The following is a 72,089-nucleotide window of genomic DNA, read 5'->3' on the forward strand; positions in this document are numbered from 1 at the left end:
ACATTTTTTCATTTAAGAAAGGTGAAGGATTCATAGGACATTCATAGCTTTAAGGCATAGACACTTAAACACTAATGATCATGTAATAAAGACACAAACATAGACAGAACATAAAGCGTATAATTCGAAAAACAGAAAAATAAAAATTAGAAAATTAAAGAATGGGTCCACCTTAGTGATGGCGGCTAGTTCTTCCTCTTGAAGATCTTATGGAGTGCTTGAGCTCCTCTATGTCTCTTCCTTGCCTTTGTTGCTCCTCCCTCATGGCTTTTTGGTCTTCTCTAATTTCATGGAGGAGGATGGAATACTCTTAGTGCTCCATCCTTAGTTGTCCCATGTTGGAACTCAATTCTCCTAGGGAGGTGTTGATTTGCTCCTAATAGTTTTGTGGAGGAAAATGCATCCCTTGAGACATCTCAGGGATTTCATGATGAGGAATTTCCTCATGCTCTTGTTGAGGTCCATGAGTGGGCTCTCTTATTTGCTCCATCCTTCTCTTAGTGATGGGCTTGTCCTCTTCAATGAGGATATCTTCCTCTATGACAATTCCAGCTGAATTGCATAGGTGACAAATGAAATGAGGGAAGGCTAACCTTGCCAAAGTAGAAGACTTGTCCGCCACCTTGTAGAGTTCTAGGGATATGATCTCATGAACTTCTACTTCTTCTCCATTCATGATACTATGGATCATGATAGCCCGATCTATAGTAACTTCAGACCGGTTGCTAGTAGGAATGATAGAGCATTGGATGAACTCCAACCATTCCCTAGCCACGGGTTTGAGGTCAAGCCTTCTTAGTTGAACCGGCTTGCCTCTTAAATCTCTCTTCCATTGAGTGCCTTCCACACAAGTTTCCCTAAGAACTTTGTCCAACCTTTGATCAAAGTTGACCCTTCTAGTGAAAGGGTGAGGATCTCCTTGCATCATTGGCAAGTTGAATGCTAACCTCACATTTTTCGGACGAAAATCCAAGTAATTCCCCCGAACCATTGTGAGCTAATTCTTTGGGTTCGGGTTCACACCTTGGTCAGGGTTCTTAGTGATCCATGCATTAGCATAGAACTTTTGAACCATTAAGATCCCGACTTGTTGAATAGGGTTGGTGAGAATTTCCTAACCTCTTCTTCGAATCTCATGTCGGATCTCCGGATATTCACTCTTTTTGAGCTTGAAGGGGACCTCGGGGATCACCTTTTTCTTGGCCACAACTTCATAGAAGTGGTCTTGATGGACCTTTGAGATGAATCTCTCCATCTCCCATGACTCGGAGGTGGGAGAAATTGTCTTCCCTTTCCTCTTTCTAGAGGTTTCTCAGGCCTTAGGTGCCATTAGTGGTTATGGAAAACAAAAAGCTTTAGCTTTTCCCACACCAAACTTAGAATGGTTGCTCGTCCTCGAGCAAAAGAAAAAGAAAGGAGTAGAAGAAGAAGAAATAGAGGAGATGGAGGTGAGGAGTGGGTTCGGCCAAGGGGGGTTAGGTGTATATGTTGTGTGAAGATGAAGGTGGTAAGGAGGGGTATTTATATGGTAAGAGAGAGAGTGCAGCCGTGTATGATGTGGGTTTGGGAGGGAAATGATTTGAATTTGAATGGTGAGGTAGGTGGGGTTTAATGATGGATGGATGTGAGTGGTGAAGAGGTTGTGGGGAAGAGGGTAGGATTTGATAGGTGAGGGGAATTTAGGGAAGAGTTATTGATGGGTTTGGTCAAGGGTAGTTGGGGAAGAGTATTATGAAAAGGTGTGAAGAGGAGAGAAGAAGAGGTGGGGTAGGTGGGGATCCTGTGGGGTCCACAGATCCTGAGGTGTCAAGGAATTTGAGTCCCTGCACCATTCTAGCATTCAAACGCCCATTCTGTGCCAATTCCGGCATTTAACGCCAGCTCTGCTACCTTTCCTGGCGTTAAACGCCACTCTGTTGCCCATTTCTGGTGTTAAACGCCAGTCAGATGCCCATTTCTGGCGTTTAACGCCAGCCAGATGACAGACATCCATTTTTGGCGTTAAACACCCAGAGTGCTGCCCATTATGGCGTTTAACACCCAGAATGCTGCCAGGCTGGGCGTTAAACGCCCATTCTGCTATCCTTACTGGCGTTTAAACACCAGTAAGTCTGTCCTCCAAGGTGTGCTATTTTTAATGCTGTTTTTCATTCTGTTTTTGATTTTTCAGTTATTTTTGTGACTTCACATGATCATCAACCTAAAGAAAACATAAAATAGCAATAGAATATAAATAAATATAGTTAAATAACATTGGGTTGCATCCCAACAAGTGCTTCTTTAATGTCAATAGCTTGACAGTGAGCTCTTAGAGAGCTTCACAGAGACCCAGAGCTTTATGACCTCCCAACACCAAACTTAGAAGTTGAGTGTGGGGGCTCTGTTTGACTCTGTATTGAGAGAAGCTTTTCATGATTCCTCTCCATGGTTACAGAAGAAGATCCTTAAGCCTTAAACACAAGGTAGTCCTCATTCAATTGAAGGACTAGCTCTCCTCTGTCCACATCAATCACAGCTCTTGCTGTGGCTAGGAAGGGTCTTCCAAGGATGATGAATTCATCTTCATCCTTCCCAGTGTCTAAGATTATGAAGTCAGCAGGGATGTAATAGCCTTTAACCTTCACTAAGACATCCTCTACTAGTCTAGAAGCCTGTTTCCTTGAATTGTCTGCCATCTCTAGTGAGATTCTTGCAGCTTGCACCTCAAAGATCCCTAGTTTCTCCATTATAGAGAGGGGCATGAGGTTTATCCCTAACCCCAGGTCACACAGAGCCTTCTCAAAGGTCATGGTGCCTATGGTACAAGGTATTAAGAACTTTCCAGGATCCTGTTTCTTCTGAGGTAATTTCAGTTGAACCAGATCATTTAGTTCATTGATGAGCAATGGGGGTTCATCCTCCCAAGTCTCATTACCAACTAACTTGGCATTCAGCTTCATGATTGCTCCTAGATATTGAGCAACTTGCTCTTCAGCAATATCTTCATCCTCTTCAGAGGAAGAATACTCATCAGAGCTCATGAATGGCCACAGTATATTCAGTGGAATCTCTATGGTCTTTCTATGAGCCTCAGATTTCTTTGGTTCCTCAATGGAGAACTCCTTGGTGGCCAGTGGACGTCCATTGAGGCCTTCCTCAGTGGAAATCACTGCCTTTCCTTCCTCACTAGGTTCGGCCATGTTGGTTATATTTATAGTCTTGCACTCTCTTTTTGGATTATCTTCTGTATTGCTTGGGAGAGTACTAGGAGGGAGTTCAGTAACTCTTTTACTCAGCTGATCCACTTGATTCTCCAAATTTCTAATGGAGGACTTTGCTTCAGTCATAAAACTGAAAGTGGACTTAGATAGATCAAAGACTACAATTGCTAAGTCAGAGTGGCTCTGCTTAGAATCTTCTTTCTGTTGCTGAGAAGATAATGGAAAAGGTTTGCTATTGCCAAACCTATTTCTCCCACCATTATTGTTACTGAAGCCTTGATTAGGCTTCTGTTGATCCTTCCATGAGAAATTTGGATAATTCCTCTATGAAGGATTATAGGTGTTTCCTTAGGATTCTCCCATGTAATTCACCTCTTCCATTCCAGGGTTCTCAGGGTCATAGGCTTCTTCTTCAGAGGAAGCTTCCTTAGTACTGCCTGTTGCAGCTTGCATTCCAGACAGACTCTGAGAAATCATATTGACTTGCTGTGTCAATAATTTGTTCTGAGCCAATATTGCATTCAGAGTATCAATCTCAAGAACTCCTTTCTTCTGAGTTGTCCCATTATTCACAGGATTCCTTTCAGAAGTGTACATGAACTTGTTATTTGCAACCATTTTAATGAGTTCCTGGGCTTCTGTAGGTGTATTCTTCAGATGAAGAGATCCTCCAGCAGAGTGGTCCAATGACATCTTGGACAATTCAGACAAACCATTATAGAATATACATATGATGCTCCATTCTGAAAGCATGTCAGAAGGACACCTTTTGATCAATTGCTTGTATCTTTCCCAAGCTTAATAGAGGGATTCACCTTCCTTCTGTCAGAAGGATTGGACTTCCACTCTAAGCTTGCTCAACTTCTGAGGTGGAAAGAATTTGCCCAAGAGAGCATTGACCAGCTTTTCCCAAGAGTTCAGGCTTTCTTTAGGTTGTGAGTCCAACCATGTCCTAGCTCTGTCTCTTACCGCAAAAGGGAAAAGCATAAGTTTATAGACCTCAGGATTAACCCCATTGGTCTTAACAGTGTCACAGATTTGCAAGAATTCAGCTAAAAACTGATGAGGATCTTCCAATGGAAGTCCATGAAACTTGCAATTCTGCTGCATCAGAGAAAGTAATTGAGGCTTAAGCTCAAAGTTGTTTGCTCTAATTGCAGGAATTGAGATGCTCCTTAAAAGAGGGTGCAATAAAGTCACCAAGCATCTTCCTTGCATCTCCACCATTATTATTAGGTTCGGCCATCTCTTCTTCTTCAAAAAATTCTGTCAGTCCTCTCCAGAGTGTTGTGCTTTAGCTTCTCTTAGCTTCTTCTTTAGAGTCCTTTCAGGTCCGGATCAGCTTCAACAAGAATGTTCTTATCCTTGCTCCTGCTCATATGAAAAAGAAGAGAACAGAAAAGAATAGGAATCCTCTATGTCACAGTATAAAGATTCCTTTATGTGAGTAAAAGAATAGAAGAGTAGAATGTAGAAGAGAGAAGATGAAGAATTCGAACACAGAGAGGGAGGAAGGGTTCGAATTATAAGAAGAAGAGAAGTGTTAGTAAACAAATAAATAGGAAGAGATGATAGAGAGAGAGAGAATTCGAATTTTAAATTAAAATAAAAGGAAAATATTTTTGTTTATATTTTAATTATTGGTTTGTATTTGAAAATTATAAAAAGGAATAAAATTAAATTAAAATTTAAAACAATTAGATAATTAAAAAGAATTTTGAAAAAGTGGTGAGGAGTTTTCAAAAATTAGAGAGAGAAAAGTAGTTTGGTGGTTTTGAAAAAGATAAGAAATAGTAAACTTTTAAAATCAAACAAAAAGTCAAGTAGTTAATTGAAAAAGATTTGAAAATCAATGTTGAAAAGATAAGAAGTTAGAAAAGATTTTGAAATTGATTTTGAAAAATATATGATTGAAATTTATTTAAAAAAAGATTTGAAAAGGAAATTAAAAAGATTTGATTTTTGAAAATTAAAGTTGATTACTTGACTAACAAGAAACTAAAATATATGATTCTAAAATTTAAAGATTGATCCTTTCTTAATAGGCAAGTAACAACTTGAAATTTTTTGAATCAAAATATTAATTGTTAGCATTAATTTCGAAAATTTGAACTAAGAAAAAGATTTTGAAAATTGATTTTTGAAATTTTTTCGAAAATAAAATAAAAAAATGAAAAAGATTTGATTTTTTTAAAAGATTTGAAAAAGATAGAATTTTTTTTATTTGAAATTTTGACTTGACTAACAAGAAACAACCAAAGTTTAAAACTTTTGACTAAATCAATTCAAAATTTCGAAATTTATGAGAAGAATAAGGGAAAGATATTTTTTTTTTATTTTTGAATTTTTAATGAGGAAAGAGAAAAACATCAAAATGAAACATGACATAAAAATTATGAATCAAATCAAGAAAAATGTGCAAGAACACTTTGAATGTCAAGATGAACACCAAGAACACTTTGAATGTCAAGATGAACACCAAGAACTTATTTTTGAAAATTTTTAAGAAAAGAAAGACATGCAAGACACCAAACTTAAAAATTTTTAAACTTTAGACAATAAGAATTCAAAAATGCATATGAAAAATAAGAAAAGACACAAAACAAGAAAAACATAAGATCAAACAAAGACAATCATCAAGAACAACTTGAAGATCATGAAGAACACATGCATGAATTTTTTCGAAAATTTAAAGAAAGATTAAAAAGATGCAATTGACACCAAACTTAAAATTTGACACAAGACTCAAACATGAAATTTTTTTTTGTTTTTATGATTTTATTAAAATTTTGTTTTAGATTTTTCGAAAATTAATCAGGAAAAGAAAATAAAGAAATTCAAAATTTTTACTAAGAATTCCAGGAATCATGCAATGTTAGTCTAAAGCTTCGGTCCAAAAATTTAGACATGGCTTAATAGCCAGCCAAGCTTTATGCGAAAGCTTCGGTCCAAAAGATTAGACATGGCCACTGGCCAGCCAAGCTTCAGCAGAGCATTACATACAACAACCAAATTGGTGGGAATCAAAAAGCTCCTGCAATGATAAGTGGAAACCTCGGTCCAAAAGAATTTAGACATGGCTTGACAGCCAGCCAGGTTTCAACAGATCATGATGAAACTCTAGAATTCATTCTTAAAAATTCTGAAGAACATAGAATAATTTATTTTTTTGTTTTTTTTGAAATTAAAAATAAAAAGATTAAACATAAAATAAAATTACCTAATCTGAGCAACAAGATGAACCGTCAGTTGTCCGAACTCGAACAATCCCCGGCAACGGCGCCAAAAACTTGGTACGCCGGAATCGTGATTGTTCATTCCCTGGCTATAGTGCCAAAAACATGGTATGGGAGAACGTGATCTCAATACTTCACAATTCCGTATAACTGACCAGCAAGTGCCCTGGGTCATCCAAGTAATAAACCTTACGTGAGTAAGGGTTGATCCCACAGAGATTGTCGGCTTGAAGCAAGCTATGGTCATCCTTGTAAATCTCAGTCAGGCGGATTCAATTGGTTGTGAGGTTTTGATAATTAAAATATAAATAAACCAGAATATAGAATAGAGATACTTATGTAATTCATTCGTGGGAATTTCAGATAAGCGTCTGGAGATGCTTTGTTACTTCTGAACTTCTGTTTTCCTACTGTCTTCTTCCAACCATGTGTTACCTCCTTCCATGGCAAGCTGTATGATCCTCTCGGATGAAAACAAATCCATATGCGCTGTCACCGCACGGCTAATCATCTGTCGGTTCCCGCTAGTGTCGGAATAAGACCATTGTCTTTTTGCACACTGTCACTGCGCCCAACATTCGCAATTTTGAAGCTCGTCACAGTCATCCCTTCCCAGATCCTACTCAGAATACCACAGACAAGGTTTAGACTTTTCGGATCTCAGGAATGCTGCCAATGGTTCTAGCCTATACCATGAAGACTCTGATCTCACGGAATGGAATGCTCTGTTGTCAGGAGAGGCAATCATGCGTTGTGAACCAGGAGGCCAAGAGATACACACTCAAGCTATTGCAGATAGAACGGAAGTGGTTGTCAGGCACGCGTTCATAAGTGAGAATGATGATGAGTGTCACGGGTCATCACATTCATCAGGTTGAAGTGCGAGTGAATATCTTAGAGAAGAAGTAGGCGTGAGTTGAATAGAAAAACAATAGTACTTGTATTAATTCATGAAGAACAGCAGAGCTCCACACCTTAATCTATAGGGTGTAGAAACTCCACCATAGAATATACATAAGTGAAAAGTCTAGGCATGGCCGTATGGCCAGCCTCCAAACGTGTACAATAGCATAAAATTGTAAAAGTCTTCTAAATAAATCACTAAAAGTAATTTTTATACTAAACTAGTAACAAGGGTTTACAGAAAATGAGTAACAAAGTGTAGATAGTGCAGAAATCCACTTACGGGGCCCACTTGGTGTGTGCTTGGTCTGAGCATTGAAGCTTTTTTGTGCATAGGCTGTTCCTGGAGTTAAACGCCAGCTTTGGTGCCAGTTTAGGCATTTAACTCCAATTCTGGTGCCAGTTTGGGCATTTTATGCCAAGATGTTTTAGGCTGACTTTGAACGCCAGTTTGAGCCATCAAATCTCGGGAAAATTATAGACTATTATATATTGCTAGAAAGCCCAGGATGTCTGCTTTCCAACACAGTTGAGAACGCACCAATTGCGCTTCTGTAGCTCCAGAAAATTCACTTTGAGTGTAAGGAGGTCAGAATCCAATAGCATTTGCAGATCTTTTTCAGCCTTTGAAACAGATTTTTGCTCAGGTCCCACAATTTTAGTCAAAAAATACCTGAAATCATAGTAAAATACACAAACTCATAGTAAAGTCCAGAAATGTGATTTTTGAATAAAAACTAATAAAAATATAATAAAAAGTAACTAATGAGTGGATAATTTATACGCTTTTTGGCATTGTTTTTAGTATATTTTAATTAGTTTTTATTATATTTTTATTAGTTTTTAAATAAAAATCACTCTTCTGGACTTTACTATGAGTTTGTGTGTTTTTCTGTGATTTCAGGTATTTTCTGGCTGAAATTGAGGGACCTGAGCAAAAATCTGATTCAGAGGCTGTAAAAGGACTGCAGATGCTGTTGGATTCTGACCTCCCTGCACTCAAAGGGGATTTTCTGGAGCTACAGAAGCCCAATTGGGGCGCTCTCAATTGCGTTGGAAAGTAGACATCCTGGGCTTTCCAGCAATATATAATAGTTCATACTTTTCCCAAGATTTGATGGCCCAAACAGGCGTTCCAAGTCAGCTCAAGAATTCTAGCGTTTAACTCCAAAACTGGCACAAAAGCTGGAGTTAAACGCCCAAACTGGCACAAAAGCTGGCATTTAACTCCAAGAAAAGTCTCTACACATAGAAGCTTCAATGCTCAGCCCAAGCACACAACAAGTGGCCCTGGAAGAAGATTTCTGCATTAATTACTCATTTCTGTAACCCTAGGCTACTAGTTTTCTATAAATAGGACCTTTTGCTATTGTATTTAGGGATCTCTGATAAGTCTTATGCTATCTTAGACACGTTTGGAGGTTGGCCATTCGGCCATGCCTAGACCTTGTTCTTATGTATTTTCAACGGTGGAGTTTCTACACACCATAGATTAAGGTGTGGAGCTCTGCTGTTCTTCATGAATTAATACAAAGTACTATTGTTTTTGTATTCAACTTAAGTCTATTTCTTCTCTAAGATATTCATTCGCACCCAAGAACATGATGAATGTGATGATTATGTGACACTCATCACCATTCTCACATATGAACGCGTGACTGACAACCACTTCCGTTCTACGTGCAAACAAGCTTGAATGTGTATCTCTTGGGTTTCTAATCTAAGATTGGAACCTTCATGGTATAGGCTAGAATTATTGGCGGCCATTCCTGAGATCCGGAACGTCTAAACCTTGTTTGTGGTATTCAGAGTAGGATCTGGGAAGGGATGACTGTGACGAGCTTCAAACTTGCGATTGTTGGGCGTATGACAGACGCAAAAGGATCAATGGATCCTATTCCAACATGATCGAGAACTGACAGATGATTAGCCGTGCGGTGACAGCGCATTTGAAACATTTTCACTGAGAGGACGGGAAGTAGCCATTGACAACGGTGATTCCCAACATAAAGCTTGCCATGGAAAAGAGTATGAATGATTGGAAGAAGGCAATAGGAAAGCAGAGGTTCAGGAGGAACAAAGCATCTTCGTACGCTGATCTGAAATTCCAACAAAAGAATTACATAAGTATCTCTATCTTTATTTTATGTTTTATTTATATTTTAATTATCAATTCTCCATCACCATATGAATTAGCCGGACTGAGATTTACAAGGTGACCATAGCTTGCTTCAAGCCGACAGTCTCCGTGGGATCGACCCTTACTCACGTAAGGTTTATTACTTGGACGACCCAGTGCACTTGCTGGTTAGTTGTGCGGAATTGTGACAAAGTGTGATTCACATTTAAGATCTCCAAGTCCTTTGGTGCCATTGTTGATGATCACAATTTCGTGCACCAGTAACTAAATCATACTTTGCTCGTCCTCAAGCAAAATAAGATAGAAGGGAGTAGAAGAAGAATGATGCAATTAATTTTGAAAACTTATTATGTATACAAGAAAAATTAAAAATAGTTGAAAAGAATTTGAAAAGATATATAAGTTTTGAAAACGTTTTGGAAGGAATTGAAAAGAATTGGAAAGATTATTAATTTTTTTGAAAATAGAAATTGAAAGATGAACATTTAAAATATGTTTGATGCAAAAAATTATGAATTAAAACATGAAAAATTGAAAACAAATCGAATTGGAAATAAAATTACCTCCCTTGTGTCATCCTGGCATTAAACGCCCAGAATGCTATCCATTCTGGCGTTTAACGCCCACTTGACTGCCTCTTTTGGCGTTTAACGCCCAGCCAGATACCCTGGCTGGCGTTAAACGCCAGGAATCCTTCTTTACTGGGCATTTTTCTGAACACCCAGAATGCTGCCATTTCTGGGGTTAAACGCCTAGAATGCTGCCTGCATGGGCGTTAAACGCCCATTCTGCTATCCTTACTGGCATTTAAACACCAGTAAGCCTGTCCTCCAGGGTGTGCTTTTTTTATGCTATTTTTGATTCCGCTTTAGTTCTGCATCTGTTTTTGTGACTCCACATGATCATCAACCTAAAGAAAACATAAAATAACAATGGAAAATGAAATAAAAAAGTAATTAACATAGATAAATAAGATTGGGTTGCCTCCCAATAAACGCTTCTTTAATGTCAAAAGCTTGACAGTGAGCTCTTACAGAGCTTCACAGACACTCAAAGCATGATTGTGGCCTCCCAACACCAAACTTAGAGTTTGAATGTGGGGGCTCTGCTTGACCCTGTATGGAGAGAATTGGATGAAGCTTTTCATGCTTCTTCTCCATGTTTACAGAAGAAGATCCTTAAGCCTTAAACACAAGGTAGTCCTCATTCAATTGAAGGACTAACTCTCCTCTGTCCACATCAATCATAGCCCTTGTTGTGGCTACGAAGGGTCTTCCAAGGATGATGGATTCATTATCATCCTTCCCAATGTCTAGGATTATAAAGTCATCAAGGATGTAAAGGCCTTCAACCTTCACTAAGACATCCTCTACAAGTCTATAAGCCTGTTTCATTGATTTGTCTACCATCTCTAATGAGATTCTTGTAGCTTGTACCTCAAAGATCCCTAGTTTCTCCGTTACAGAGAGTGGCATGAGGTTTATACCTGACCCCAGGTCACACAGAGCCTTCTCAAAGTTCATGGTGCCTATGGTACAAGGTATTAAGACCCTTCCGGGATCCAGTTTCTTCTGAGGTAATTTCTGTAGAACCAAGGCATTCAGTTCATTGATGAGCAATGGAGGTTCATCCTTCCAAGTCTCATTACAAAATAACTTAGCATTCAGCTTCATGATGGCTCCTAGATACCGAGCAACTTGCTCTTTAACAAGATCTTCTTCCTCATCAGAGGAAGAATCTTCATCAGAGCTCATGAACTGGAGCATTAATTTCCATGGAATCTCTATGGTCTCTATATAAGCCTCATATTCCTTTGGTTGCTCAACAGGGAGCTCCTTAGTGGTCAGTGGACGTCCATTGAGGTCTTCTTCACTAGAAATCACTGCCTCTTCCTCCTCTATAGGTTCGGCCACTTTACATATATTGATGGCTCTGCACTCTCTCTTTGGATTTTCTTCTGTATTGCTTGGGAGAGTACTAGGAGCAGTTTCAGTAACTCTTTTACTCAGCTGACCCACTTGTGCCTCCAAATTTCTAATGGGGGACCTTGTTTCAGTCATGGAACTGTGAGTGGTCTGGTGCACAAAATTGTGATCATCAATGGCGCCAACAACTTGGTACGCACAATAGTAATCTCAACTCTTTATCAAAACTCCGCACAACTAACCAGCAAGTGCACTAGGTCGTCCAAGTAATAAACCTTACGCGAGTAAGGGTCGATCCCACGGAGATTGTCGGCTTGAAGCAAGCTATGGTCATCTTGTAAATCTCAGTCAGGTGGATTCAAATGGTTATAGAGAATTGATAATTAAAAGACAAATAAAATATATAATAAAGATAGAGATAGAGATACTTGTGTAATTCATTGGTAGGAATTTCAGATAAGCGTATGAAGATGCTTTGTTCCTCTTGATCCTCTGCTTTCCGATTGCCTTCATCCAATCATTCATACTCCCTTCCATGGCAAGCTTTATGTTGGGCATCACCGTTGTCAATGTCTACTTCCCGTCATTTCAGTGAAAATATTCCAAATGCGCTATCACAGCATGGCTAATCATCTTCCGGTTCACGATCTTGTTGGAATAGGATCCATTGATCCTTTTGCGTCTGTCACACGCCCAACAATCGCGAGTTTGAAGCTCGTCACAGTAATCCCTTCCCAGATCCTACTCAGAATACCACAGACAAGGTTTAGACTTTCTGGATCTCAAGAATGACCACCAATAATTCTAGCCTATACCACGAAGGTTCCAATCTTGGATTAGAAACCCAAGAGATACGCATTCAAGCCATTGCTAGTAGAACAGAGGTGGTTGTCAGGCACATGTTCATAGGTGAGAATGATGATGAGTGTCACGGATCATCACATTCATCAAGTTGAAGAACGAATGGATATCTTAGAGAAGAAGTAGACGTGAATTGAATAGAAAAACAGTAGTACTTTGCATTAATTCATGAAGAACAGCAGAGCTCCACACCTTAATCTATGGTGTATAGAAACTCCACCGTTGAAAATACATAAGAACAAAAGGGTCTAGGCATGGCCGTGAGGCCAGCCCCCAAATGTGAAAAGGTCTATCCAAGTATATCAAGTGTGTAAAATACAATAGCAAAAGATCCTATTTATAGAAGACTAGTAGCCTAGTGTTACAGAAATAAGTAATTAATGCAGAAATCCTCTTCCGGGCTCACTTGGTGTGTGCTTGGGCTGAGCATTGAAGCTTTCATATGTAGAGACTTTTCTTGGAGTTAAACGCCAGCTTTTGTGCCAGTTAGGGCGTTTAACTCCAGCTATTATGCCAGTTCTGGCGTTTCGATGCCAGAATTTTTGTGCTGACTTAGAACGCCAATTTGGCCATCAAATCTCGAGCAAAGTATAGACTATTATATATTACTAGAAAGCCCAAGATGTCTACTTTCCAACGCAATTGAGAGCGCGCCAATTGGGCTTCTGTAGCTCCAGAAAATCCACTTCGAGTGCAGGGAGGTCAGAATCCAACAGCATCTGTAGTCCTTTTTCAGCTTTTGAATCAGATTTTTGCTCAGGTCCTTCAATTTCAGCCAGAAAATTCCTAAAATCACAGAAAAGACATAAACTCATAGTAAAGTCCAGAAATGTGATTTTTATTTAAAAACTAATAAAAACATAATAAAAACTAACTAAAATATACTAAAAACATACTAAAAACAATGCCAAAAAGCGTATAAATTATCCGCTCATCACAACACCAAACATAAATTGTTGCTTCTCCCCAAGCAACTAAAAATCAAATAGGATAAAAAGAATAGAATGTACAATGAATTCCAAAAACATCTATGAAGATCAGTATTAATTAGATGAGTGGGGCTTTTAGCTTTTTGCTTCTGAACAGTTTTGGCATCTCACTTTATCCCTTGAAGTTCAGAATGATTGGCATCTATAGGAACTCAGAATTTAGATAGTGTTATTGATTCTCCTAGTTAAGTATGTTGATTCTTGAACACAGCTACTTTATGAGTCTTGGCCGTGATCCAAAGCATTTTGTTTTCCAGTATTACCACCAGATACATAAATGCCACAGACACAAAACTGGGTGAACCTTTTCAGATTGTGACTCAACTTTGCTAGAGTTTCCAATTAGAGGTGTCCAGAGCTCTTAAGCACACTCTTTTTGCTTTTGGACCACGACTTTAACCACTCAGTCTCAAGTTTTCACTTGACACCTTCACGCCACAAGCACATGGTTAGGGACAGCTTGGTTTAGCCGCTTAGGCCAGGATTTTATTCCTATGGGCCCTCCTATCCACTGATGCTCAAAGCCTTGGATCCTTTTTTTTACCCTTGCCTTTTGGTTTAAAGGGCTATTGTTTTTTTTTATCCTTTTTTTCGCCATTTTTTTCTTTTTTTTTTCGCAAGCTTTTCACTGCTTTTTCTTGCTTCAAGAATCATTTTTATAATTTTTTAGATTATCAAATAACATTTCTCCTTTTTCCATCATTCTTTCAAGAGCCAACAGTTTTAACATTCATAAACAATCAAATTCAAAAATATGCACTGTTCAAGCATTCATTCAGAAAGACAAAAGTATTGCCACCATATCATAATAACTAAATTGTTTTAAAATTTGAAACTCATGCACTTCTTTTCCTTTTCAATTAAAACACTCTTTATTTAAGAAAGGTGATGGATTCATTTTCATAGCTTTAAGGCAAAGACACTTAGACACTAGTGATCATGTAATAAAGACACAAACATAAATAGACATCAGGCATAATTTTCGAAAAAAATAGAAAATAAAGAACAAGGAAATTAAAGAACGGGTCCACCTTAGTGATGGCAGCTTGTTCTTCCTCTTGAAGATCTTATGGAGTGCTTGAACTCCTCAATGTCTCTTCCTTGCCTTTGTTGCTCCTCTCACATAACTCTTTGGTCTTCTCTAATTTCATAGAGGGGGATAGAATGCTCTTGGTGCTCCACCCTTAGTTGTCCCATATTGGAACTCAATTCTCCTAGGGAGGTGTTGATTTGCTCCCAATAGTTTTGTGGAGGAAAATGCATTCCTTGAGTCCTCTCAGGGATTTCATGATGAGGATTTTCCTCATGCTCTTGTCCATGAGTGGGATCTCTTGTTTGCTCCATCCTGTTCTTAGTGATGAGCTTGTCCTCATCAATGAGGATGTCTTCCTCTATCTCAATTCCAGCCGAATTGCAAAGGTGACAAATGAGATGAGGGAAGGCTAACCTTGCCAAAGTGGAGGACTTGTCCGCCACCTTGTAGAGTTCTTGGGATATAACCTCATGAACTTCTACTTCCTCTCCAATCATGATGCTATGGATCATGATCACCCGGTCTATAGTAACTTCAGACCGGTTGCTAGTGGGAATGATTGAGCGTTGGATGAACTCCAACCATCCCCTAGACATGGGCTTGAGGTCATGCCTTCTTAGTTGGACCGACTTCCCTCTTGAATCTCTCTTCCATTGAGTGCCCTCTTCACAAATGTCTATGAGGATTTGGTCCAACCTTTGATCAAAGTTGACCCTTCTAGTGTAGGGGTGTGTATCTCCTTGCATCATGGGTAAGTTGAATGCCAACCTTACATTCTTCGGACTAAAATCTAAGCATTTCCCCTGAACCATTGTAAGCCAATTCTTTGGGTCCGGGTTCACACTTTGATCATGGTTCTTGGTGATCCATGCATTGGCATAGAACTCTTGAACCATTAAGATTCTGACTTGGTGAATGGGGTTGGTGAGAACTTCCCAACCTCTTCTTCGAATCTCATGTCGGATCTCCGGATATTCACCCTTTTTGAGTTTGAAAGGGACCTCGGGGATCACCTTCTTCTTGGCCACGACTTCATAGAAGTGGTCTTGATGCACCCTTATGATGAATCTCTCCATCTCTCATGACTCGGAGGTGGAAGCTTTTGCCTTCCCTTTCCTCTTTCTAGAGGTTTCTCCGGCTTTAGGTGCCATAAATGGTTATGGAAAAACAAAAAGTAATGCTTTTACCACACCAAACTTAGAAAGATTGCTCGTCCTTGAGCAAAAGAAGAAAGAAAGGAGTAGAAGAAGAAGAAATGGAGGAGATGGAGGTGGGTTGGTGTTTCGGCCAAGGGGGAGAAGTAGTGTTGATGTTGTGTGAAAATGAAGGGGTGAAGATGGGTTTATATAGGGGTAGAGAGAGGGTTAGGGTTCGGCCATATAGGGTGGTTTTGGGAGGGAAAGTGTTTTGAATTTGAATGGTGAGGTAGGTGGGATTTTATGATGTATTGATGTGGATTGGTGAAGGGTTTATAGAGAAGAGGGTAGGATTTGATAGGTGAGAGGTTGTTTTGGGGAAGAGGTATTGAGGTGATTGGTGAATGGGTGAAGAAGAGAGAGAGAGGTGGAGTAGGTGGGGATCCTGTGGGGTCCACAGATCCTAAGGTGTCAAGGATTTTTCATTCCTGCACCAAGTGGCCTGCAAAACGCCCTTTTCTGTCAATCCTGGCATTAAACGCCAGGTTGCTGCCCATTTCTGAGGTTTAACGCCAGCTTCTTGCCCTTTTCTGGCGTTAAACACCAGTCTGGTGCCCATTTCTGGCGTTAAACACCCAGAATGGTGCCAGACTGTGCGTTTAACGCCCATTATGCTGCCCTTACTAGCGTTTAAACACCAGTAGTCTTCTCCTCCAGGGTGTGCTATTTTTTATTCTGTTTTACAGTTTGTTTTTACTTTTTCAATTGTTTTTGTGACTTCACATGATCATCAACCTACAGAAAATATAAAAAAACAAATAGAAATTTAACATAGATAAGTAAAAATTGGGTTGCCTCCCAACAAGCGCTTCTTTAATATCAATAGTTTGACAGTGGGCTCTCATGGAGCCTCACAGATACTCAGAGCATGATGATGGCTTCCCAACACCAAACTTAGAGGTTGGTTTTGGCCTCCCAACACCAAACTTATAGTTTGAATGTCGGGATTTTGTTTGACTATGCATTGAGAGAACCTTTTCATGCTTCTTCTCCATGATTACAGAGGGAGATCCTTGAGCTTTAAACACAACGGAGTCCTCATTCACTTGAAGGACTAATTCTCCTCTGTCAACATCAATCACAGCTTTTGCTGTGGCTAGGAAGGGTCTGCCAAGGATAATGGATTCATCCATACACTTCCCAGTCTCTAAGATTATAAAATCAGTAGGGATGTAATGGTCTTCAACCTTTACCAAGACATCCTCTACAAGTCTATAAACTTGTTTCCTTGAATTGTCTGCCATCTCTAATGAGATTCTTGTAGCTTGTACCTCAAAAATTCCTAGTTTCTCCATTACAGAGAGAGGCATGAGGTTTATGCTTGAACCTAGGTCACAAAGAGCCTTTTCAAAGGTCATGGTGCCTATGGTGCAAGGTATTGAGAACTTTCCAGGATCTTGTCTCTTTTGGGGTAATCTCTGCCTAGTCAAGTCATCCAGTTCTTTGGTGAGCAAGGGGGTTCATCCTCCCAAGTCTCATTACCAAAAAACTTGGCATTTAGTTTCATGATTTCTCCAAGGTACTTAGCAACTTGCTCTTCAGCAACATCTTCATCCTCTTCAGAGGAAGAATACTCATCAAAGCTCATGAATGGCAGAAGTAAATTCAATGAAATCTCTATGGTCTAAGTGTGAGCCTCAGATTCCCATGGTTCCTCATGAGGGAATTCCTTGGAGGCCAGTGGACGTCCAGTGAGATCTTCCTTAGTGGAGATCACTGCCTTTTCCTCCTCTCCAGATTCTGCCATGTGGGTCATTGTGATGGCCTTGCACTCTCTTTTTGGATTCCCTTCTGTATTGCTTGGAAGAGTACTAGGAGGGAGTTCAGTAACTTTCTTACTTAGCTGACCCACTTGTGCCTCCAAATTTCTAATGGAGGACCTTGTTTCAATCATAAAACTTTGAGTGGTTTTAATTAGATCAGAGACTACAGTTGCTAATTCAGCGTGGCTCTGTTTAGAATTCTCTGTCTGTTACTGAGAAGATGATAGAAAAGGTTTGCTATTGCTTAACCTGTTTCTTCCACCATTATTGTTATTGAAGCCTTGTTGAGGCCTCTGTTGGTCCTTCTATGAGAGATTTGGATGATTTCTCCATGAAGGATTATAGGTGTTTCCATAGGGTTCTCCCATGTAATTCACCTCTTCCATTGCTGGGTTCTCAGGATCATAAGCTTCTTCTTCAGATGAAGCTTCCTTAGTACTGCCTGGTGCAGCTTGCATTCCAGACAGACTTTGAGAAATCATATTGACTTGCTGAGTTAATATTTTATTCTGAGCCAGTATCACATTTAGAGTATCAATCTCAAGAACTCCTCTCTTCTGATTTGTCCCATTATTCACAGGGTTCCTTTCAGAAGTGTACATGAATTGGTTATTTGCAACCATCTCAATGAGTTCCTGAGCTTCTGCAGGCGTCTTCTTCAGATGAAGAGATCCTCCAGCAGAGCTGTCCAATGACATCTTGGACAGTTCAGAGAGACTAATTGCTTGTATCTTTCCCAAGCTTCATAGAGGGATTCACCTTCCTTCTGTCTAAAGGTTTGGACTTCTACTCTAAGCTTATTCAATTTTTGAGGTGAAAAGAACTTTGCCAAGAAGGCATTAACTAGCTTTTCCCAAGAGTTCAGGCTTTTTTTAGGTTGTGAATCCAACCATGTTCTAGCTCTGTCTCTTACAGCAAAGGGAAAAAGCATAAGTCTATAGACCTCGGGATCAACCCCATTGATCTTGACAGTGTCACAGATTTGTAAGAATTCAGCTAAGAACTGATGAGGATCTTCCAATGGAAGTCCATGAAACTTGCAATTCTATTGCATTAGAGAAACTAATTGAGGCTTAAGCTCAATGTTGTTTGCTCCAATGGCAGGGATTGAAATGCTTCTCCCATAGAAGTTAGGAGTAGGTGCAGTAAAGTCACCAAGCACCTTCCTTGCATTGTTGACATTGTTGTTGTTTTCGGCTGCCATGTCTTTTTCTTGTTTGAAAAGTTCTGTTAGGTCCTCTATAGAGAGTTGTACTTTAGCTTCTCTTAGCTTTCTCTTCAAGGTCCTTTCAGGTTCAGGATCAGCTTCAACAAGAATTCCTTTATCCTTGCTTCTGCTTATATGAAAAGAGAAGAAGAAAGTATGGAATCCTCTATGTCACAGTATAGAGATTCCTTGAAGTGTCAGAGGAAAGGAAGAATAGAAGGAGACGGTAGAAAGAGAAGAATTCAAACTTATCAAGAGGGATAGAGTTTGAATTGTTGATAGCGGATGAGTGTTAGTCCTTTAAATAGAAGTATGTGAGAAGAGGGGAAGAATTTTTGAAATTAAAGTAAAAGATTTTGAAATAATTAAAAGAAATTTTGAAAATTTGATTGCTCATTTTTCAGAATTAAAGTTGGGAAAGAAATTAAGTGATTTTTGAAAAAGATTTTTGAAATTAGAAATCGAAAAGATATGATTGAAAATTATTTTGAAAAAGATGTGATTAAAAAGATATGATTGAAAAGATATAGTTTTAAAAAGATATGATTGAAAGTATATAATTGAAAAACAATTTTAAAATATTTGATTTTAAAATTAATGACTTGGCTAACAAGAAATTTAAAAGATATGATTCAAATATTAAACCTTTCTTAACAAGAAAGCAACATACTTGAAATTTTTGAATGAAATCATTAATTGTTAGCAAGTATTTTCGAAAATAGTAAAAAAAATGGAAAGAAATTTATTTTGAAAAGATATGATTGAAAAGATATGATTTGAAAAATATTTGATTTTGAAAACTTATGAAAACTTAAAAAATTTGAATTAAAAACAAAATCTTCCCTCTTATGTCATCCTGGCGTTAAATGCCCAGAATGGTATCCATTCTGGCGTTTAACGCCCAAAATGCTACCGTTTTGGGCATTTAACGCCCAGCCAGGTACCCTAGCTGGCGTTTAAACGCCAGTTTTCCTTCTTCACTGGGCGTTTTGAACGCCCAGCTTTTTCTGTGTAATTCTTCTGCTGCATGTTCTGAATCTTCAATTCTCTGTATTATTGACTTGAAAAGACATAATTTTGAAAAATTTTTGGATTTATAATGATGAGGAACAATCAAAATGCAATTAAACATGGAAAACTATGATCAAATACATAATGCATGCAAGGCACCAAACTTAAAAGTTTGTATACTGAGGACTATAACAATTTGAAAAATGCATGTGAGAAACAACCAAACACACAAAACAAGAGAATTTAAAGATCAGAGCAAGGAAATCATCAAGAACATCTTGAAGATCAATGACGAACATAATGCATGTAATTTTCGAAAATTAGAAGAATAAAGACATGCAATTGACACCAAACTTAAAATTAGACACTAGACTTAAACAAGAAACATATAATATTTTTTATTTTTATGGTTTTATAAATTTTTTTTGTGATTTTTCGAAAATTGTGGAAAAGAAAATAAAGGGATTCAAAATTTTTAATAAGAATCCCAGGAATCATTGCAATGCTAGTCTAAGACTCCGGTCCAGGAATTAGACATGGCTTACTAGCCAACCAAGCTTTCAAAGAAAGCTCCGGTCCAAAACACTAAACATGGCCAATAGCCAACCAAGCTTTAGTAGATCATTGCTCACAACAGCAAAATTGATAGAAATCAACAAGCTCTTGTGATGTTAAGTTGAAACCTCAGTCCAAATGATTAGACATGGCTTCACAGCCAGCCAGACTTCAATAAATCATCATGAAACTCTAGAATTCATTCTTAATAACTCTGAAGAACAAAATAGAAAATTTTTTGTATTTTTGAAATTTTTTTTTTCGAAAATAAAAAGTAAAAAGCTTAAACATAAAATAAAATTACCTAATCTAAGCAACAAGATGAACCATCAGTTGTCCAAACTCGAACAATCCCCGGCAACGCCGCCAAAAACTTGGTGCACGAAATTGTGATCATCAATGGCGCCAACAACTTGGTACTAACAATTGTAATCTCAACTCTTTATCACAACTCCACACAACTAACCAGCAAGTGCACTAGGTCGTCCAAGTAATCAACCTTACGCGAGTAAGGGTCGATCCCACTGAGATTGTCGGCTTGAAGTAAGCTATGGTCATCTTGTAAATCTCAGTCAGGCGGATTCAAATGGTTATGGAGAATTGAAAATTAAAAGATAAATAAAATATATAATAATGATAGAGATAGAGATACTTATGTAATTTATTGGTAGGAATTTCAGATAAGCGTATGAAGATGCTTTATTCCTCTTGATCCTCTGCTTTCCTATTGCCTTCATGCAATCATTCATACTCCCTTCCATGGAAAGCTTTATGTTGGGCATCACCGTTGTCAATGGCTACTTCCCGTCCTCCCAGTGAAAATGTTCCAAATGCGCTGTCACCGCACGGCTAATCATCTGTCGGTTCTCGATCATGTTGGAATAGGATCCATTGATCCTTTTGCGTTTGTCACATGCCCAACAATCGCGAGTTTGAAGCTCGTCACAGTCATCCCTTCCCAGATCCTACTCGTAATACCACAGACAAGGTTTAGACTTTCTGGATCTCAAGAATGACTGCCAATAATTCTAGCTTATACCAGAAGGTTCCAATCTTGGATTAAAAACCCAAGAGATACGCATTCAAGCCATTGCTAATAGAACAGAGGTGGTTGTCAAGCACATGTTCATAGGTGAGAATGATGATGAGTGTCACGGATCATCACATTCATTAAGTTGAAGAACGAATGGATATCATAGAGAAGAAGTAGGCGTGAATTGAATAGAAAAACAGTAGTACTTTGCATTAATTCATGAAGAACAGCAGAGCTCCACACCTTAATCTATGGTGTGTAGAAACTCCACCGTTGAAAATACATAAGAACAAAAGGGTCTAGGCATGGCCGTAAGGCCAGACCCCAAACGTGAAAAGGTCTATCCAAGTATATCAAGTGTGTAAAATACAATAGCAAAAGATCCTATTTATAGAAGACTAGTAGCCTAGGGTTACAGAAATAAGTAATTAATGCAGAAATCTTCTTCTGGGCCCACTTGGTGTGTGCTTGGGCTTACCATTGAAGCTTTCATGTGTAGAGACTTTTCTTGGAGTTAAACGCCATCTTTTGTGCCAGTTTGGGAGTTTAACTCCAGCTTTTATGCCAGTTCTGGCGTTTTGACACCAGAATTTTTGTGCTGACATGGAACGCCAGTTTGGGCCATCAAATCTCGAGCAAAGTATAGATTATTATATATTTCTGGAAAGCCCAAGATGTCTACCTTCGAACGCAATTGAGAGCGCGCCAATTGGGCTTCTGTAGCTCCAGAAAATCCAATTTGAGTGCAGGGACGTCAAAATCCAACAGCATCTGGAGTCCTTTCAGATTTTTGCTCAGGTCCCTCAATTTCAGCTAGAAAATACCTAAAATCACAAAGAAACACACAAACTCATAGTAAAGTCCAGAAATGTGATTTTTATTTAAAAACTAATAAAAACATAATAAAAACTAACTAAAATATACTAAAAACATACTAAAAACAATGCTAAAAAGAGTATAAATTATCCGCTCATCATGGTCTTAGTTAGATCAGAGACTATGGTTGCTAAGTCAGAGAGGCTCTACCTAGAATTCTCTGTCTTTTGCTGAGATGATTGATGAGTATTTTGTTGGAAAAACGAATTTCTCCCAAAACACACAAATCTAACCGGCAAGTGCACCGGGTCGCATCAAGTAATAATAACTCACGGGAGTGAGGTCGATCCCACAGGGATTGAAGGATTGAGCAATTTTTAGTTTAGTGGTTGATTTAGTCAAGCGAATCAAGATTTGGTTGAGTGATTTGTGATTTGTAGAAATTAAATTGCATGGAAAGTAAAGGGAATGGGTAAATTGCATGAAATTAAAGAGAGCAAGAAATTAAAGTGCTGAATCTTAAAGAACAAGAAATTAAATGACAGAAACTTAGAATGCAAGAAATGTAAATTGCGGAATCTTAAAGTGCAAGAAATGTAAACGGCTGGAATTGTAAAGGGAATTGGGGATTGGATTTGCAGGATTTAAACAAGGAAAAGTAAATTGCATCAAACAGAAAAGTAAAAGAGTGTTTGGGTTGAATCGGATCTGAAGCAAAACAAGTAAATGAACATGAAAAGTAAAAACAGAATGTAAATTGGAATTTCAGATCTCAGGGGTCCAGAGAGTAGAAAACCAGGTCTAGATCTCACTACCTTCCTTGATCCAACAAGAACAATTGCAAGGGAAAAGTAAATTGCAAAGAAAGTAGATGAAGAACAATTAACCGAAACTGAAATTCAATTAAGCAGTAAATAAACAGAGAGATCCAAGGATGAGATTGAAACAGAATTTCTTCAATTCTTCAACCCAAGATCCAAGACAGTTGTAATTGAAATTGAAAACAATAAAACTCAAAGGAAGAGAATGGAATTCTCCTTCCCCGAAACTAAGAAATTAAAGATCACTCAATATCCAAAGCTCTCCAAAAACTATTATGAAAACTCAAAAGGAAAGCTCTCGAAGAACTTGAATTCTATCCTATTTATACACTTTCTTCAAATGATCTTCAGGCCTTGAGTTGGGCCTTTGCTCTTGGTGGAATTGGGTTGAAAGAGGCCTTGGTTGATTGCTCTTGGAGTTTGGAGAAGAACCAAAGTGAACCAAATGAACCGGGTTGGAGTTTTGCAAAAGTTGGAGTAAAAGTTAGAGCAAAAGTTAGGGTCTAACTTTTGGTCCAACTTTTCATATCAGCCACCATATTTTGCTGATACCCACGTTGGTACAAAAGTTAGGGGTCTAACTTTTGCTCCAACGTTGGCCTTCCTTGGTGCACTTATGGCGCCAACGTTAGCCCAAAAGTTAGGGGCTAACGTTGGTGCAAACTTTTGCTCCTTCCCTTGTATTTTTCATGTGCCAACGTTAGCCCAAAAGTTAGGGGCTAACGTTGGCGCAAACTTTTGGTGGCCAGGGAGGTTTTTCTTATGCCAACGTTAGCCACCACGTTAGGGGCTAACGTTGGCACAAACTTTTGGTGCCCAGGGAGTGATTTTCAAGTTCCAACGTTAGCCCAAAAGTTAGGGGCTAACGTTGGGGCTAACTTTTGGTGCCCGGGGAGTGATTTTCAAGTTCCAACGTTAGCCCAAAAGTTAGGGGCTAACGTTGGGGCTAACTTTTCACCCAAAAGTTTGAGCAAAAGTTTGAGGCTAACTTTAGGTCCAGCTTTTTGCTTCCTGGTTCAATTTCACTTATTCCATTGTCCTCTCTTTACTCCTAGCTATTCCTTCTTGCTTCAACCTTTCTCCAAGCTTTCTTCACCTATCATTAATCAACCAAACACATCAAAGCTATGCTTAAAATCATGAGATATTCATTCTTTCATAATATGTGACAATTATAGTATAAAACCTCATAAAATAGCATGAATTCATACATGGTTGATTAAATCAAAGGAAGCATGAAAATCTACCTAATTAACTTGCTTATGGCTCAAGAAAGTGCATAATTCTAATGAAAACAAAAGAAAAAGACTAGTTAAAATAGGCTAAGATGACTTGTCATCACAACACCAAACTTAAAGCTTGCTTGTCCTCAAGCAAGAAATAAATTTATGCTCCAAGGTTCTTTCAATTAAGATGGATTGAAGAATAACTTGTAAAGTCCAGTGAGTGAAGTGATCAGGTACAGTGGGGTGAACTCTAAATCATGTGCTCTTGCAAGGGCGTCAGTGCTCACTAGTCCTCACATATTGGGAGTCTTAGGTCTTAGGATTTTCATCCAAATGGTATCATGGAGATCTCTTTATATGTAGTCACCTTGAAGCAGCTTATAGTTTCTGTGCTTTGGCCTTGACTCTAAGTGTCATGTCTCAAAGCGGCTCTTTAGATAAGCTTTCAATCAATACTCCTAAACCAGTTGATTTTCAGGTATTAGGTGTTAAAGCACCCCTAAGGATTTACTTGCTCAAGCCTCTTTCCTTGACACAGCTCAACCACAAGCATTTACTAGGCTAACAACTCTTTGAGTTTTGTTTCTTCTTTCTTTTTCTGCCTAGTAATTGATGCTCAGAGCCTTGGGCCATGTTCTTTTTGCTTTTGTATTATCTTTATTTTCTTTTGTTTTGTTTGCTGCTTCTTGGATCAATAGATTTTTGAGAATCTCCACAATACTTCTTTGAACTTCATGTCCTGCCTATGAGCTCCCATGCAAGTTTTCACAAGCATGCAACCTCAATACATAATCATACAACTAGAACCACCACTTCTCCTAATCTTTTGCTTGCCTCAAAATTGTTTAATTCCTCAATCCTTCTTTTCAAAGAACTTTCATGTGATGCAATTTTTTGAACATTGAGTGCAAACAAGTTTTGAAGAGAAGAATGTTGTGAATGATCAAGCATCTTGCTTATTGAATTACAGAAAAACTATGCTATGCAGACAGATGATCAGGGAAACTAAACCACTCTCAATCATAGCAGTGTTTGATGTAAGATAATCACTTAACAATACAACCTTTTGGGAGTTCGCTTTCTTTCCTTCTTCTCATCATCATCAATGCTGGCCTTTAGGTTCATCTTTTGTTTCTTTGGTTGATGATACTTAATCCTTCCAATAGCTTGTATGGACCTCTGCAATGATATTGAAAGTTGCTTGTTCCCCAAGAACTTGGAAACAATGGTTAGTCTGGCTGATTTATTTATGGGCTTTTGAACTTACTTTGGTGTGGGAACACCAAACTTAGTACCTTGCCAATGGTTTTTATGCATCAAATTAACCATCTGTGAAAATTTTTTTTTTCTTTTCTTCTTCTTTTTCAAAAGCAATAAAACTGAAAACTAGGAAACAGCAGAATAGTTAACTAGTTCATCCAACATGCTTGAAGCTAGCATTATGCAGAGAGTGAGAATGTGTTTTATAATGGGATTTTGGTGAAACACCAAACTTAGAATCCTTCATTCTCCCTTAGATTGTTTTGGTGTGCAACACCAAACTTAGCTTCTTCCAATACAGATAAAACTAATTAACCTTTTTATTGAAATAGATATAAAAAGAGAACTACCTCAGGTTGGGTTGCCTCCCAACAAGCGCTCTTTTATTGTCACTAGCTTGACATCTTGCTCTTTGATTATAGAGGCTGGAAATCATAATGCCTCAGTTTTTCTCCTCTTGCTGTAGGATTCCTTTCCTCCATGACCTGCACAATCACAAACAATCCAAATGAAAATTGGATATTCTCATGCCAGAATGTAGTCAGAGGATTAGTTGACACCATGTGTCAAACAGTTGGTAAACTTGAGAGATTAATGAACGAAAATCACTTCTCTCGTTTATTTATCAAGCTATGAGAATCATATTCAGCAAGATAAACCAAGAAAACTTCACTCTATTGCTAAAGTGAGGTTTCAATTAGCTCAGGCAAAAATTCAAACAGTTAGTGTGTCAGTCAAAAATTAAAGAAAAAGTGCTTGATCTAAACTACCACCTCACTTAATCATTGACAATCTAATCAATCCCCGGCAACGGCGCCAAAAACTTGATGGGTTATTTTGTTGGAAAAACGAATTTCTCCCAAAACACACAAATCTAACCGGCAAGTGCACCGGGTCGCATCAAGTAATAATAACTCACGGGAGTGAGGTCGATCCCACAGGGATTGAAGGATTGAGCAATTTTTAGTTTAGTGGTTGATTTAGTCAAGCGAATCAAGATTTGGTTGAGTGATTTGTGATTTGCAGAAATTAAATTGCATGGAAAGTAAAGGGAATGGGTAAATTGCATGAAATTAAAGAGAGCAAGAAATTAAAGTGCTGAATCTTAAAGAACAAGAAATTAAATGACAGAAACTTAGAATGCAAGAAATGTAAATTGCGGAATCTTAAAGTGCAAGAAATGTAAACGGCTGGAATTGTAAAGGGAATTGGGGATTGGATTTGCAGGATTTAAACAAGGAAAAGTAAATTGCATCAAACAGAAAAGTAAAAGAGTGTTTGGGTTGAATCGGATCTGAAGCAAAACAAGTAAATGAACATGAAAAGTTAAAACAGAATGTAAATTGGAATTTCAGATCTCAGGGGTCCAAAGACTAGAAAACCAGGTCTAGATCTCACTACCTTCCTTGATCCAACAAGAACAATTGCAAGGGAAAAGTAAATTGCAAAGAAAGTAGATGAAGAACAATTAACCGAAACTGAAATTCAATTAAGCAGTAAATAAACAGAGAGATCCAAGGATGAGATTGAAACAAAATTTCTTCAATTCTTCAACCCAAGATCCAAGACAGTTGTAATTGAAATTGAAAACAATAAAACTCAAAGGAAGAGAATGGAATTCTCCTTCCCCGAAACTAAGAAATTAAAGATCACTCAATATCCAAAGCTCTCCGAAAACTATTATGAAAACTCAAAAGGAAAGTTCTCGAAGAACTTGAATTCTATCCTATTTATACACTTTCTTCAAATGATCTTCAAGCCTTGAGTTGGGCCTTTGCTCTTGGTGGAATTGGGTTGAAAGAGGCCTTGGTTGATTGCTCTTGGAGTTTGGAGAAGAACCAAAGTGAACCAAATGAACCGGGTTGGAGTAGTGCAAAAGTTGGAGTAAAAGTTGGAGCAAAAGTTAGGGTCTAACTTTTGGTCCAACTTTTCATATCAGCCCCAATATTTTGCTGATACCCACGTTGGTACAAAAGTTAGGGGTCTAACTTTTGCTCCAACGTTGGCCTTCCTTGGTGCACTTATGGCGCCAACGTTAGCCCAAAAGTTAGGGGCTAACGTTGGTGCAAACTTTTGCTCCTTCCCTTGTATTTTTCATGTGCCAACGTTAGCCCAAAAGTTAGGGGCTAACGTTGGCGCAAACTTTTGGTGGCCAGGGAGGTTTTTCTTATGCCAACGTTAGCCACCACGTTAGGGGCTAACGTTGGCGCAAACTTTTGGTGCCCAGGGAGTGATTTTTAAGTTCCAACGTTAGCCCAAAAGTTAGGGGCTAACGTTGGGGCTAACTTTTGGTGCCCAGGGAGTGATTTTCAAGTTCCAACGTTAGCCCAAAACTTAGGGGCTAACGTTGGGGCTAACTTTTCACCCAAAAGTTTGTGCAAAAGTTTGAGGCTAACTTTAGGTCCAGCTTTTTGCTTCCTGGTTCAATTTCACTTATTCCATTGTCCTCTCTTTACTCCTAGCTATTCCTTCTTGCTTCAACCTTTCTCCAAGCTTTCTTCACCTATCATTAATCAACCAAACACATCAAAGCTATGCTTAAAATCATGAGATATTCATTCTTTCATAATATGTGACAATTATAGTATAAAACCTCATGAAATAGCATGAATTCATACATGGTTGATTAAATCAAAGGAAGCATGAAAATCTACCTAATTGACTTGCTTATGGCTCAAGAAAGTGCATAATTCTAATGAAAACAAAAGAAAAAGACTAGTTAAAATAGGCTAAGATGACTTGTCATCAATGATGATGGAAAAGGTTTGCTATTGCCAAACCTATTTCTCCCACCATTATTATTATTGAAGCCTTGTTGAGGCTTCTCTTGATCCTTCCATGACAAATTTGGATGATTTCTCCATGAAGGATTATAGGTGTTTCCATAGGATTCTCCCACGTAATTCACCTCTTCCATTGCAGGATTCTCAGGGTCATAAGTTTCTCCTTCAGAGGAGGCTTCTTTAGTACTTCCGGATGCAGCTTGCATTCCAGTCAAATTCTGAGAAATCATATTGACTTGGTGAGTCAATATTTTATTCTGAGCCAATATGGCATTCAGAGTATCAATCTCAAGAACTCCTTTCTTCTGAGTCATCCCATTATTCCCAGGATTTCTTTCAGAAGTGTACATGAACTGGTTATTTGCAACCATCTCAATGAGTTCCTGGGCTTCTGCAGGAGTTTTCTTCAGATGAAGAGATCCACCAACAGAGTGGTCCAATGACATCTTGGACAATTCAGATAGACCATCATAGAATATACATAAGATGCTCTATTCTAAAAGCATGTCATAAGGACACCTTCTGATCAATTGCTTGTATCTTTCCCAAGCTTCATAGAGGGATTCACCTTCCTTCTGTCTGAAGGTTTGGACTTTCACTCTAAGCTTGCTCATCTTTTGAGGTGGAAAAAATTTGGCCAAGAAAGCATTGACCAACTTTTCCCAAGAGTTCAGGCTTTCTCTAGGTTGTGAGTCCAACCATATCCTAGCTCTGTCTCTTACAGCAAAGGGGGAAAGCATAAGTTTGTAGACCTCGGGATCAACCCCATTGGTCTTAACAGTATCACAGATCTGCAAGAATTTAGCTAAGAACTGATGAGGATCTTCCAATGGAAGTCCAAGAAACTTGCAATTCTACTGCAGTAGAGAAACTAATTGAGGCTTAAGCTCAAAGTTGTTTGCTCCAATTGCAGGAATTGAGATGCTTCTTCCATAGAAGTCGGAAGTTGGTGTAGTAAAGTCACCAAGCATCTTCCTTGCATCTCTAGCTTTGTTGTTGGGTTCGGCTGCCATGTCTGCTTCTTTTTTGAAATTTTCTATAAGGTCCTCTTGGGAGTGTTGTGCTTTAGCTTCTCTTAGCTTCATCTTCAGAGTCCTTTCAGGTTTAGGATCAGCTTCAACAAGAATGTCTTTATCCCTGTTCCTACTCATATGAAAAAAAAGAGAACAAAGAGAGAAGAGGAATCCTCTATGTCACAGTATAGAGATTCCTTTATGTGAGTAGAAGAATAGAAGAATAGAAGAATGATAAGAGAGGGGAGATGAGTAATTCGAACAGAGAGAAGAGATAGGGGTTCGAATTATGAGTAGAAGAGAAGTGTAAGTAAATAAATAAAATAAATAGAAAGAGATGAGAGAGAGAGTATTTGAATTTTAATTAAAAGAAAATAAAAATTTTTTGTTTTTATTTAATTAATTAAGTTAGTTTCGAAAAATATTAAAAGAAATAAAATAAAATTAGAATTTAAAACAATTAGTTAATTAAAAAGAATTTTGAAAAAGTGGTTAGTAGTTTTCGAAAATGAGAAGTGAAAAAGTAGTTAGGTGGTTTTGAAAAAGATAAGAAATAGTAAATTTTTTTAAAATTAACACAAACAAGTCAAGTAGTTAGTTGAAAAAGATTTGAGAATAAATTTTGAAAAGATAAGAAGTTAGAAAAAGATTTTGAAATTAAAATTTTAAAAAGATATGATTGAAACTTATTTTGAAAAAGATTTGAAAAAGAAATTAAAAAGATTTGATTTTTAAAATTAAAGTTGATGACTTGACTAACAAGAAACTAAAAGATATGATTCTAGAATTTAAAGATTGAACCTTTCTTAACAAGAAAGTAACAAACTTGAAATTTTTTGAATCAAAACATTAATTGTTAGTAAAGTTTTCGAAAATATGAAATAAAAATAAGAAAAAGATTTTGAAAATTTATTTAAGAAATTCGAAAATATTAAGAAGAAAAATGAAAAAGATTTTATTTTTGAAAAGATTTGAAAAGATAAAATTTTTAAATTGAAGTTTTGACTTGACTAACAAGAAACAACTAAATTTTAAAATTTTTTTACCAAGTCAACTCAAAAGTTTAAAATTTGTGAGTGAAATAAGGAAAAGATATTATTTTTGATTTTTTTGGATTAATGAAGAAAGAGAAAAACAACAAAATGACACAAGACATAAAAATTTAAGATCAAAACAAGAAAAATATGTAAAAACACTTTGAATGTCAAGATAAACACCAAAAACACTTTGAAGATCAAGATGAACATCAAGAACATATTTTTGAAAATTTTTAAGAAAAGAAAGACATGCAAGACATCAAACTTTGAAATTTTTAATGTTTAGGCACTATGAACTCGAAAATGTATATGAAAAATAACAAAAAACACAAAACAAGAAAATCACAAAATTAAACAAAGAAAATCATCAAGAACAACTTGAAGATCAAGAAAGAACACATGATAAATTTTCGAAAATTTAAAACATGCAATTGACACCAAACTTAAAATTTGACACAAGACTCAAACAAGAAACACAAAATTTTTTTGGTTTTTATGATTTTATTAAATTTTTTTTGTATTTTTTTTCGGAATTATTTTGGAAAAAGAAAATAAAGAAATTCAAAATTTTTAAATAAGAATTCCAGGATTCATGCAATGTTAGTCTAAAGCTTCGGTCCAAAAGAATTAGACATGACCAAATGGCCAGGCAAGCTTTAGTAAAACACTGTAAATAAAAATATCAAATTTAAGAATCCAAAGGCTCATGCAATGTTATTCTAAAGCTTCGGTCCAAAAAAATTAGACATGGCGAAATGGCCAGCCAAGCTTTAGCATAATAAATACAGACATGTCCTTTCTATAATGGAAAGTGGAAACCTTAGTCCAAAAGATTAGACATGGCTTAACAGCCAGCCAGGTTTCAACATATCTCATGAAGCTCTAGAATTCATTCTTAAAAAAAAAATTTTTTGAATGATTTTTTTCCGAAAATGCATTTTTTTCAAAAACAAAAATAAAAAGCTTAAACATAAAATAAAATTACCCAATCTAAGCAACAAGATGAACCGTCAGTTGTTCAAACTCGAACAATCCCTGGCAAAGGCGCCAAAAACTTGGTGCACGGAATTGTGATCACACTTTTCACAACTCCGGTGTAACTAAGCAGCAAGTGCACTGGGTCGTCCAAGTAATACCTTACACGAGTAAGGGTCGATCCCACGGAGATTGCCGGCTTGAAGCAAGCTATGGTCATCCTGTAAATCTTAGTCAGGCGGATTCAATTGGTTATGAGTTTTGATAATTGAAAGATAAATAAAACGTAAATTAAAATAAAGATACTTATGTAATTCATTGGTGGGAATTTCAGATAAGCGTTTGGAGATGCTTTGTTGCTTCTGAACCTCTGCTTTCCTATTGTCTTCATCCAATCATGCGTGCTCCCTTCCATGGCAAGCTGTATGTTGGTGGATCGCCATTGTCAATGGCTACCATCCGTGCTCTTGGATGAAAAATAATAGGCACGGTTTCTGTACGGCTAATCAACTATCGGATTTCTTATCTCGGATGAAAAATACCAGGCACAGCTACCGCATGGCTAATCATCTGTCGATTCTCACTTGTGTCGGAATAGGATCTCTCTATCCTTTTGCACACTGTCACTACGCCCAACATTCGTGAGTTTGAAGCTCGTCACAGTCATCCTGCCCCAGATCCTACTCAGAATACCACAGACAGGGTTTAGACTTTTCGGATCTCAGGAATGCTGCCAATTGGTTCTAGCCTCTACCACAAAGGTTATAATCTCATGGATTCTAATGCTCTATTGTCAGGAGAGGCAAGTCAAATCCGTGAATCAGAGACCTAAGAGATTATACTCTAGCTGTCATCGAATGACTACGTTGAACATCATGTAGACCGCTTGTGGTTGTCAGGCACGAGGATCTTAGCTAAGCGAGTAACGAAGATAGTGGGTGATTGTCACGGGTCACCCCTTCATTCTGACTTAACTGAATTAAGTACGAGAGTATATCTTGGAGAAGAAGTAAGCGTGAATTGAAAGAGAAACAATAGTACTTGCATTAATTCATGAAGAACAGCAGAGCTTCGCACCTTAATCTATGAGGTGTAGAAACTCCACCGTAGAAAATACAAAAGAGAAAAAGGTCTAGGCATGGCCAAATAGCCAGCCTCCTAAATGTAACATAAAAGTTCAAAGATGTGATAAAAAGTCCTCAATACAATAGGAAAGACTAGTATTTATACTAAACTAGTTACTAAGGATTACAAAAAATAAGTAACTAAGTGCAGATAGTGCAGAAATCCACTTTCGGGGTCCACTTGGTGTGTGCTTGGGCTGAGAATTGAGATTTACACGTGCATAGGCCTTTTCTGGAGTTAAACGCCAGTTTGGATGCCGGTTTGGGCGTTTAACTCCAGTTCTGGTGCCAGTTCCGGCGTTTTACGCCAGAAAAGGGTCTCTGGCTGGCGTTTGAACGCTAGTTTGGGCCATCAAATCTCGGGAAAAGTATGAGCTATTATATATTTCTGGAAAGCCCAATATGTCTACTATCCAACGCAATTAAGAACGTGCTAATTGGGGTTCCGTAGCTCTAGAAAATCCACTTCGAGTGCAGGAGGGTCAGAATCCAACAACATCTGTAGTCCTTTCTCATCCTCTGAATCAGACTTTTGCTCAGGTCCCTCAATTTCAGCCAGAAAATACCTGAAATTACAGAAAAATACACAAACTCATAGTAAAGTCTAGAAATGTGATTTTTGAATAAAAACTAATAAAAAGATAATAAAAATTAACTAAAACATACTAAAAACTATGTAAAAACAATGCCAAAAAGCGTATAAATTATCCGCTCATCACAACACCAAACTTAAATTATTGCTTGTCCCCAAGCAACTAAAAACAAAATAGGATAAAAAGAACCGAAAATACAAAAAATTTCAAAACATCAATGAAGCTTAGTTCCATTTAGATGAGCGGGACTAGTAGCTTTTTGCTTCTGAACAGTTTTGGCATCTCACTTTATCCTTTGAAGTTCATAATGATTGGCATCCATAGAAACTTAGAATTCGGATAGTGTTATTAATTCTCTTAGTTTAGTATGTTGATTCTTGAACACAGCTACTTTATGAGTCTTGGCCGTGACCCTAAGCATCTTGTTTTCTAGTATTACCACCGGATACATAAATGCCACAGACACATAACTGGGTGAACCTTTTCAGATTGTGACTTAACTTTGCTAGAGTCCCTACTTAGAGGTGCCCAGAGTTCTTAAGCACACTCTTTTTGCTTTGGATCATGACTTTAACCACTCAGTCCCAAGCTTTTCACTTGGACCTTCATGACACAAGCACATGGTTAGGGACAGCTTGATTTAGCCTCTTAGGCCGGGATTTTATTCCTTTGGGCTCTCCTATCCATTAATGCTCAAAGCCTTGGATCCTTTTTATCCTTGCCTTTTAGTTTAAAGGGTTATTGGCTTTTTGCTCTTGCCTTTTGGTTTAAAGAGCTATTGGCTTTTTCTACTTGCTTTTTCTTTTTCTTTCTTTTTCTTTCTTTTTCTTTTTTTCGCAAGCTTTATGTTTTTCACTTCTTTTTCTTGCTTCAAGAATCAATTTTATGATTTTTCAGATTATCAATAACATTTCTCTTTTTTCATTATTCTTTCAAGAGCCAACAATTTTAACATTCATAAACTTCATTATCAAAAATATGCACTGTTCAAGCATTCATTCAGAAAACAAAAAGTATTGCCACCACATCAAAATAATTAAACTATTTTCAAGATAGAATTCGAAATTTATGTACTTCTTTTTCTTTTTCAGAAAACATTTTTCATTTAAGAAAGGTGAAAGATTCATAGAACATTCATAGCTTTAAAACATAGACGCTAAACACTAATGATCATGTAATAAAGATACAAACATAGTCAAAACATAAAGCATAACAACCAAAAACAGAAAGGAAAATAAACAAGGAGATTAAAGAATGGGTCCACCTTAGTGATGGTGGCTTCTTCTTCCTCTTAAAGAACCAATGGAGTTCTTGAGCTCCTCTATGTCTCTTCCTTGCCTTTGTTGCTCCTCTTCCTAGAGGTTTCTCTGGCCTTAGGTGCCATTAATGGTTATGGAAAGCAAAAAGCTGAGCTGGAATCCATGTTGATGGAGTAGACTCCCAACTTGACATAGGGGTTGATTAAAAGGAGACACTTGAGTTGGAATCCTCAAGTGATTAGTTAAATTGGAAGTTGTTGCCTAATTCTCTATTTACTAACGCTAGACCTTCCCAAGGGAGAGGACTAGGATTTGCGAATAAAAGTTAGCTCAATCACTTGACTTTAATTTCCTTTATTTAGTAAGGGTTAACTAAGTGAAAATAACAACCTCTTTATACTACACTTGAGAGAATTCCAACAAGGATAGAACTTCTAATTAATCATTCCCCCAGTCAAGGCTTTTATTTAGAATAATATAAATCTCTTTTAACTTTTATTTCTTTAATTTACAATCATATGCTTGTGCCCATTACCTAAACTCAAAATTTCCCAGAAAACTCCTGATTAATAAGATAGCACCCTTTTGTCAACTCGTTGGGAGACGACCTGGGACTCATACTCCCAGTATTTTTATTCTAATTTTTGTGACAAACCTTCTAAATTGATGAGCGGATTTTAGCTGGTTAAGAACTATACTCGCAACGTATTTCTATATAAATTTCTTAATCGGTCGACTTCCGCCCCGCATCAGTTTTTGGCGCCATTGCCAGGGAGTTGCAATAGCGTGCTAAATTATTAATTGGTGTACCTATTTTTAATTTTTGCATAATTTATTTTATTTTATTACCATGATCTATATGTTTCTTTCATTGAATGACACGTTCATTGCCTGATCCGAGCATAGCCGCATTTGACCCTGAAATTGAAAGAACTCTTTCATGTATTAGGTGAGCTCGGCGTCGGTTAGCCTCTGAGGGTGGTGAAGTGATTGTTATCAATTCACCAGTCTCATCTAAGGGCGAATCTGAACCGCCATCTAAGGGAGAAATAAGCTCCTCTACTAATAATTCGGCTGATTTACATGCAAGTAACATGGCAGCACCCAGGAGGATCACTCTCCAGGAAGCAGGAGCTCTAGACTTTACCTTGTAATGTATCAAGTGCGTCACCCAAATTTGGCTGCAGATTTCAAACTGAAGACTGCACTATTGATGCCCAAGTTTCATGGCTTACCTCCTCAGGAGCCTATCAAGCACCTCAGGGATTTTCAGACAGCCTGCTCTACTGTTAGGCGTCATGGTGCAGATGAAACTTCTATTCTACTAACCGCCTTCCTATTTTCTCTTGAGGGAAAGGCGAGGGAGTGGTACTACTCCCACCCTGAAGCAACTGTCACCAACTAGGATACGCTCAGGAGAGAATTTTTGGAAACATACTTTCCAGTTGAAGTTACAGATAGATTGAGGAAAGAGATCTCCTGCATCATTTAAGGTGAATCAGAAACTCTTTATGAGTACTGGGAGCACTTTAAAAATCTTCTGGACGCACGCCCCCACCACATGATTGACAATTTGGTATTGATTAGCTACTTCACTCAAGGCATGAAGCCTCGGGATAAGACTACATTGGATGGTGCTAGCAATGGTTCCTTGAAAAAGTACAAGACCACAGATGAAGCATGGCAACTGATCAGTGACCTATCTGAGTCCACTCAGAATCACAAGCACAGGAACAACCACTCAAAGGCTATTGCAGAGGTTTTCTCTAGCAGTGAGACTACTGCCATCACATAGGCTATATGTGAAATGACCAACCTACTGAAGCAGATGCAGTTGAATCAACAACAAACTCAGCCTCCCCTACCATAACAAAGCCAACAGTTGGTTCCCCAAAGAGTATGCGGAATCTGTGCTGATTATAGTCATTACACTGATGAATGTCCATAGCTCCAACAAGAGGAAACACCTTGGCAGTTACTCATAATTTCTATGACCACCCGAATCAAGAGTACAATCAATAAGGTGGCAATTACAACCAAGGTGGAAACTACAACCAAGATTGGAGGGATAATTCCAACCAAGGTTGGAGGGACAACTACAACAGAGGAGGCAGAGACAACAATGGAAATCAGAGGTGGAATAACAACAACAGACAGCAGAACCAAAACCAGCCCTACAAAGTACCTCACTTAAGGTAGTCCCAAGCACCTCAGAACAACCAACAGTAGGCCCCTCAGATCACTTACCCTTCTCCTTCTTCTCATGACGAGATGCTTCATTCTCTCGCACAAGGACAACAAGACATGTAGACTATACTGAACTCTACTTTAAATAGTCTGTATGCCACCTTACAAGCTCTCGTCTCCTGGATATATTCGTTACCTACTCCCACCAACCAGCCTTCAAGCTCCAGTGGAATTCCTTCTCAACCCTTACCTAACCACAAGGGTGGCATCAATGCCATCACTTTGAGGTCTAGAACCACACTTGAAGAGAGGAATCATGAGGAGCCAAGCCTACAAGAACACGCCCCAATTGAAGACTTAGTTGAAGTGGAAGATGCTGAAGAGGAAGAGGAAGTACAAGACATGGTTGAAGAAGAAGCATTTCAACCAAAGGATGGAGAACCAAAGGACGCAGAAGCTGCAAGTGGCGCCATCCCTATTCCATTTCAACACCTTGCAAGGAAGTCCAGAAAGCAGATGGAACTTGATCCTAAAATGGTAGAAATTTTCAAAAAGGTTGAGTTAACTGTTTCCCTTTTTGATGTTATTCAACAGGTACCTAAATATGAGAAGTTTCTGAAAGATTTGTGCATACATAAAGATAAAATTAATGAATTAGAAACTATTCCTTTAGGTAGTTCTATATCTGCTTTGATGGGAGGTATACCTGAAAAATGTAGTGATCCAGGTCCATGCATGGTTAACTGTACCATTGGGGGTGTAATATTTTTTGACTACATGTGTGATTTAGGAGCGTGTGTGAGTATTATGCCATTGTCTATATATGATGCTTTGAGGCTCCCTCCCTTAAAAAGGTTGGCAGCTCGTTTTGTTTTAGCAGATAAAAGCATCATCACAGTGGTAGGAATTGCTGAAGACGTGCTGGTAAGCATTAAGGGGGTCACATTTCCCATTGACTTCTATATCCTGGAAATGCCCCCTAATGACTCAGGAAAACCATCATCAATCCTGCTTGGAAAGCCATTCCTGAAGACTTCAAAGTTCAAGCTGGATGCTGTAACGACCCAATTTTTGGTACGTCATGATCATACTAGAAACTGAGCGCTACCAACTTGTCTACCTATCTATTATCTATTATTTATCATATGAGCCTGATTCGTTGTTAAAAACGTAGTTAATTTGCGAGGTACTTTCTTTTTGTGAAAACATTTGGATTAATAGACGAAATCATTCATAAGCAATTCACAACTGATAACAGATAAAACAGTTATAAACAACCATACATAAATACATCTCAAGTAGTTAACAACATTCAGTGATTCAGCCTTTATTATAGTATATAGTTTTAGTTAGAACACCCCTAGATATAGCTAGATAATAACTATATACATATATATACATACAACATCCCAGGTCCTGACCTGTTCAAGAAGTCCCTAAGCTGGCGCCCAGGCTAGCCTAGACTCTATACTCACCTAGTCCCTCTAAACTACTAAAGCGAGGGAAACTACGTTCTAGGTCTTCAAAACTCAAGTCAAGTGGAACGTCATCAAAAGATAGAACATCATCTGCTACTCCTCTGCACGATCAGACTTTTCCACAAGACGTCTCTCTGGTACCTCATGAAGTAGCCACACAATAGGAATCTCGTACACAGAATTTAGGTTAAAGTGCGCATACGAACGGGGTGCAGACGTTGGCTGGTCTCACAGTATATACATGTAAACAGAGAACGATATTTACCCTAGACTCCGAAGACTATCTAGAGCAGAATCCTCTTCTTGCGAACAGTCATCAGCGAACTATGGTAAGGTATTCTTACTTCCATCTGAAGGGGGAAGGGAGAGAGAAGGGGTAAGAACTGGGGAGTTCTTAGTAGGGTCGGGGTTATTGGTGCACGAATTGTGAATCACACTTTTCACAACGCGTACCACTGACCAGCAAGTGCACTGGGTCGTCCAAGTAATACCTCACGTGAGTAAGGGTCGAATCCTACGGAGATTGTTGGTTTGAAGCAATCTATGGTTATCTTGTAAATCTTAGTCAGGAAGTCAATTATGTTTATCAGTTGAATTGTGAATAACCAAGAGAGCATAAATTAAAGGTTACTTGTTGTGCAGTAATGGAGAATATGTTGGAGTTTTGGAGATGCTTTGTCTTCTGAATCTCTGCTTTCCTCTGTCTTCTAATTCACGCATGCACGTCCTCCTATGGCAAACTGTGTGTTGGTGGATCACCATTGTCAATGGCTACCTTCCATCCTTCCAGTGAAAACTACGCTCACGCGCTCTGTCACAGCACGGCTAATCACCGGTTGGTTCTCGATCCGGTTGGAATAGGATTTACTATCCTTTTGCATCTGTCACTAACGCGCAGCCTTCAGGAGTTTGAAGCTCGTCACAGTCATTCAATCCTTGAATCCTACTCAGAATACCATAGACAAGGTTTAGACTTTCCGGATTCTCATGAATGCTGCCATCAGTTCTAGCTTATACCACGGAGATTCTGATTAAGGAATCTAGGAGATACTCATTCAATCGTATATAGAACGGAGGTGGTTGTCAGGCACACGTTCATGATTTGAGGAAGGTGATGAATGTCACAGATCATCACCTCCATCACAGTTAAGCGCGAATGAACATCTTAGATAGGAACAAGCGTGTTTGAATGGAAAACAGAAATACTTGCATTAATTCATCGAGACACAGCAGAGCTCCTCACCCCCAACAATGGGGTTTAGAGACTCATGCCGTCAGAGAATACAAAGTTTAGATCTGAAATGTCATGAGATACAAAATAAGTCTCTAAAAGTTGTTTAAATACTAAACTAGTAGCCTAGGTTTATAAAAATTGGATAAACTATGATGGATGATGCAGAGATCCACTTCTGGGGCCCACTTGGTGTGTGCTGGGGCCCACTTGGTGTGTGCTGGGGCTGAGACTTAAGCAATTCACGTGCAGAGGCCATTTGTGGAGTTGAACGCCAGTTTTTATGCCAGTTTGGGCGTTCAACTCCAGCTTTTGATCCTTTTCTGGCGCTGGACGCCAGAATTGGGCAGAGGACTGGCGTTGAACGCCAGTTTACGTCATCTATTCTTGTGCAAAGTATGAACTATTATATATTTCTGGAAAGCCCTGGATGTATACTTTCCAACGCAATTGGAAGCACGCCATTTCGAGTTCGGTAGCTCCAGAAAATCCACTTTGAGTGCTGGGAGGTCAGAATCCAACAGCATCAGCAGTCCTTTTTCAGCCTGAATCAGATTTTTGCTCAGCTCCTTCAATTTCAGCCAGAAAAATACCTGAAATTACAGAAAAACACACAACTCATAGTAAAGTCCAGAAATATGAATTTTTCCTAAAAACTAATAAAAATAGACTAAAAACTAACTAAAACATACTCAAAACTATATGAAATTATCCCCAAAAAGCGTATAAAATATCCGCTCATCAGTTATTAGTTACGTTCATTTACTTGGGGTCGATTAGCAAACAAATAACATAATACAGCGAAGCAATAAACAGAAGATAAAGATAGAAAGAGAAAGTAGAGGCAATAGAAAGTAGAACACAAACAAAAGAATACAATAAAACACAGAAATAGTATGCAAGAAGACAAACATAAAGAAATAAACCACACACAGAAAGGAATGCAACAGAGAATGATGCGCAGACAAGAATGATGCATGTCTTGTCCTAGTGCAGGTAATGAGCTCATTTGTCGGTTTCTACCCGCTCCCGACGTAACCCAGCATTACTAGCCGGATATGGCTTTCCTGTTGGCTATACCCCTGTGTACAGGAAATAACCCCTCTGCCACCACAGGGTCCACTGCACGCAGGAAATAACACATCTGCCACTGCAGGGTTGTATGCCGACACACCTTCTGTATACAGAAAATAACCCCTCTGCCACTACAGAAATGGAACAGGTGGTCACGGTACTTCTGTAGCAGGAAATAACCCCTCTGCCTTACAGAAATAAAATATGGATCTGTACCGCAGGAAAGCGTTCTCAGTGATCACACCATTATCTATCTGATTGCCTCTCTGCAGCAGATGATTATACAAGTATATCTGGAGTTGCCTTAACGCAACAAATGAATAAACACATCTCTTGGGCCTACAGAAATAACACCTCTGTAAGTGAACTTCGGCTTACAGAAATAGCGCCCCTGTAAGTGAACTTCGGCTTATAGGTATCACAACTCTCTGTAGGTAAACTTCGGCCTACAGGAGCAACACCCTGAGATACACAATTGATATTCACTGCAGGTGAACTTCGGCCTATAGGAATAACAACTCACTGTAGGTGAACTTGGGCCTACAAGACCTCTAGGGCCAATGGAAAAGCAGCAGATGAACATCCAACCGAACATCATGCTACAAGGCTTAACTCTTTATTCTTATACTCTTCTCTTTATATCTCTTTACTCTGTTCTGGTTTCTCTTTTCTCTGTATCTCTCTACTCTGCTCTAATTTCTCTATTTAACGTATGTATTTAAAGCTTATGTAAATTTCGGTATGAATAGTTAGTCTGTCCCAAGTATAGGTTCATTAAGTCTATACTGAAACAGTTTAACTTTTCATATAATACCTAACCCTAGTCGTGACTCAAGTACTAACTAAGTTGCCCTAGTTCGTTCACTAGTCTGTGTCTGTTTTTCTGTCGTTAAAACTTTACAGACTTTTCTTTGGTTTTTATCTTTTCTTTAACTTTTTATCTTTCCTTTATCTTTGCCTCACTAATATGTTCTTACCACTCCCTAAGTGTTTTATGAAGGTAATTATGAGATTCTGCGCTTAAAGTTGTCTTTCTAAAGCTTTTACAGAAAACTGCCTTTTCTGCATTATTTTATTATTTTTATTAAAATATTATTTTTAATTAAATATTATTATTTAATATTTTATTATTATTTATTATTTTATTATTAAATTTTCGAAAATTAACTTACCTTTTACTTTTAACCTTTAAAATTAACTTTTTACCACGGTAACTTTTAATATTTCTACTTTAACCACCTTAACTTTCAGAAATTACAAAATAACCCCTCAAACACCAAAATATTTACTTCCTTGCCCTTTCTAAGATCTAAAAGGTGTTCTTCAATGTTCTTCACCACACTCAAAGTGTTCTTCGTGTTCTTCATAAATTCTTCAGATTCTTTCTCTGTTTTTACCCGTTTTTCAGTCTTTTCAGCAACCGATTTTTACTATAATTCATAATAAATTAGCAGCCACTAAAACCCCATATTTTCTACATGATTTTAACACAAATTGAACCCCAATTTAAGGTCTAGGGTTCGTTTTTCCAGCAGCCCTCAAGAACAACATTCATAGCTTGAATATCATCAAATTTCATCAAAATTTCAACAAACTTTCACCAAGAATAACTCATATAACCAATCAATTTCAAGCATAACCAAACCATATCATAATCACACATCTCAAACACAAACAATCAAGATTAAATTCATCACACCCTACCTGGTTTTGCTGCTCCTAATTCGATTAAACTTTCAGGTGGTCCTTAAGCACTTTTTCCTCCTAAATCACATCAAGAACAAGTTTAAATCCAAAAACTCTCAACTGACCAAATCTCACTCAGTATGTTAGGAAGAGATATCTCACCTTAGACTTGCTGGAAATTCACGTTTCTTGGCCCTCAAGTCAAGTTAAGCATGATTCCTAAGGAAGAACATCAAGAAAACACATGTTTTGCATGGTTTTCCTTGAAAACCGAATTGAAATGGGAGGGAGACAGCCATCCCACCTTATTTCCATCCTTGATAAGTTACATGGTTATGTAGAGGAAGAAGAGAGGATCATTTTGGTGAAAACGGAGTTTTGATTTGAGTTTTAGTTCAGAAGAAATCAAGCTTTGAAGATTAAGTGTTCATGAAGTTTTCTCTCTTTTCTCTCCTTTCAATTTCGGCCAAAATGATGAAATGAGACAGCCTTGGAGGTCTTGGGGGTGTAAGGTGAGTTGTGATTGGTTGGCTTGGAGGTGGATTAAAATAATATTAAAATATCTCTGGTGTACAACTACTAAAACTAAGTGTACTGGAACACTCGTAAAAACATCTCTAAAAATTATTTTCTGAGCTACTAGCATAAATGACACCAGTAACATATTTATTATGAGAATAGAACATTTATAATGAGGCCTTAGCATTGCTAAATTCATCAGAGAGTGCTGGTGCTAAGCTGCACCAGTAAACCGTAAATCCGGTTTAACCGATTTTTTGTTTTTAACAAAAATAGACCAGGTAACCTTATAATATCATTCAAGCATTTTCTAATACTAATATAATGATAATATTATACTATTATCTCTCTCCTCTCAAGAATCGAGTCCGGTTCGTCAAACAGAGACTATTTACGAAAATCAGAATCAAAACTGCCAACCGATACGGTTCAAAAACTAGGTTCTTCGCGATTGCATTATCGAGCTTGCCTCAAAGGAGGTTCTAGCTTAAGGATGACATAATGATAATGAGGATTGAGATGCTTGATGATATAGCAGAGGTGTTCCCTTTACTGATCTTCCGGAGAAATTCGTACTTTCAGAAAAGATCTCATGTAGTCAAAAATCAGGGTTGTTACATTCTACCCTTCTAAAAGAAAATTTTGCCCTCAAAATTTCAGTTACCTAGGAATAAATGTGGGTAATCAGCTTTCATCTTATCTTCCAGTTCCCAAGTGTGCTCTTCCTCTCCTCTTGGTTCCCATGCTACTTTGACTAAGCGAACAGTCTTGCCTTTTAGCTGCTTATCACTTCTTTTTACGATCTGATCCGGTGATGCTTGATATGTCAAATCATTTCATAACTGTACTGTCTCTGGTTGTAAAATGTGACTCTTGTCGAGAATATATTTCTTAAGTTGCGAGATATGAAAAACATCATGAAGGTTTGATAAATAAGGAGAAAGGACTATTTGATAAACTACTAGACCGACTCTTTTAAGTATTTGGAAAGGTTCTATGTATCGTGGGTTAAGCTTTTTAGTCTTAAGGGCTCTACCTATTCCAGTAATCAAGGTTACTTCTAGAAAGACACGGTTTCCGTCACTAAACTCTAAGGGTCTACGTCTATTATCGGCATAGCTCTTTTGACGGCTTTGTGCTGTCTGGATCTTCTGACGAATCTCCTTTATCTTCTCAGTAGTTTCTTACACTAATTCTGGACCTAAGACACTAGCTTCTTCAACTCTGCAAGCAATGGTGACATCCAGTACAGTGCTATGGAAATCGGTCCGGCTCCAGGTACTAGATCAATGCTGAATTCTATCTCTCGCTGAGGAGGAGACTCAGGTATGTCGTCCAAGAAAACATCAGGAAATTCCTTCATCATTCAGATTCGTTCTAAGCTTAATTCACTACCATTTGAGCTAGCCGCTAACAGAACGTACCCCTCACAATCACTCCCGCCTAGGGTAACTCTTACAGAATTCAGATATAAGGTGTGGGACAGAAATGGTTTAGTACATAGACTATCAGATAGAATAACAACAGTTCTTTTAAAATAATCAAGGAAAACATGATACTTAGATAACCAATCTAATCCTAAAATAACTTCTAAACCATATGGAGGCAAACAGATTAGATAGTGTATAAAAGTCCTGTTCCTAATAGCGAATGGTACTTGCAGGCACACTAAACTGGTCAAAGCATTTTGGGATGCAGGTGTATGGACAATCAAGTAAAAATTCAATTTAAAGAAATATAATCCTAACTCGTGAGCAATAGTTAGAGAAATAAAGAATACGATGCACCCGAATCATACAGTGCAGTTAGAAATCGATTCTTGACATAACACTGACCTTGAATGAGGGCGTCCGATTGCACAACATCGTCAATAGTGATAGCAAACACTCGTCCTTATTGTTGGGTTCTGACTGGATTTTGAGTAAATCCCTTCGGACAATCCTTGGCAATATGTCCAAGTTCTCTACAAGCATAGCAGTTAGATGATCCAAACTGGCAAGACCTGTTATCATGCTCTTTTCTGCATTGCTTACATGCAGTGTTTATGTAAGCCTGATGGGCTCGTTCACTATTGCATTGCCTTGCTTTACCTCCATTCTTACCCGTATGGCGAGCAGTAATGTTACCAACTTGTAGATTCTTATGTTGTCGTATGCCACGCGCTTTAAAATGCACCCTTCTCTCAGCTGCCTGATGATTACTAAGACGCCTTGGTGGAAATCCTTGGCAACTCACCTTGGCCACATTCACTTTCTTAATACATTCTTCTACTAACTTATTCTTGTTGACTAATTCAGCAAAATTACATATCTCCAGCGGAACTATTGAACTCATCAGATCATCACGAAGGCCTTCTTCAAACTTCAAGCACTTCCATTCTTCAAATTCAGTAGGACACCCTTGACAGATCTTAGAGAAACGACACAAGTCATCGAAATTACGAGCATACTCAACAATAGTCATACCCCCTTGCCTCAGCTGCATAAGCTCTTTCTCTTTAGCATCACACACTGCTCTTGGAAAATATTTCTTGTAGAAATCATCTTTAAAAATATCCCAAGGAATGTCACCTTCATTACGTTGTAGCAGTCGCTGTATCCCTTGCCACCAGTACTCAGCTTCTCCCTCGAGCATATAAGTAGCAAACTCCACGTGTTGTCCTTCCGGAACATGCTGCGCTCTCAGTGATCGTATAATACCTCGAAACCAGTTATCAATGTCAGTTGCAACGAGTGTACCCTTGAACTTAGGCGGATTAACCTTCAGAAAGGTCGCAAGGGTCATAGGTCTTCCAGGATGCCCTAAGTTGTTCTCATCATTCCCATTATCTTCTCCGTATTCATTCGCGTTTCCATTCTCACTCCGAGACGTTCAACAGCCCTAGCCGCTGCTACAGCAGCTTCACGCACTACTTCAGCCACGTTGTTCATGGTAGCTATAAACGTTTCCTATTCCCTCTCGTAGTTAACATTAGGAATTCCTTCTCGTACGCCTCGTCTCCATGAACCCATTATAGTCTTGTTCACACCAAACAATCATTGTTAAGGTGATCAGTCTTAACACTTCAAGTCAAGTGTGAACATTCCCAAAATGAAAACACAGAGACAATCATGCAACATATATCACTGGGATATCCTATACGCATGAGACACACAACAGAGTATGCAATAAAGCATAGTCAGTCCACTCCCCAGGCTCTACTGGGAACGAACCACTCTGATACCAAATTGTAACGACCCAATTTCTGGTACGTCATGATCATACTAGAAACTGAGCGCTACCAACTTGTCTACCTATCTATTATCTATTATTTATCATATGAGCCTGATTCGTTGTTAAAAACGTAGTTAATTTGCGAGGTACTTTCTTTGTTTGAAAACATTTGGATTAATAGACGAAATCATTCATAAGCAATTCACAACTGATAACAGATAAAACAGTTATAAACAACCATACATAAATACATCTCAAGTAGTTAACAACATTCAGTGATTCAGCCTTTATTATAGTATATAGTTTTAGTTAGAACACCCCTAGATATAGCTAGATAATAACTATATACATATATATATACATACAACATCCCAGGTCCTGACCTGTTCAAGAAGTCCCTAAGCTGGCGCCCAGGCTAGCCTAGACTCTATACTCACCTAGTCCCTCTAAACTACTAAAGCGAGGGAAACTACGTTCTAGGTCTTCAAAACTCAAGTCAAGTGGAACGTCATCAAAAGATAGAACATCATCTGCTACTCCTCTGCACGATCAGACTTTTCCACAAGACGTCTCTCTGGTACCTCATGAAGTAGCCACACAATAGGAATCTCGTACACAGGATTTAGGTTAAAGTGCGCATACGAACGGGGTGCAGACGTTGGCTGGTCTCACAGTATATACATGTAAACAGAGAACGATATTTACCCTAGACTCCGAAGACTATCTAGAGCAGAATCCTCTTCTTGCGAACAGTCATCAGCGAACTATGGTAAGGTATTCTTACTTCCATCTGAAGGGGGAAGGGAGAGAGAAGGGGTAAGAACTGGGGAGTTCTTAGTAGGGTCGGGTTATTGGTGAACGAATTGTGAATCACACTTTTCACAACGCGTACCACTGACCAGCAAGTGCACTGGGTCGTCCAAGTAATACCTCACGTGAGTAAGGGTCGAATCCCACAGAGATTGTTGGTTTGAAGCAATCTATGGTTATCTTGTAAATCTTAGTTAGGAAGTCAATTATGTTTATCAGTCGAATTGTGAATAACCAAGAGAGCATAAATTAAAGGTTACTTGTTGTGCAGTAATGGAGAATATGTTGGAGTTTTGGAGATGCTTTGTCTTCTGAATCTCTGCTTTCCTCTGTCTTCTGATTCACGCATGCACGTCCTCCTATGGCAAGCTGTGTGTTGGTGGATCACCGTTGTCAATGGCTACCTTCCATCCTTCCAGTGAAAACTACGCTCACGCGCTCTGTCACAGCACGGCTAATCACCGGTTGGTTCTCGATCCGGTTGGAATAGGATTTACTATCCTTTTGCATCTGTCACTAACGCGCAGCCTTCAGGAGTTTGAAGCTCGTCACAGTCATTCAATCCTTGAATCCTACTCAGAATACCACAGACAAGGTTTAGACTTTCCGGATTCTCATGAATGCTGCCATCAGTTCTAGCTTATACCACGGAGATTCTGATTAAGGAATCTAGGAGATACTCATTCAATCGTATATAGAACGGAGGTGGTTGTCAGGCACACGTTCATGATTTGAGGAAGGTGATGAATGTCACAGATCATCACCTCCATCACAGTTAAGCGCGAATGAACATCTTAGATAGGAACAAGCGTGTTTGAATGGAAAACAGAAATACTTGCATTAATTCATCGAGACACAGCAGAGCTCCTCACCCCCAACAATGGGGTTTAGAGACTCATGCCGTCAGAGAATACAAAGTTTAGATCTGAAATGTCATGAGATACAAAATAAGTGTCTAAAAGTTGTTTAAATACTAAACTAGTAGCCTAGGTTTACAAAAATTGGATAAACTATGATGGATGATGCAGAGATCCACTTCTGGGCCCACTTGGTGTGTGCTGGGGCCCACTTGGTGTGTGCTGGGGCTGAGACTTAAGCAATTCACGTGCAGAGGCCATTTGTGGAGTTGAACACCAGTTTTTATGCCAGTTTGGGCGTTCAACTCCAGCTTTTGATCCTTTTCTGGCGCTGGACGCCAGAATTGGGCAGAGGACTGGCGTTGAACGCCAGTTTACGTCGTCTATTCTTGTGCAAAGTATGGACTATTATATATTGCTGGAAAGCCCTGGATGTCTAATTTCCAACGCAATTGGAAGCACGCCATTTCGAGTTCGGTAGCTCCAGAAAATCCACTTTGCGTGTAGGGAGGTCAGAATCCAACAGCATCAGCAGTCCTTTTTCAGCCTGAATCAGATTTTTGCTCAGCTCCTTCAATTTCAGCCAGAAAAATACCTGAAATTACAGAAAAACACACAACTCATAGTAAAGTCCAGAAATATGAATTTTTCCTAAAAACTAATAAAAATAGACTAAAAACTAACTAAAACATACTCAAAACTATATGAAATTATCCCCAAAAAGCGTATAAAATATCCGCTCATCACAACACCAAACTTAAACTGTTGCTTGTCCTCAAGCAACTAGACAAATAAAATAGAAGACTAATAGGTTGAGAAGCAATAATATCTCAGAGTTTTTGATTGAAGCTTAGATCCTAATTAGATGAGCGGGACTAGTAGCTTTTTGCTTCTGAACAGTTTTGGCATATCACTTTATCCATTGAAGCTCAGAGTGATTGGCATCTATAGGAACTCAGAATTCAGATAGTGTTATTGATTCTCTTAGTTCAGTATGATGATTCTTGAACACAGCTTCTTTATGAGTCTTGGCCGTGGCCCTAAGCACTTTGTTTTCCAGTATTACTACCGGAAACATAAATGCCACAGACACATAACTGGGTGAACCTTTTCAGATTGTGACTCAGCTTTGCTAAAGTCCCCAATTAGAGGTGTCCAGAGTTCTTAAGCACACTCTTCTTTTTGCTTTGGTCCTTGACTTTAACCGCTCAGTCTCAAGTTTTTACTTGACACCTTCACGCCACAAGCACATGGTTAGGGACAGCTTGGTTTAGCCGCTTAGACCAGGATTTTATTCCTTTAGGCCCTCCAATCCACTGATGCTCAAAGCCTTGGGATCCTTTTTATTTGCCCTTGCCTTTTGGTTTTAAGGGTTATTGGCTGTTTGCTCTTGCCTCTTGGTTTTAAGAGCTTTTGGCTTTTTCTGCTTGCTTTTTCTTTCTATAATTTTTTTTTTTTGCAAGCTTTGTTCTTTGCTGCTTTTTCTTGCTTCAAGAATCATTTTTATGATTTTTCAGATTATCAATAACATGTCTCATGTTCATCATTCTTTCAAGAGCCAACATATTTAACAGTCTTAAACAACAAATTCAAAAGACATATACACTGTTCAAGCATTCATTCAGAAGACAGAAAGCATTGCCACCACATGTTACTAATTAGAATTTTTCTTATTAAAAACTCGAAATTTTATTACCTCTTATTCAAAAGATCTACTATTTTATTCATGTTTGCTGATGATGAGAAAAATAGACTATAACGTAATTGGGGATAAAATCAAACTAGACGCTAATTACTACTAATGATCATGTAATGAAGACACAAACATAGATAAGCACTTAACATAGAGAAAACGAAAAACAGAGAAAGTAAGAACAAGGAACGAGTCCACCTTAGTGATGATGGCATTTCCTTCTTGAGGCACCAATGATGTTCTTGAGCTCTTTTATGTCTCTTCCTTGCCTTTGTGGCTTAATTCCTAGTGATTTTTGGTATTTCTATCCTCAGTTGCTTCCAATAATTATGTGGAGGGAAGTGCATCCCCTGAGGTATCTCTTGAATTGCAGCCACATGTTCTACCACTGAGCTATAGATCCTTCACATAATTGTGATGTCCACACCAAACTTAGAATGTTGCTCGCCCTCGAGCAAAAGAAGAGGGAATAGATGAAGAAGAAGATGTGGAAATAAAAAACTAGGATTATGAGGAGGGAAGGTGGGGATCCTGTGGGGTCCACAGATCTTGAAATGATCCTGTGAGGTCCACAGATCTTGAGGTGTCAAGGCATTTACATCCCTGCACCAATTTGGGCATGCAAAATGCCCTTGCACACAACTCTGGGCGTTCAGCGCCAGGTTGGTGCTCATTTTGGGCGTTCAACGCCCATTTACTAGCCATTTCTGGCGTTGAACGCCAGAACTATGCTTGTTCTGGGCGTTCAGCGCCAGGATGTTGCCCATTTTGGGCGTTCAGCGCCAGAACCATGCTCTGTTCTGGCGTTGAACGCCAGACAGGTGCTTCCTCCAGGGTGTGATTTTTCTTCTGCTGTTTTTGATTCCGTTTTCAATTTTTAATATTTATTTTGTGACTCCACATGATCATGAACCTAATAAAACATGAAAAACCATGAAAGTAAATAAAAATTAGGTTGCCTCCTAACAAGCGCTTCTTTAATGTCCTTAGCTGGACCTTGCTGAGCTTTTAATCTAGCTTCAGCCTTGAGCATTCTTGCTCAATGTTGCCTTCTAGATAATGCTTGATTCTCTGTCCATTGACAATGAACTTCTTATCAGAATCAATATCTTGAAGCTCCACGTAACCATATGGTGATACACTTGTAATCACGTATGGTCCCCTCCACCGGGATTTCAGTTTCCCGGGGAATAGCCTGAGTCTAGAGTTAAACAACAGAACCTTCTGTCCTGGTTCAAAGATTCTAGATGACAGCTTTCTGTCATGCCACTTTTTTTATTTTTCTTTATATAGCTTGGCATTTTCGAAAGCTGTGAATCTGAACTCCTCTAGCTCATTTAGCTGGAGCAATCTTTTTTCTCCTGCTAATTTGGCATCAAAGTTTAGGAATCTGGTTGCCCAGTAGGCCTTATGTTCCAGTTCCACGGGCAGGTGACATGCCTTACCATACACCAGTTGGTATGGAGAGGTCCCTATAGGGGTCTTGAATGCTGTTCTGTAAGCCCACAGAGCATCATCCAAGCTCCTTGCCCAATCCTTTCTACGGGTATTTACTGTCCGTTCCAGGATTCTCTTTAATTCTCTGTTAGAGACTTCAGCCTGCCCATTGGTTTGTGGATGATATGGAGTGGCCACCTTGTGGCGAATTCCATACCGAACCATGGCAGAGTAAAGCTGTTTATTGCAGAAGTGAGTGCCCCCATCACTGATTAGTACTCTAGGGACACCAAACCTGCTAAAAATATGTTTCTGGAGGAACTTCAGCACTGTTTTAGTATCATTGGTGGGTGTGGCAATAGCCTCAACCCATTTTGATACATAGTCAACTGCCACCAGAATATAAGTGTTTGAGTATGATGGTGGGAAAGGTCCCATGAAGTCAATTCCCCATACGTCAAACAACTCAATTTCCAAGATTCCTTGTTGAGGCATGGCGTAACCATGAGGCAGATTACCAGCTCTTTGGCAACTGTCACAATTACGTACAAACTGTCAGGAATCTTTATAGAGTGTGGGCCAATAGAAGCCACATTGGAGGACCTTGGTGGCTGTTCGCTCACCTCCGAAATGGCCTCCATATTGAGATCCGTGGCAATGCCATAGGATTCTCTGTGCTTCCTCTTTGGGGACACACCTACGGATAATTCCGTCTGCACATCTCTTAAAAAGATAGGGTTCATCCCACAAGTAGTACTTTGCATTAGTAACTAATTTCTTCTTTTGTATTCTATTGTACTCCTTGGGTATGAACCTTGCAGCTTTATAGTTTGTAATATCGGCAAACCATGGTGCTTCCTGAATGGCAAATAGATGCTCATCAGGGAACGTCTCAGAGATCTCAAGAAAGGGGAGGGACGTCCCTTCCACTGGCTCTATCCGGGATAGATGATCAGCTACTTGGTTCTCTGTCCCTTTTCTGTCTCTTATTTCTATATCAAACTCTTGCAGAAGCAATACCCATCTGATGAGCCTGGGTTTTGAATCCTGCTTTGTGAGTAGATACTTAAGAGCAGCATGGTCAGTGTACACAATCACCTTTGATCCTACTAAGTAGGATCTGAACTTGTCAATGGCGTAAACCACTGCAAGTAATTCCTTTTCTGTGGTTGTGTAATTTTTCTGGGCATCATTTAAAACGCGACTAGCATAATAAATGACATGCAGAAGCTTGTCATGCCTCTGTCCCAATACTGCACCAATGGCATGATCACTGGCATCACACATTAGCTCAAATGGTAATGTCCAGTCTGGTGCAGAAATAACTGTTGCTGTGACCAGCTTAGCTTTCAGTGTTTCAAACGCCTGCAGGCATGCTGTGTCAAACACAAATGGCGTGTCAGCAGCTAGCAGATTGCTTAGAGGTTTTGCGATTTTTGAAAAATCCTTTATAAACCTCCTATAGAATCCTGCATGTCCTAGAAAGCTTCTGATTGCCTTAACATTGGCAGGTGGTGGTAATTTTTCAATTACCTCTATTTTTGCTTGATCCACCTCTATTCCCTTGTTTGAGATTTTATGCCCAAGAACAATTCCTTCAGTCACCATGAAGTGACACTTTTCCCAGTTCAAAACTAGGTTGGTCTCTTGGCATCTTTTCAGAACAAGTTTCAAGTGATCAAGACAGGAGCTGAATGAGTCTCCATATACTGAGAAGTCATCCATGAAGACTTCCAGAAATTTTTCCACCATGTCAGAGAAAATAGAGAGCATGCATCTCTGGAAGGTTGCAGGCGCATTACATAGCCCAAATGGCATCCTTCTATAAGCAAACACTCCAGATGGACATGTGAATGCTGTTTTCTCTTGATCCTGGGGATCCACTACAATCTGGTTGTAGCCTGAGTAGCCATCCAGAAAGCAGTAATAATCATGACCTGCTAGTCTTTCTAGCATCTGGTCTATGAATGGTAAAGGAAAATGATCCTTTCTGGTGGCTGTATTGAGCCTTCTGTAGTCAATACACATGCGCCACCCTGTAACTGTTCTTGTAGGAACCAGTTCATTTTTTTCATTATGAATCACTGTCATGCCTCCCTTTTTTGGGACGACTTGAACAGGGCTCAACCAGGGGCTATCAGAAATAGGATAAATAATCCCAGCCTCTAGTAACTTGGTGACCTCTTTCTGCACCACTTCCTTCATGGCTGGATTTAGCCGCCTCTGTGGTTGAACCACTGGTTTGGCATTGTCCCCCAATAGGATTTTGTGCATGCATCTAGCTGGGCTTATGCCCTTAAGGTCACCTATGGATCACCCAAGAGCTGTCTTGTGTGTCCTTAGCACTTGAATAAGTGCTTCCTCTTCCTGTGAATTTAAAGCAGAGCTTATGATCACTGGAAAAGTGTCATCTTCTCCCAGAAATGCATATTTCAAGGATGGTGGTAGTGGCTTGAGCTCGGGTTTAGGAGGTTTTTCCTCTTTCAGAAGAAAGTTCAGAGGCTCTTTCATGTCCTCTGAATCCTCCAAATCAGGCTGAACATCTTTAAAGATGTCTTCCAACTCTGATTCGAGACTCTCAGCCATGTTGATCTCTTCTACCAAAGAGTCAATGAGATCAACTTTCATGCAGTCTGTTGATGTGTCTGAATGCTGCATGGCTTTGACAGCGTTCAACTTAAACTCATCATCATTGACTCTCAGGGTTATTTCCCCCTGTTGGACGTCAATGAGGGATCGTCCAGTTGCTAGGAAGGGTCTTCCTAGAATGAGAGTGGCACTCTTGTGCTCCTCCATTTCCAGCACAACAAAGTCAGTGGGAAAGGCGAATGGCCCAACTCTGACAATCATGTCCTCAATCACGCCTGATGGGTATTTAGTGGAACCATTAGCAAGTTGGAGACATATCCGGGTTGGTTTAACTTCTTCAGTTAAGCCAAGCTTCCTGATAGTGGATGCAGGTATCAGGTTGATGCTTGCCCCAAGATCGCATAAAGCTGTCCTGGTGCAATCACCTTCTAATATGCATGGTATCAGAAAACTCCCAGGGTCTTTAAGTTTTTCAGGAAAGCTTTTCAGAATGACTGCACTGCATTCTTCAGTGAGGAGAACTCTTTCTGTTTCTCTCCACTCCTTTTTATGACTCAAGATCTCTTTCATGAACTTGGCATAAGAAGGTATTTGCTCAAGTGCCTCTGCAAATGGAATCTTTATTTCAAGAGTCCTTAGATAATCTGCAAAGCGAGCAAATTGCTTATCCTGCTCCTCTTTCCGGAGTTTTTGAGGATAAGGTATCTTGGCTTTATATTCCTCAACCTTAGTGGTTAAAGAAGCCTTTTTAGAGGGGTTGTTATCAGCACTTGTGTGTGTCTGATCCCTCACTGGCAATTGAGTGCCAGAGTCAGAAGCTGGAGTGACGTTAGACGCCAGCTCACTGTCTGTTCCTGGCGCCTGAACGCCAGAAATGTGCCCATTTTGGGCGTTCAACGCTGGATTCTGCCCCATTTGGGAATTCAACGCCAGATTCTTGCCCATTTCTGGCGTTGAACACCAATCCTGCCTTGTTTCTGGCGCTGAACGCCAGTTTTGGGCATGGTCTGGGCGTTCAGCGCCAGCCTTCCACCCATTTTCTGGCGTTTTAGTGCCAGAATTATTTTTCCCTGGGCTCTTACTGTCCTCAGGTGAATCTTTGGTGGGTCGCTCATTTCTTGAATTTTTGATGCCTTGAGGTGGGGTATTTAATGTTTTCCCACTTCTTAATTGAACTGCTTGGCATTCTTCTGCTATTTGCCTTGATAGCTGCTGCTTTGTTTGCTTAAACTGTTCGTCCATATGTATATTAGCTATCCTTGTCTCCTGTAGCCTGTCTTTGAATTCAGCTAGCTGCTTTGTTAGAAAATCCAATTGCTGATTGAATTCAGCAGCTTGTTTTATAGAACTGAATTCAGCAGTTACTGTTTTAACCTCTTCATTCATGGAAGGGTTGCTGCTTAGATACAGATGCTGATTCCTGGCAACTATATCAATGAGCTCTTGAGCCTCTTCAATTGTATTTCTCATATGGATAGATCCACCAGCTGAGTAATCTAGAGACATCTGAGCTCCTTTTGCAAGCCCATAGTAGAAGATGTCTAACTGAACCCACTCTGAAAATATTTCAGAGGGGCATTTTCGTAGCATCTCTCTGTATCTCTCCCAGGCATCATAAAGAGATTCATTATCTCCTTGTTTAAAGCCTTGGATGTCCAGCCTTAGCTGTGTCATCCTTTTTGGAGGAAAATACTGATTCAGGAATTTTTCTGTCAGCTGTTTCCATGTTCTTATGCTGGCCTTAGGTTGGTTATTTAACCACCTCTTAGCTTGATCTTTTACAGCAAATGGAAACAATAATAGTCTGTAGACATCCTGATCTATTTCCTTATCATGTACTGTGTCAGCAATTTGTAGAAATTGTGCCAGAAACTCTGTAGGTTCTTCCTGTGGAAGACCGGAATACTGGCAATTTTGCTGCACCATGATAATGAGCTGAGGATTCAACTCAAAACTACTGACTCCAATGGAGGGTATGCAGATACTACTCCCATATGAAGCAGTAGAGGGGTTAGAATATGACCCCAGAGTCCTCCTGGACTGTTCATTTCCGCTTAGGTCCATAATGGAGAAAGGGAGATTATGTAAAATAGAGAAAATATTATTTATGTTTTTTTTTTATTTATTTATGTATTTATTTATTTCGAAAATAAAATAAAAATAAATAAAAGTGGTTGAAGATTTTCGAAAAAGATATGATTTTTTTTTTAAAATTGATTTTCGAAAAAGATGCTTTAAAAATAGAGGGAAAAGATATTTTTGGATGTTTAAGGGAAAAAGGGAGAAACAAAAAGATAGCACAGGATTTAAAATTTTTAGATCTAATGCTCCTTATTTTTCGAAAATTTTTGGAGGGAAAACACCAAGGAACACCAAACTTAAAAATTTTAAGATCAAGACACAAGAAAAACTCAAGAACACTAGGGAAGAACACCAAACTTAAATTTTTTTTTTAGAAAACCAAAAGAAATTTTTGAAATTTTTTTTTCTTTTTTTTTTTTGAAAAATCAACAAGAAAACACCAAACTTAAAGTTTGGCACAGGATTTAATAAAAAAAATATTTTTGAAAAAGATTTTAAAAATATGATAGCCAATTACCATGAACATAAACACCACGTTCTAATTAATTGAGCTATAAATTTAAAGTGTTTTAACAAGGGATAAATAATAAAAGACTCTAAACCAAAAAAGAAAAATTTTTCCTAATCTAAGCAACAAAATAAACCGTCAGTTGTTCAAACACGAACAATCCCCGGCAACGGCGCCAAAAACTTGGTGCACGAATTGTGAATCACACTTTTCACAACGCGTACCACTGACCAGCAAGTGCACTGGGTCGTCCAAGTAATACCTCACGTGAGTAAGGGTCGAATCCCACGGAGATTGTTGGTTTGAAGCAATCTATGGTTATCTTGTAAATCTTAGTCAGGAAGTCAATTATGTTTATCAGTTGAATTGTGAATAACCAAGAGAGCATAAATTAAAGGTTATTTGTTGTGCAGTAATGGAGAATATGTTGGAGTTTTGGAGATGCTTTGTCTTCTGAATCTCTGCTTTCCTCTGTCTTCTGATTCACGCACGCACGTCCTCCTATGGCAAGCTGTGTGTTGGTGGATCACCGTTGTCAATGGCTACCTTCCATCCTTCCAGTGAAAACTACGCTCACGCGCTCTGTCACAGCACGGCTAATCACCGGTTGGTTCTCGATCCGGTTGGAATAGGATTTACTATCCTTTTGCATCTGTCACTAATGCCCAGCCTTCAGGAGTTTGAAGCTCGTCACAGTCATTCAATCCTTGAATCCTACTCGGAATACCACAGACAAGGTTTAGACTTTCCAGATTCTCATGAATGCTGCCATCAGTTCTAGCTTATACCACGGAGATTCTGATTAAGGAATCTAGGAGATACTCATTCAATCGTATATAGAACGGAGGTGGTTGTCAGGCACACGTTCATGATTTGAGGAAGGTGATGAATGTCACAGATCATCACCTCCATCACAGTTAAGCGCGAATGAACATCTTAGATAGGAACAAGCGTGTTTGAATGGAAAACAGAAATACTTGCATTAATTCATCGAGACACAGTAGAGCTCCTCACCCCCCAACAATGGGGTTTAGAGACTCATGCCGTCAGAGAATACAAAGTTTAGATCTGAAATGTCATGAGATACAAAATAAGTCTCTAAAAGTTGTTTAAATACTAAACTAGTAGCCTAGGTTTACAAAAATTGGATAAACTATGATGGATGATGCAGAGATCCACTTCTGGGGCCCACTTGGTGTGTGCTGAGGCCCACTTGGTGTGTGCTGGGGCTGAGACTTAAGCAATTCACGTGCAGAGGCCATTTGTGGAGTTGAATGCCAATTTTTATGCCAGTTTGGGCGTTCAACTCCAGCTTTTGATCCTTTTCTGGCGCTGGACGCCAGAATTGGGCAGAGGACTGGCGTTGAACGCCAGTTTACGTCGTCTATTCTTGTACAAAGTATGGACTATTATATATTTCTGGAAAGCCCTGGATGTCTACTTTCCAACGCAATTGGAAGCACGCCATTTCGAGTTCTGTAGCTCCAGAAAATCCACTTTGAGTGCAGGGAGGTCAGAATCCAACAGCATCAGCAGTCCTTTTTCAGCCTGAATCAGATTTTTGCTCAGCTCCTTCAATTTCAGCCAGAAAAATACCTGAAATTACAGAAAAACACACAACTCATAGTAAAGTCCAGAAATATGAATTTTTCCTAATAACTTTTTACCCCGGTAACTTTTAATATTTCTACTTTAACCACCTTAACTTTCAGAAATTACAAAATAACCCCTCAAACACCAAAATATTTACTTCCTTGCCCTTTCTAAGATCTAAAAGGTGTTCTTCAATGTTCTTCACCACACTCAAAGTGTTCTTCGTGTTCTTCATAAATTCTTCAGATTCTTTCTCTGTTTTTACCCGTTTTTCAGTCTTTTCAGCAACCGATTTTTACTATAATTCATAATAAATTAGCAGCCACTAAAACCCCATATTTTCTACATGATTTTAACACAAATTGAACCCCAATTTAAGGTCTAGGGTTCGTTTTTCCAGCAGTCCTCAAGAACAACATTCATAGCTTGAATATCATCAAATTTCATCAAAATTTCAACAAACTTTCACCAAGAATAACTCATATAACCAATCAATTTCAAGCATAACCAAACCATATCATAATCACACATCTCAAACACAATCAATCAAGATTAAATTCATCACACCCTACCTGGTTTTGCTGCTCCTAATTCGATTAAACTTTCAGGTGGTCCTTAAGCACTTTTTCCTCCTAAATCACATCAAGAACAACTTTAAATCCAAAAACTCTCAACTGACCAAATCTCACTCAGTATGTTAGGAAGAGATATCTCACCTTAGACTTGCTGGAAATTCACGTTTCTTGGCCCTCAAGTCAAGTTAAGCATGATTCCTAAGGAAGAACATCAAGAAAACACATGTTTTGCATGGTTTTCCTTGAAAACCGAATTGAAATGGGAGGGAGACAGCCATCCCACCTTATTTCCATCCTTGATAAGTTACATGGTTATGTAGAGGAAGAAGAGAGGATCATTTTGGTGAAAACGGAGTTTTGATTTGAGTTTTAGTTCAGAAGAAATCAAGCTTTGAAGATTAAGTGTTCATGAAGTTTTCTCTCTTTTCTCTCCTTTCAATTTCGGCCAAAATGATGAAATGAGACAGCCTTGGAGGTCTTGGGGGTGTAAGGTGAGTTGTGATTGGTTGGCTTGGCGGTGGATTAAAATAATATTAAAATATCTCTGGTGTACAACTACTAAAACTAGGTGTACTGGAACACTCGTAAAAACATCTCTAAAAATTATTTTCTGAGCTACTAGCATAAATGACACTAGTAACATATTTATTATGAGAATAGAACATTTATAATGAGGCCTTAGCATTGCTAAATTCATCAGAGTGTGCTGGTGCTAAGCTGCACCAGTAAACCGTAAATCCGGTTTAACCTGTTTTCTGTTTTTAACAAAAATAAACCAGGTAACCTTATAATATCATTCAAGCATTTTCTAATACTAATATAATGATAATATTATACTATTATCTCTCTCCTCTCAAGAATCGAGTCCGGTTCGTCAAACAGAGACTATTTACGAAAATCAGAATCAAAACTGCCAACCGATACGGTTCAAAAACTAGGTTCTTCGCGATTGCATTATCGAGCTTGCCTCAAAGGAGGTTCTAGCTTAAGGATGACATAATGATAATGAGGATTGAGATGCTTGATGATATAGCAGAGGTGTTCCCTTTACTGATCTTCCGGAGAAATTCGTACTTTCAGAAAAGATCTCATGTACTCGAAAATCAGGGTTGTTACAGATGCCTTCACAGGAACTTACTCCTTTGAGATAGATGGCAGAGCAGTGAGTTTCAATTTGAATGAAGCTATGAAGCACCCTCCAGAAGATCATTCCATCTTCGAGTGCGATATCATTGATGAAACTGTTGCTGCAGTTCACCAAGAAGAAGTAGAAGAGAGGCACATAGAGCAAAGTCCAAGTGTGGGAACACCCTCTGAACACAATGGGGACACTTTGCCTTTATCACTAGCTCCAGATGATCCAGAGCCTAGCCATGAACAGAGATTGGAATTAAAGCCCCTTCCACCCCACCTCAAGTATGCTTACCTTGAGGATAATCAGAAGCTCCCAGTTATCATTGCAAGGGAACTCACTTCCCAACAGGAGGAATAGCTGCTTAGTGTGCTGAGAAAGCACAAGAAAGCAATTGGGTGGAGCTTGGCAGATATAGTAGGCATCAACCCTCAAGTCTGTGAGCACAGAATATTCTTAGAAGAGGGAACAAGGCCTGTCCGTTAACCCCAAAGAAGGTTGAATCCCACCATCTTAGAAGTTGTCAAGAAAGAAGTGACCAGGCTACTTGAAGCAGATATTATATACCCCATCTCAGATAGTGAATGGGTCAGTCCAGTACAAGTGGTGCCCAAAAAGTCTGGAGTCACAACAGTAAGGAATGTGCATAGAGAGCTCCTGACAACTAGAGTGCAGAATTCATGGAGAGTTTGCATTGATTACAGGCGTCTCAACTAAGCTACTCGCAAGGATCACTATCCCTTGCCATTTATTGATCAGATGCTTGATCGCCTGTCAGGTAAATCCCATTACTGCTTTTTAGATGGTTATACAGGCTATTTTCAAATTTATATAGCTCCTGAAAATCAGAAAAAGAACACTTTTACATGTCCCTTTGGAACGTATGCATATAAGAGGATGCCTTTTGGCTTATGTAATGCACCGGCTACTTTCCAAAGATGCATGATGAGTATCTTCTCAGATCTCATTGAAAACTGTATGAAAGTTTTTATGGATGATTTTAGCGTATATGGTGATTCATTTAGCCTTTTCTTGGATAGTTTAGCTAGAGTGTTAGACAGGTGTGTTAGTTCAAACCTTGTATTGAGTTTTGAAAAATATCACTTTATGGTAAAATAAGGTATTGTACTAGGACATATTGTCTCTAATACTGGTATTTTTGTATATCCAGCAAAGGTAGATGTCATTTCTAGTTTGCCTTACCCCTCCTCTGTAAGGGAAGTCCGTTCGTTCCTGGGCCATGCAGGTTTCTATAGGAGATTTATCAAGGACTTCAGTAAGGTATCATTGCTTTTATCTAGACTACTGCAGAAAGATGTTGAGTTCGAGCTAAATAAGGACTGCATGAATGCATTTGATCAGCTGAAGATCGCCTTAACTCAAGCTCCAATTGTGAGAGGACCAGACTGGAGCTAGCCATTTGAGATTATGTGTGATGCCTCCATCCATGCAGTAGGAGCGGCGCTGGCTCAGCACGAAGGTAAGGATCCTTTTGTAATTGCCTATGCTTCTAAGACATTAGATACTGCTCAGTCTAATTACACCACCACTGAAAAAGAGCTTCTGGCTATTGTTTTTGCTTTGGATAAATTCCGAGCCTATTTACTTAGTACTAAGGTGGTAGTGTACTCAGACTATGCAGCTTTAAAGTATTTATTAGCTAAAAAAGAGTCTAAACCAAGGCTAATACGTTGGATACTGCTGCTGCAAGAATTTGATTTAGAAATTAAGGATAGGAGTGGTACCCAGAATTTGGTGGCAGACCACTTGAGTCACCTTGAGCACATTAAGGATGACTCCACTCCTATCAATGATGCTTTTCCATTTGATAGCTTGCATGCAGTATCTAAAGTAGTTCCTTGGTATGCACCTGTAGCTAATTATCTAGTTAGCAATACTTTCCCTCCTAATTTTACTAAGCATCAGAGAGACAAGCTGAAAAGTGAGTCCAAATATTATATATGGGATGACCCATATTTATGGAGGTATGGTGCTGACCAGATAATTAGAAGGTGTGTGCCTCAATCAGAATTCCAGTCTATTTTAGAGGCCTGCCACTCTTCTGAGAGTGGAGGACATTTTGGCCCTCAAAAAATAGCTAGAAAAATTCTAGACTGTGGATTCTGGTGGCCCACTATTTTTAAAGATGTTGCTACCTTTTTTAAATCTTGTTCCCCATGCCAAAGGTTTGGTAATATATCCAAGAGGGATGAGATGCCCCAACAGATTATGCTATTCTGTGAAATTTTTTATGTTTGGGGTATTGACTTCATGGGTCCATTTCCAAACTCTAGTGGTTACCTTTATATACTGTTAGCTGTAGATTATGTTTCTAAATAGGTGGAAGCAGTTCCTACCCATACTGATGATGCTAACACTGTTGTTTCCTTTGTTAGAAACCATATTATATGTCACTTTTGATCACCACGAGCAATCGTGAGTGATCAAGGCACTCACTTTTGTAACAGGAGATTAGCAGGATTACTGAAGAAGCATGGGATTGTTCATTAAGTGGCAACAGCTTACCATCCCCAGACCAATGGGCAAGCAGAAGTGTCTAACAGAGAAATAAAGCACATTCTGGAAAAGATAGTCAAGCCTCATAGGAAGGACTAGAGCACCAGACTTGTTGATGCGCTCTGGGCGTATCGGACAGCGTACAAGACACCCAATGGAGGTGGAGCATAAGGCTTTCTGGGCTGTGAGGGAGTGCAATATGGGATTTGAGGAAGCTAGCACTGAAAGGAAGCTACAACCAGCAGAATTAGAGAACCTCCGCCTAGAAGCATATGACAACTCCAGGTGATACAAAGAGAAGATGAAGGCTGTGCATGACAGGTACATAAAAAGGAGAGAGTTCAGACCAGGGGAGTTAGTTCTCCTTTATAACTCCAGATTGAGGCTCATGCTAGGCAAGCTGAGATAAAGATGGGAAGGTCCCTATAGAGTAGAAAAGGCAGAGCCATACAGAATCTTTCACCTGCGTCATCCTTCTAGCTCCAAATTCATCAAGGTCAATGGACATCGCTTAAAGCTTTATCATGATGAGAAGGTGAAGGAACACAAAGAGCTAGAGGTCTTCCTCTTGGAGGACCCACCAACAGAAGCAGAATGAGTCTGAAGACCGTCCAACTTAAGGATGTAAAAGCGAAGTGCTGGGTAGGAGACAACCCACCATGGTATGATCGTTCCGTTTCAGTCCTAGTTTTGTTTTATTTTTTTCTACTTTATTAGTGTTCATTCATAATTTCTGCATATTCATCTGCATTCTGCATTTTGCATTCTGCATAAAAAAAAAGAGGCACATGACGCACGAGCGTCGCTGACGCATACGTGTCATATGTGCATGAGAAAAGAAAAAGAATGAAACATAGAGTTACACGGGAGCATGGCTGGAGGAGTGCCATAGGCACAACACGCCCACGCGTACGCGTCCCTGACGCGTCCGCGTCACATGAAAAATCAGCCATCCATGTGTACGCGTCACCCATGCATACGCGTGACCCTACAAATCGGCGTAAATAGGTGTATGGCCAGAAAGTTATGATGGTGTGGGGTTGGAATTGTGCTGGAAGCACAAGCCCTATCACGCGTATGCGTCCCTAATGCGCATGCGTCGCCTAAATTTTTGGCAAATGTGCGAATCAAACAGAGAGTTGTGCGTGCGCGAGATTGCTCTCGCGCCAATAGCACAATTCATGTCACGCGTACGCGTCACTTGAAAAAAACCCAACCCATGTGAACGCGTGATGCACGCGTCCGCATCACAAGCGACGCACAGCTAATCCACCTCAGCGCCTGATTTCAAATCTCCAAACCTCCAATCCTAATTATCTTTCTAATATCATTCTTTCTTCTTTCTTCTCCCTTCTTTCTTCTTTATTCCTTCTTACTTTTTACTTTCTTCTTTCCCTCTTCATCTTCTTCATCAAGGTTCTTTTCTTCTTCCCTTTTTACTTTCCATTATTACTTTTATTTACGTTTTCTTCTTCTTTTTCCTTTTACTTTCATTATCTATGTTTTCTTTATCTTTCTTTTCTTTTAACATCCTTTTAATTGGTGTTAGAAATTTATTTGGATGATTGTTTTCTTCTATATTTTGCTTGTGAATATATTGAGGCATTGTTTGACAATTAATATTAAGGGTTGCTTGCATGTTTAAATTTAATACTTTCAATAACATTTTTACCATGCATACTAAGTGTTTGTGAAAAAGCCCATATGGCATGGTGAATTTTAAATTATTCTATCCTTCTACCCTAATGCCGGCTGATAAGCACAGAAACTTGTCTCTCAACAATTTTCCTTCGGCAAGTTGATGCGGGGAAAACTTGTCTCTCAACAAATCTTCCTTCGGCAAGTGTACCGAAGTTTTCGTCAAGTAAAAACTCACAATAGAGTGAGGTCGAATCCCACAGGGATTGATTGATAAAGCAACTTTAATTAGAAGAATGTTCTAGTTGAGCGAATCCAGAAATTGGGTTGAGAGTTGCAGAAAATAAAATGGCGGGAATGTAAATAACAGAAAAGTAAATGCTAGAATTAAAGGACTGGAAGTAAATGACTGAAAATAAATTGCAAAATTATAAATGGGAATGGGAGATTTGCTCATAAAAGTAAATCGCAGAAATTAAAGAGAATGGGTAAGATTAGAGATGGGGAGTTCAGTGGGCTTAGGAGATGTTGCAATTCTCCGGATCAAGTTCATTTTCATCTCTTCCTCAATCAATGCACTCATTGATCTCCTTGGCAATCTTAAGTGATTGAATTGCAATTCCTTGCAATTCAGTCTCTCAAATCTTGATCAATAGCCAATTCCTTGGTCAATTGCTCATGAGAAGAGATGAAGTGTGGTCACTGATTATACCACATGCATTTCCCAAACCAAGTATTGAGAGGGTTACAGTCACATACCCATCCAAACCCAATTTGGTCCAGCATGAGAAAGCATTTCTAGCTTGATCTCTTCATTCCTCTTCCAAGGTTCAAAGGAGATCCAAGTTTGAATAGCTTCTCTTCCAAGATAACTACTCAATTGGATGAAGATCGAAAGCTTTCAAGTAAAATCAAGAGGAAAGATAGAAGAAGAACAATGAAAATTAGTATTGATCCATCAAATTACAACAGAGCTCCCTAACCCAATGAAAGGGGTTTAGTTGTTCATAGCTCTTGAAAATGGAAACAAAGATGGAGAATACATCATAAAACTAGAAATTGCAAAGAAAGTAAATACAGAGAGTGGTTCTTCAGCCTCCAGAACTCCTTTACAATTCAAAGCTACTCCTATATATACTACTCTTCTCAGCTTCTAGTTCACTCTTCAAGTCTTGGGCCTTTGGATCTTGAGTTTGAAGCAGTTCCTTTCTTTATTTGGGCTTGGCATTACTTGCAGAGAGAAAGTGCGGAGTGGGCAGAGACTTAAGCTCAGGGCGTAGGAGTGTTAATCATTTAGTGAAAGTCCAAATTCGGGAACGTTAGTGACACTTAACATTGTCACTAACGTTCCAATGCACCCCTTTTGCCTCACGTTAAAACCCACGTTAACTAGGTTAACGTGGCTTTTAATGTTGCTTTGTCAACCTTCGAGAACGTTAGTGACATTCAACATTGTCACTAACATTCCAATGTGCCCCTAGGTCTCACGTTAGAGTCCATGTTAACTAGGTTAACGTGCCTTCTAACGTGGCCATCTTTTAGCCATCCCAACGTTAGTGACAATGTTGAGTGTCACTAACGTTGGCTTACCCTTCATTTCTCATCGTTAGCTTCCACGTTAACCAAGTTAACGTGGAAGTTAACGTGACTCTTGGGGGTTGTGTGGTTGCTTCAACGTTAGTGACAATGTTGAGTGTCTCTAACGTTGTCGACAACTCTTCATCCTCTACGTTAGTTCCCACGTTAACCAAGTTAACGTGGGAGTTAACGTGGTACTTAGCACCATAGGCCAACGTTAGTGACAATGTTGAGTGTCACTAACGTTGGCTTCTCTCCCTCCTCCTTAACGTTAGAGGCCACGTTAACTAGGTTAACATGGCCACTTATGAGTAATTGCCAACGTTAGTGACAATGTTGAGTGTTACTAACGTTGGCTCAACTTCTTTTCTCCATGTTAGAGTTCACGTTAACTTGGTTAACGTGACTCTCTAACGTGGGCATTGATGGCTTTTTGAGAGTGTTATTGGCAATCACTTTTCTCATTAATCTTTGCAAGTTACCTCCCCTTTTCTTGCTTCTTTTTGGTCCTGAAATCAAGCAACAAAGTGCATCAAAGCTCTAGTCCAAGTCGTGAGTAATGCAACATAATATTTGTCACTAAACTTATGCAAAATCCTCATGAAATCATGTAAAATGCACAATGTATGCTTGAGTCAAGGCATAAGTGAATATTTGCCCAAAACTAGCTTATTTCCTAAAGAAATGCATGAAACTAACCTAAAAACAGTAAAGAAAAGGTCAGTGAAACTGGCCAAGATGCCCTGGCATCACAACACCAAACTTAAAGCTTGCTTGTCCTAAGCAAGTACTGGAACAAGAGAATGATGAATGGAATATCCAGAGGAATGAGTCATTCTTGTGGAAGTCATATTACTGATTTTATGGTGGTTTCATGCATAGCAACTTAGGTTCATTCCATTACTGGCTTTCAGACCTTTATCATGTCTCTAAATACTTACTTTGTTTATATCTCATGAGACTTTTATTCGTTGATCCTTTTATTGTTATTTCAAGGGTTATTTGTGTTATTTAGGCTAAGTGCTCTATAAGGGGGCAACTCTTTAAGATAAGCTTTCAGCCAACACTCCCAAACCAGTTGGTTCAAGGTGCTAGGTGTTGAAGCACCCCTAAGAACTTACTCCCTCAAGTCTCTCCCCCATACATACACACCACAGGCATATAGTTTATTTATTTTCTCTTCTTGAGACCTTGGTGTCCAGCACCTCTTTGGGTTACTAAATGCTCTGTAGTGAGGGTTACTCTTGATAGTGGATTTTCAGCTGATAATCCCATGTTAGTTAACCCAAGTTACCAAGTGATAAAGCACCCCTAAGAGCTTATTCATCCAAGTAGATCCCTCACACAAGAGCACCACAGACACTTGCCTCAAGATTAAAACCCTTGATGCCTAGCCTTATTGCTTACTCTTTTTCTTTTGTTTTTCACTTCCATTATTCTTTCCCTTTTCTCTTATTAGGATCTTGTTATTAACTTAGTCTCATGAGTGTCTCCAAAGCAAAGTATTCAGGATAGATAGTTGTCCTCCTAGCCTTGTGGTTGAACCAACTTAGCTAACTTATGACTGCCCCAAAGATTCATGAATGCACTTCCACAATAGGAACCCTACTCTGGTCTTTTAAGAACATAAACATTCTCTTCTTTATTTGATAAAAAGGGACAAGCTGATGCCAGGGCATCTTGGCCAGTTTCACTGGCCTTTTCTTTACTGTTTTTAGGTTAGTTTCATGCATTTCTCTAGGAAATAAGCTAGTTTTGGGCAAATATTCACTTATGCCTTGACTCAAGCATACATTGTGCATTTTACATGATTTCATGAGGATTTTGCATAAGTTTAGTGACAAATATTATGTTGCATTACTCATGACTTGGACTAGAGCTTTGATGCACTTTGTTGCTTGATTTCAGGACCAAAAAGAAGCAAGAAAAGGGGAGGTAACTTGCAAAGATTAAGGGAAAAGTGATTGCCAATAACACTCTGAAAAAGCCATCAATGCCCACGTTAGAGAGTCACGTTAACCAAGTTAACGTGAACTCTAACGTGGAGAAAAGAAGTTGAGCCAACGTTAGTGACACTCAACATTGTCACTAACGTTGGCAATTACTCATAAGTGGCCACGTTAGAAGCCACGTTAACCTAGTTAACGTGGCCTCTAACGTTAAGGGGGAGGGAGAGAAGCCAACGTCAGTGACACTCAACATTGTCACTAACGTTGGCCTATGGTGCTAAGTACCACGTTAACTCCCACGTTAACTTGGTTAACGTGGGAACTAACGTAGAGGATGAAGAGTTGTCGACAACGTTAGTGACACTCAACATTGTCACTAACGTTGAAGCAACCACACAACCCCCAAGAGTCACGATAACTTCCACGTTAACTTGGTTAACGTGGAAGCTAACGATCAGAAATGAAGGATGAGCCAACGTTAGTGACACTCAACATTGTCACTAACGTTGGGATGGCTAAAAGATGGCCACGTTAGAAGCCACGTTAACCTAGTTAACGTGGACTCTAACGTGAGACCTAGGGGCACATTGGAACGTTAGTGACAATGTTGAATGTCACTAACGTTCTCGAAGGATGGCAAAGGCCACGTTAAAGGCCACGTTAACCTAGTTAACGTGGGCTTTAACGTGAAGCAAGAAGGGGCACACTGGAACGTTAGTGACATTGTTGAGTGTCACTAACTTTCTCGAAGGTTGACAAGGCAACGTTAAAAGCCACGTTAACCTAGTTAACGTGGGTTTTAACGTAAGGCATAAAGGGGTGCATTGGAACGTTAGTGACAATGTTAAGTGTCACTAACGTTCCCGAAGTTGGACTTTCACTAAATGATTAACACTCCTTACGCCCTGAGCTTAAGTCTCTGCCCACTCCGCACTTTCTCTCTGCAAGTAAAGCCAAGCCCAAATAAAGAAAGGAACTGCTTTAAACTCAAGATCCAAAGGCCCAAGACTTGAAGAGTGAACTAGAAGCTGAGAAGAGTAGTATATATAGGAGTAGCTTTGAATTGTAAAGGAGTTACGAAGGCTGAAGAACCACTCTCTGTATTTACTTTCTTTGCAATTTCTAGTTTTATGATGTATTTTCCATCTTTGTTTCCATTTTCAAGAGCTATGAACAACTAAACCCCTTTCATTGGGTTAGGGAGCTCTGTTGTAATTTGATGGATCAATACTAATTTTCATTGTTCTTCTTCTATCTTTCCTCTTGATTTTACTTGAAAGCTTTCGATCTTCATCCAATTGAGTAGTTATCTTGGAAGAGAAGCTATTCAAACTTGGATCTCTTTTGAACCTTGGAAGAGGAATGAAGAGATCAAGCTAGAAACGCTTTCTCATGCTGGACCAAATTGGGTTTGGATGGGTATGTGACTGTAACCCTCTCAATACTTGGTTTGGGAAATGCATGTGGTATAATCAGTGACCATACTTCATCTCTTCTCATGAGCAATTGACCAAGGAATTGGCTATTGATCAAGATTTGAGAGATTGAATTGCAAGGAATTGCAATTCAATCACTTAAGATTGCCAAGGAGATCAATGAGTGCATTGATTGAGGAAGAGATGAAAATGAACTTGATCCGGAAAATTGCAACATCTCCTAAGCCCAATGAACTCCCCATCTCTAATCTTACCCATTCTCTTTAATTTCTGCGATTTACTTTTATGAGCAAATCCCCCATTCCCATTTACAATTCTGCAATTTATTTTCAGTCATTTACTTCCAGTCCTTTAATTTAGCATTTACTTTTCTGTTATTTACATTCCCGCCATTTTATTTTCTGCAACTCTCAACCTAAATTCTGGATTTGCTCAACTAGAACATTCTTCTAATTAAAGTTGCTTGATCAATCAATCCCTGTGGGATTCGACCTCACTCTATTGTGACTTTTTACTTGACGACAACTTCGGTACACTTGCCGAAGGAAGATTTGTTGAGAGACAAGTTTTCCCCGCATCAAGTTTATGGCGCCGTTGCCGGGGTTTGATTGTGCATCAACAATGATTAGATTGGAAGATCACTAGATTGAGCATTTTATTTTGTGAATTTCATTTTTCTGTTTGAGTGATTTACTTTTTGTTTTAGTTAAACTTCTTCCCTTCTCCCTCTACCCGTTTGTTTTTCTTTGTTATTTTCAATTTTGTTTGCTAACCCACTAACTGTTTGATATATTGCATCACCCACAACTAACAATAACTCTGACACAAATACTGTCTGCACCTGTCTTCTCTGCTTGTACTTGTTGGTTGTATGACAGGGAGAAGAAGCGGGGCTTCAACTTCCTTTGATTCTGAACCAGAGAGAACCTTCCTTAGACTAAGGAGGGAGGCAAGAGGAAAACGAGTAGTTGGGGCTGAAAAAGTTGGAGGAACCCAAACCTCTAGAGGCAGGTGAAGACAGCATCACAACTCCTTGGAGAAAAGGGGTCACCAAGGGGAAGGCAACCTCAAAAGAAACAAAGAAGAAGGTACCAAGGAGATGGAGGAACAAGAAGATCCCTACGGAAGACTTTTCTCCAGGGGATAGAGTTGTCTCAGCTTACTTCCCAGATATTCCCCCTAATCTCCCTACTGTACCATCTCAATTACCCAAGGTCTTCACTATCAACAGAGTTCTTTCCCTAGAACATGTGGAGATCATTGATCCAGCCAATAGATACAAGTCCACAGCAAGAGGGGAGGACTTTAAGCACTACCAACCACCATGATGAAGGAAAAACGTCAAGCTAGTGACGCTAAAGAAGCGCTTCATGGGAGGCAACCCATGTTTTATATGCTTTCAGATGATAATGAATAAGTCAATCTTTATGAGCTTCAATCCAAACTTAACAAACAATTGGTGAAAATCTTCTTATGCAGAATATAGTGAGGAACAAGTTTGGTGTTCAAAGCAAACCAAGTTGTATGCTAGTCTTGGGAGCTTCGAACACAAAACTCTCATCACATTGCTTCAAACTAAGTTTGGTGTCACCCCATGGTGCCACCAAAATGCATATAAGGAACCACCAATAGTTAGTTAGTTAGTTGAAACTCATAAACAAACAATCAAATCCTTTTTTTCAATTTATTCTAGCCGTAGAGTTTTAATTTTCTTATATATTAATTCCCTTATTTCAAATCTTTATAGGAAAGGAAAAGAAGCATAAAAAGGGATTGATGGGACAATTAAATGGGGGAGATTTCGCCACTTAATGAAGAGCACTACACACATGTCTCAAGAGGGAACGCATAGAGAAACGCTGCCATGCAACATTGGAGAAAGAAAACCCTTGAAGACCGAACCAATCACTATCATTAAAGTGATGATCCTTGTCTTTCCTTCATATACAACCCCATCCGTCCATTTAGTAAACATTCATGCAATCCATACCCTTCACTCACTCATGATTTTCTTATATAAGTGGACCTTAGTGCATGCTCACTCCTCACATCCAAATCCCCACTCTCCACACTTCTATCGGCACACTAAACTCTTCATCACAAATTGCTTTAACCAACTCACTCTCCTCATTGTAATAAAACCCTCAAACAGCAATTCAAGTCATGGCATCATCAAGCTCAAAGAGGCAAAAGAGGAAGGAACCTATGGCGAGTACTCCTTTTGATGACAAAAGATTCAAGACTGCCTTTCATGAGCATGAATTTGAGCGGATAAGCGCCAGAAGGATATTTCCAGCATTAATCTTCCAAATCAATGCCAATGAATCACCACAGATTTGGAGAAAAATTGAACAGAGGGGGTGGCAATTGCTCACCAGTCCAGAGGGGAAGATCAATGGAAACCTCATCAAAGAATTTTATGCAAATGCAGTTAGAGAGGATAAGACCAAAGACCCAACCTTCAAAAGCTATGTGAGAGGAAGGGAGGTGGACTTCAGCCCAAGTGCCATAACAAGAGCTCTTCACTTGAAATCACCTCATTTTGATGAGGAGAGTTATCAGGCAAGGATAAGTAGAAGCCCCGATAAGGATGAGCTTTCAGAGATAGCATTAGATATCTGTGTCATAGCCGCTGACTGGGAGAGGTATTCAGATGGGAGACCAAAATTCATAAAAAGGGGAGACCTTCACCCTGAGGCTAAAGGGTGGTTTGAGCTTGTAAGGAGGTCCATCCTACCAGCTGCTAATAATTCAGAGGTCAACATCAATTGAGCCACTATGGTACAATGCTTAGTACAAGGTGGGGAAATCAAAGTGCATGAGCTCATTGCCAAAGGGATTCAAGAGTCAGCTGAGAAAGCTGACTCAGGTGCCAGACTTTGGTACCCCAGCACCATTCTCTGCTTGTGCAACAAGGCCAAGCTAATATTTGAGGACAGCAGCCCAGACTGGGTGAACCCAGGGAGGCCAGTCACACTCGAGCGAATGGTCTATACCACACCGGCTCAGCAACTAAGAAGGCCACATATAGGAAGGCAAAGGGCCCAGGAAGGAGCTCATCAAGAAGAATACCATCAGGAAGAATATCAACAAGAAAAGCATCATGACCCAGCCAACTTGAATATGACTCACCTTCTAAGAGCCATTGAAGATTTAGGACAGAGACATATGGAAGGACAAGAGCAAATACTGAACCGGCTGAGTCAACAGGAAGCATGGCAAAAACAACAAATGGAGTAGCAGCAGGAACAATACTCCCAGCTCACTCAAGCCATCAACCAAGTGAATGAGAAGCAAGAGATTCAAGAGAAGCACTTGCAAGAGCTCAACCAGCGGCAGATAGCCCAAATGAAAACCTTCAATGAGTTCAGTGTACTCAATGAAGGAAGGCAACTACATAGGGAGGAGTTCTATGTAAACACTCAAGCCGAGTTGAACTACATGACCACTAATATGCATCATCTACACTATGCCATCCCCACATATGATGAGGTCCAAAAATAATTTGTAGAACAAGAAGAGAGGAAAGTGAAATAGCAAAAGGAGACACTCAAGAAGAAGATGGAAGATAGTGGTTTTTGGAAGAAGCTGCTTGGAAAAGGCAAAGGAAGTGGGAGCACAAGCACTCAAGAGAGACACAATGAGGACAAGCAAGGAGGGGAGCACGGGCATCCACATGAATGAAAGGTGGTGGAGTTCCTTTTAGTCCATTGTTTTATATGCCTTAAATAAGGAAGATCTTGTATGAAATAGAACCTGCTTCCATGTTATGTTTAAACTTTTTAAAATTCTGTCTTTTAAGTTTCCTTCTGAATAGGTCCATGATTTATGGTTTAAATGTCACTGCATCATTCCCTTATTTACTTGTAAGCTTGTCCCTTTTTATCAAATAAAGAAGAGAATGTTTATGTTCTTAAAAGACCAGAGTAGGGTTCCTAATGTGGAGGTGCATTCATGAATCTTTGGGGTAGTCATAAGTTATCTAAGTTGGTTCAACCACAAGGTTAGGAGGACAACTATCTATCCTGAATACTTGACTTTGGATATACCCATGAGACTGAGCATATGACAAGATCCTAATAAGAGAAAAGGGAAAGAATAATAGAAGTGAAAAACAAAAGAGAAAGAGTAAGCAATAAGGCTAGGCATCAATGGTTTTAATCTTGAGGCAAGTGTCTGTGGTGCTCGTGTGTGAGGGATTTACTTGGATGAATAAGCTCTTAGGGGTGCTTTATCACTTGGTAACTTGGGTTAACTAACCCGGGATTATCAGCTGAAAATCCACTATCAAGAGTAACCCTCACTACAGAGCATTTAGTAACCCAAAGAGGTGCTAGACACCAAGGTC

The 72,089-nt window shown here is 39.1% G+C and overlaps 2 non-coding genes across 2 annotated transcripts; both read left to right on the plus strand.

The window, feature by feature from the left end:
• Positions 1 to 3,947: 3,947 nt before the first annotated feature.
• LOC112788353 (small nucleolar RNA R71) lies at positions 3,948 to 4,055 on the plus strand. Its single transcript, XR_003195720.1, has one exon. It is a non-coding gene; the product is annotated as a small nucleolar RNA R71 (small nucleolar RNA).
• Positions 4,056 to 28,458: 24,403 nt separating this feature from the next.
• Positions 28,459 to 28,566, plus strand: LOC112787108 (small nucleolar RNA R71). The gene has a single exon (XR_003194540.1). It is a non-coding gene; the product is annotated as a small nucleolar RNA R71 (small nucleolar RNA).
• Positions 28,567 to 72,089: the final 43,523 nt, after the last annotated feature.

The sequence above is a fragment of the Arachis hypogaea genome, chromosome 20 (assembly GCF_003086295.3).
Source record: "Arachis hypogaea cultivar Tifrunner chromosome 20, arahy.Tifrunner.gnm2.J5K5, whole genome shotgun sequence".
In the NCBI taxonomy this organism is placed as follows: domain Eukaryota; kingdom Viridiplantae; phylum Streptophyta; class Magnoliopsida; order Fabales; family Fabaceae; genus Arachis; species Arachis hypogaea.